The sequence below is a fragment of the Myotis nattereri genome (assembly GCF_964212035.1).
Source record: "Myotis nattereri genome assembly, chromosome: 16".
NCBI classification, from domain to species: Eukaryota; Metazoa; Chordata; class Mammalia; order Chiroptera; family Vespertilionidae; genus Myotis; species Myotis nattereri.
The window spans coordinates 45,999,821-46,071,057 of NC_138091.1; the positions used below are offsets into that span (position 1 = coordinate 45,999,821).

General features: G+C 48.5%; 2 protein-coding genes and 1 pseudogene across 6 annotated transcripts; 2 read left to right on the forward strand and 1 right to left on the reverse strand.

Moving 5' to 3' along the window:
• Positions 1-1,941: 1,941 nt before the first annotated feature.
• On the reverse strand, positions 1,942-39,531 carry IGF2BP1 (insulin like growth factor 2 mRNA binding protein 1; the record flags this gene model as incomplete). 4 transcript variants are annotated; one of them, XM_081109757.1, is made up of 15 exons in its annotated part: positions 1,942-2,034; positions 3,690-3,803; positions 4,399-4,530; positions 5,208-5,282; positions 6,927-7,043; positions 7,462-7,584; positions 8,161-8,296; positions 9,012-9,134; positions 10,251-10,385; positions 11,222-11,503; positions 12,744-12,807; positions 14,953-15,004; positions 15,536-15,584; positions 38,154-38,214; positions 39,357-39,531. In XM_081109757.1, 15 exons carry the CDS (start codon positions 39,529-39,531, stop codon positions 1,942-1,944), a joined length of 1,731 nt encoding a protein of 576 aa, XP_080965883.1. The 4 variants fall into 4 exon arrangements, with proteins under 4 accessions (XP_080965883.1, XP_080965882.1, XP_080965884.1 ...); XM_081109756.1 differs by having other exon boundaries at positions 6,927-7,046; XM_081109758.1 differs by lacking the exon at positions 5,208-5,282.
• Positions 39,532-57,158: 17,627 nt separating this feature from the next.
• LOC308531877 (10 kDa heat shock protein, mitochondrial-like) lies at positions 57,159-57,481 on the forward strand (annotated as a pseudogene). The gene has a single exon. The product of its transcript is annotated as a 10 kDa heat shock protein, mitochondrial-like (transcript).
• A 6,236-nt stretch (positions 57,482-63,717) lies between these two features.
• On the forward strand, positions 63,718-67,762 carry GIP (gastric inhibitory polypeptide; the record flags this gene model as incomplete). Its single annotated transcript, XM_081108969.1, has 5 exons — positions 63,718-63,791; positions 64,982-65,128; positions 65,659-65,748; positions 66,445-66,587; positions 67,743-67,762. The coding sequence occupies 5 exons, from the start codon at positions 63,718-63,720 to the stop codon at positions 67,760-67,762; spliced, it is 474 nt and encodes a 157-aa protein (XP_080965095.1).
• Between the last annotated feature and the right edge of the window lie 3,475 nt (positions 67,763-71,237).

The window sequence follows — 71,237 nt, forward strand, 5'->3', positions numbered from 1 at the left end:
AGCCCCCCAGGCCGTTCTCACAGGGCCTGTTCCAGGGAGTTCCTAAAGGGCTGCACTGGCTCCCGTTGTAAGAAATTAAGAAATTACGAAACATAACTTTCTCATTTTTTTCTTTTCATTAAAAAAATAAAATATTCAAGACTATCAGCTTCTCTTTTGCTTTGCTTTTCTTTTTTATATAAAATATCAGCAAGCCGCAAGGGGGGAAAAAAAAGATTAAAAAAAAAAAAGAAAAGAGGTGGGGGGAACAAAAAGGAAAGTAATTGCTGAGGTAACTCCGTACCTTGAGGTAGTTCACTTGCGCACAGCGTTACCTGGCTGCCTCCGCCCACACGTCATGCTGTCGCCTTACTGTGGCTGCCGTGTTGGAAGGAGGGGACGCCGCACGTGGGCCTCCTCACAAGCAGAGGCCGCCCTCCCTGCCCAGCACACGGGGTAGCACCGTCCGAGGGCGCGAGCCCGGGGACGCCGCCTGGCCAGTGTGCACGGACGTAAGTACATCAGGAGGAGAGGCCTAACCTCAGGTAACTGATGGCTGCCGCCTTCCACGGGCCTGACCTTCAAACGGGATCCTATGGAGGCTGGTCAATCAATAAATTAAGTCTATTTACCCCTTTGTGCATAATACGTTGCTGGTGTTTTGAATTTTGCTTTTTAGGCACACCTGTCATCACGCCAATGATTCGTGGGGGCAGAAGCCATCAGTTAACGATGCCTCTAGGATAAAAACAAAAGCAAATACTCTCCGATTTGCTGGGTATTCATAAAATATGCCAGATGATGAACCTTCGCTTTATTGGGAGCTCAGGGTTGGGTTCCACATCCCACCACCACCAAAAGAACAGTGCCGGTGGGGGGGGAGCGCCCCGCAACTCCTGCCTCCGGGAGCCAGCCCTCGCGGGAGCACACGGGCTGGGGTGAGGGCACAGTGGCGGCCTGGGGGGCCACTCAAGTCCTCCATGGAACTGAGACGTTCTCAAGGGGAGTAAGGCCCCTTCCCAGTGCTCACATCCAATCATTAAAATAGACTTTAAAAAAATATAAAATCTGCCTGAGAATGGTGGGAATCAGGGACGGTACAGTGGTCAGCCCCTATCCCACTGAGCATTTAGTACCACCATGTGCACCTGGACACGATGCGGGGCCCGTACGGTTCGAGGGGTCTTGGTGGGGAAGCCCCAGCAGAGTGGGGGACTTGTAATTGCGCCAATTTTCCAAGATGGTGATCTGGAACAGATCAGCCGCAAGGGCCTTCCTTTTAAACGTGGATTACTTATTTTAATCGCCTGTCTTCCCAGCTCTCCTCCTTGCTGTTCCTGCGGGTTGGTTGAGGGAGGGACGGGAATTAAACCTCAGATGCTGACGTGTCTTCTCCCCCTGAGTCCATAACGTAAGCTAAGCGATGTCCTCCCTGGTCCCCACTTTTTCTGGTAGTGGCCATGCTAAAACAATTAGTGTGACTGTAGGAAGAGGCGAGGTCAGGGCATGAGAAGGGAGGTATTTTAACCAATAAACCAAGCAGGAGAAGGCTGGAAGGATTTTAGGATCAAGAAGCAAACCATCCCTGGAGGCTGATTAAAACACCCCTCTGCATGTTTTAAAAACCTGAAGGAAATTTTATTTCTCTTCCCACTGGGATCGGGCCCACCCTCTCGGTGGGACCTGAAGAACTGACTTAAAGAATCCACGTTTAAAAGCACCCTGAGCTAGAATTTCCATGGTGACACCCTGAGGGGCGGGCAGCGTTGGGCCAATTGGTTGGGTGTTTGGGGCAGAGAGATCAGGGTTCCTCACTGGAACGTCTTTCTCAAACAAGTGGGCAAACCTGATCTACATCCCAGCCCAAGGGTCCCTGATTCCCACTCATTCTCAGGCCTGCTGGGGAGAACGCGCTCTCGATTTCGGCCCGTCGTCCTCAGTTGATGTGCTGGGAGGGGCGGGTCACTTCCTCCGCGCCTGCGCCTGGTTACTCTGTCCCTTTTGGTGCAGCTGTTTAACCTGGGCCAGGATGTCGCGGATCTTCCTCTGAGCCATCTGCAGAAAGAGCAGGCGAGAGGGAGGGTGAGGCCCCCAAAGGCAAGGACCGAGACAGCCCCACACAGGGACTCAGACCCAGACCACAGGACACACAGGACTTTAGAAAGATGAGGAGGATTGTTTAGAGTGACCTCGGTCTGTCTGCCTCTGAATGGACCCCTGAGCACCTACTGGACAATACAGCAAGGAGAGGGGTGGGCAGGGGGGTACATTCATTCCGAATTTAAAACTTAACAAAGCTGTCACATTACTGAACCCAAAACAGAGTTGCCTGAGTATGTTTTGGTCAAAGGGTCATCAACTAGGAGACTTTGTCACAAATCACAACTCCACTACACATGAAAGCATCCCCGGAAAAGGGGATGAAACACCTGGAGATGGATTAACAAAACAAAAAAACAAAAACAAAAACAAATCAGTGGAATAACCACTGTGAAAATGGGCAAAATACCAAAGGGTCCGTATTTTTTACTCTTTACTTCTTAAAAGTTTCTTCCCTAAGAACAGTTTTACAAGGAAAATCCACTGCAGAATGCGATTCACTTGACAGAAGTGTCCCAGAGAATGTCTCCTTTCCATGAGCAAGACTGACTGGGCGATAAAATACCCATTTCTTTTCTTTTTTTTTTTTTTTTTAAAAATATATTTTATTGATTTTTTACAGAGAGGAAGGGAGAGAGATAGAGAGTTAGAAACATCAATGAGAGAGAAACATCGATCAGCTGCCTCCTGCACATCTCCCACTGGGGATATGCCCGCAACCCAAGTACATGCCCTTGACCGGAATCGAACCTGGGACCTTTCAGTCCGCAGGCCGACGCTCTATCCACTGAGCCAAACCGGTTTCGGCCATTTCTTTTCTTATCCAGTGCAAAAAATGGTTAGGGAAGGACCAATGTTAAATAACAGGAGAGATCATCCTAAATTATCAAAAGCCTGTGGTCGTCACGGCGTCACAAAGGATCACCAGAGGGCTGCGCGCGCAGCAGCCGCACGTGGGCGAGCGGAGCTGCGTGTACAAACAAGGTGCGTGCGGGTGGGCGGGGACTTGACCAGGAGGTGCAGCGGGGGAGTTCCACATGGCGCCGGCCCTGCAGGGCGGGACTCCGGGACTGGGGAGGGGGGGCATCCCACGTGGTGCGGGCAGACGCGCACGTGGGTGAGGCACACACAAGTGGGTGGGGACTTGACTCTGGGCCTTGCGGCGCCCGCAGGACTTGACACTGCGTCCCCGTGGGTGATAAATTTAGATATTATTTTCATATACATTTTACTAATTTTCCTTCATCTCTGACACTTCTATTATAGAGAAAGGGCCAATAGCAATATTAAAATATTTCCTCTAATTAAGTCCCTTTTAATGTGCACAAATTTCATGCACCGGGCCACTAGTTAATATATAATGTATAAATTATAAAGTCACATATTTATATGAAACACATGAAGTTGTCAGTGCTTTCCCTAGGGCATCATAGAGGGAATAAAGCATGAACACCTCACTCTCATGCACCTGGAAGAGAACAGGCCAGCCCAGAGGCAGGCAGGGTCCCAGGACTGGTCAAGTCATACTGGCCAACCTCTGGAGTCTTGCTTCTCTGAGCCCTGGGCTCCTGCCACCCCACCCGTCTGTGATGAGGAAATGCCATACATACCTGGCTGGCATAGAAATGCCCGATGATCTTAACGATGACCTGGTCGTTCTCATCAGGGGTCTGGTCTCTTGGCACCACCACTTCAGCTGCTGTCAAATTCTGCAACTCGTTCACCTGGGGGTAAGTGGGCAGAGAAGAGCTCAAGCTGCCACCAAGAAACCATGGCTGATGGATGGACTTGAAGAGCATTACGCTAACCAAAACAAGCCAGTCAGAGGAAGGTAAGTATCACATGATCTCACTCATTTGTGGAATAGAATGGACAACATAAACTGATGAACGAAAATGGATCAAGAGACATAGAGACATCAACAGACCATCAAACCTCAGAGGGAAGGGAGGGGAGGATTTGGGGGGATTGGAGAGTGGGGTAAGAGATCAACCAAAGAACTTGTATGCATGTAAGCATAACCAATGGACACAGACAACAGGGGGGGGAGGGTGAAGGCAGGGGTGGGCTGGGAGAGGACAATGGGGGGAAAGGGGAACACATGTAATACTTTCAACAATGAAAAACAGAGGGAGGGGCAAGAAGCTGGTGACTAGCAGGTGGAAATGGAGTCAGAAGCTAAGCTTGGGGAGCAGAATCAAGAAAATGGGCAAAGTGGAGTCCTGAGATTGGGCAGGGCAGGGGAGCAGGAGGCCAAGGCAGAGTTGCTGGGTTTGGGGACTAAGACCTAGAATTTTCAAAGTGGCCCTCACAGCTCACCGTTTTGCCACCTTTGCCAATAACCCGGCCGGCCGCCGACGCTGGCACCCGGATATGGGTTTCCAGCTTTACTTCCTCCTTGGGACCAAAGAAATTCTCCTCCTTGAGTTTTCCATAAATTCTTCCCTGAGCCTGAGAAGATGAGGTCATTGTTAATCATTGGGCCATATATATATGACAAAACACAAAGTACAGCCCCCAAGCTCCACCCGACCCTCTTCTGGCCAACAAGCCCACCCCACCTACAGGAAGATCAACCACCTAGGCCAGGTGATATGGAAGATCAACAGCACTGACCCATCAGGGTCCCTTCCGCTTATCTGTATTGGAGAACCTGGGTAGAGTAACCGAATGCATTCTTCCTAGAGGAATGTGTTCAGTTTGGTAAAACCAGACCCGTCGGGGTCTGCGATGAGGGCATTTATTTGGACAATGCAGTGGCTAGCAATTCAGGTCCAAGTGGCAGCTGATCAAGTCGCTCAGGGGACAGGCTATCAGACACTCCACAGCCTGGAGAGCTGTCCCCGTTCTCCGTCCCTGTCAGGCTAAGTTAACAACCAGCTTTGGCTTCTGACCAGAAGCTCGAGAACCCGGGATGTAGTAGAGACATAAGGGAGAGAAAGGACTCTGGCATTAACTAGAGTATGGCCAGTAACTAAGGCAGAGCACAGGGAAGAAGCCTCAGACTCCTTCTTTCCCGCGTGACCTTCGAGAAGTAGCGAGGGAAGCTCGATGCCAGCCTGATTTGCACACCCCTCCCCAGGTCAATCCCAGTGTGTCCAGCTTAGGAAAACAATAAAGACCAGAACCTTGAATTGGGCCTCTGGGGGTCCAGTGATGATAACCATACGAACTTTGGAGTCAGGAGTTTCTGGAGGAGCAATCTGCAAAGCAAACAGCTGGTCAAAGAGGCGCCCTCACCCTGGCTGGGTGCTCAGTTGGTTAGAGCACATCCCCATATGCCAAGGTTTGTGGGCTCAATCCCTGGTCAGGGCACATACAAGAAGCAACCAATCTATCTATCTATATATATAAAAAGCAGTAATAAGCAAATGAGGTCAGGACTCTGTAAAGGTCACAACCAGCGCAGGAGGAGGGGCTGGGCGCAGCCCCAAGCCTGAGAGAACAACACAGAGGGGTGCCTGCTCCGAGCCTCTGTGGCCAGACTGTGGCTTAAGCCCGCTTCTAAGCCATCAGTAGGACATCCCCTGAGGGCTCCCGGACTGTGAGAGGGGACAGGTTGGGCTGAGGGACCCCCTCCCCCACCACTCCAGTGTATGAATTTCGTGCACTGGGCCTCTAGCCCTATGTAATAAAAGCCTAATGTGCTAAGTGTGCAGTCAACCAATCATAGCGTAATATGCTAATGATGCTAAGGCCAGTCAACTGCTCGCTATGATGTGCACTGACCACCAGGGGGCAGACGCTCCAACCAGTAGGTTAGCTTGCTGCTGGGGTCAGGCTGAGAGGTACTGAGCGAGACTGGCCGGACATGCCCTGGAGCCCTCCCTCGGTCTCTCCCAAGTTGGCCAACCTCCCACATCCCTCCCTGGCCCTGATTGTGCACCGGTGGGTTCCCTCTGCCTGGCCCTCTCACAATCTGGGACTCCTCAGGGGATGTCAGAGAGCCGGCTTGGCCTGATCCCGCAGGCCAGGCCGATGAATTTGTGCACCGGGTCTCTAGTGAATGCATAAATGAGTGGAACAGCAAATCAATGTTTCTCTCTCTAAAAAACAAGTTTAAAATATTTTTTCAATTAAAAATAGAAAAAGAGGAGCCCTCCATCTCCACTGTGCCAGTACCCCTACTCCCACTATCCACTTCTGAGAACATGGGAAGAAAAAAAGACTCCACACCTCGAAGCCATTGCCCTTTGTACCAAAACTGTTTTGAAGGCATGGACGGGCTTGCTTCAGCGCCGGTATCTAAGCAGGGCCCCCACACTCTTCCCATCACCCAATCTCCTGGGGAGGTTTCAGCGGAGTCTTTTCAGGGGAGAGGCGGGTAATGATGAGATGACCAAGAGGGAGGGCAGTGACCACACTTCCTCAGAGCACACTTCACCAAAACTTTGAGATCACCGAAACAAATGTGCAATTTAACAACGCCCTTGTTTCCCTGTGCCCGTCTCCCTCTCCACAGGACCCCGCCAGGGGAGGTAAAAAGACAGCTGACATTTGCTGAGCACCCACTGCCCCCAGGCACTGACTGAACCAGGCTCCAGCTGCATCGTTTCCTGGTGCTATGACGACCGCTATACTGATGAGGAAACGGAGGCTCCGGTCACACAGCTAGGAATGAAATTTGAACCCTCGTCAGTCTGTGGCAGAACCCAGCCTCATTCTCTAGGCTACAATGCCACCTCCTCCCTGGCCTGAAAACTGGATTTCTGTGAAGAACTCAGCAAGGCCAAAAGCCACAGGGAAAAGGCCCCAGCACCAGCCAGGCGGGGCGTCTGGGAGCAAAGGCAAGAGGGTGATGGAGCAGAGCAGTTCCGTCGGGGACGGGAGGGAGGCAGAGCAGATACCTTGATGGAGGCGCTGGCGAAACGGGAGAGCTGTTTGATGTGCTGCCCCTTCTTGCCGATGATGGCGCCCACTGCCTGGGCAGGGATGAAGACCTGCACCATCTCCTGCTCCGGAGCCTGCTGCCAAGACAGGGTGTGTCGTCACCACAGGCCCAGAGCCACAGCCTAGAAGCCCCTCCACACCCCTGCTGTGCACCCTCAAGGAGAAAGGGGTGCAGGCACCCAGCCAACCTGGGCAACACCCTCTCTGCCTCTCCCTAAGCCCAGCAGGAATCAAGGGAAGAAGCTGGAGGAAGAGGAGGAGGGAAGAAGAGTGCTGTCAGGCTGCTGACATCCCTGGCAGCATCTGAGATTGCCCTCCACGGAGTCAAGGTTCTGACCTGTTGCCAGGGGCTGGGAACAATGGAGGAGAAGCAACCTCAGACCCTCCTACCTCCCTACAAACCCCCAAGGATCGGGCTCCCACAAGGAGTGGGGCTGCTTAAGGGAGGCCGTCGCTGGGCCCAGGGGTTCTGAGAGAAGGCTTTGCACTTACCATAAAGGAGCTATAGGGAGCAGCTCCCGTGACACTGCTGGGAGGTGGCGGGACTGCACTGGACGAGGCTGGGAAAAGACCCACGGCAGCCAAGTTCAGGCCGGGGATGAGATGAGACTGCAGCTGGGGTGAAAGGTGAGGAGGGGGAGGTCAGCTCAGGCTGACCGGGCCCAGTGGTCACTTGTGTGTGTGGCCCTGGCTGAACTAAGAGGGGGAGTAGTACCCCAAGACAGAGTCGGCCAAAAACAGACGAATGACATGCTTTTACACAGACACCGCCTGCCCTTTTGGTTCTCACATGTGTACTCGTGGAGTTACGGACGGAGAGCTAGCGACTCCAACCAATTTTATCCCGTCAGGAGCCCGTCCTCTCTGGCTCATTCCGCCCTGAGACGGGGACAGACTCACAGCCCTGTGCCTCCACACACCGACGGGAGACGCGGCAGGGACAGGTCTCCGTGTGACTCCTAGGACTCACCTTCCTACACCCTTGCCCCACCCCCTTTGAAAATCAGATGAAAGCGATGGACCCGCTAAAGTCTACATGAACAAGTTTTACATATAATTATAAAAGCCCTATTAGTCAAACTGAAAGGCCTCAAGGCCACACCACACAGCACTTGACCTGCCCGTCCCATGAGGAAGACCCACTCTGTGTGGCTCAGGCTCGGAGAGGGGCAGCAGGTGCCTGGCACTCACACTCATGGCAGCCACGTCATTCTCATAGGCCTCCCGAACTTTCTTCATGATCTCCTGCTCGGCCCGGCAGCAGTTCTCGATGGCCCCCTTCACGGTGATGGTCCTCTCGGGGTTATAGAGGGTGAGGTCCTGCAGCCTGCGGGGAGAGCAGAGCAGCGTCCCCCTCCGCTCAAGGGGCAGGCCCGGGCCCCAGCTCCTTTCTGCAAGCTGCTTCACCTTTGCCAAGCAGCTCTGTCTCTGGCCTTCGCTCTGTAACCAGGGCAGGGGGATGTGCCGGGAGATGAGAACACCCAACCGAAACCCCTCTATTTGTGAGGAATCCAATCACGGGGGAAGCGAGAAGGATGCTCCTTTCCCCGGGGGGTTCTAAGCCATCCACTTCCTGTGCCTTTCCAGAACAGAGCAGCACTCTGCCCGCCAGCAAGCCGCTGATGACAGGACACATGGTGCTCACAGGAAGTAATCCACCTGCAGAGGCAGGCCACTGCATATGCTCTGTCCTCAGAACAGGACCCAGGTTTGAAACACAAGCCCTGGCTCCAAGCTGCAGCCTCTCCTGAAGATGCAGAGCACTTGAGGCCTGCGGGGGGGGGGGGGGGGGGGGGGGGCCAGGACTGGGGAGGCGGCACCCTAACAGTCCCCTGCCCGCCACAGCCCATACAGCGGTGTGATGGGAGAGCCCCAGTCCTTGTCAAAATAAACACTCTTCACCACCTCTGAGTCTTCTTTAATGGGCAGAAACTGCATCCAACTTAAGGGACAAGAAGTATTAAGGTTCAGTCATGAAATAGGGCCGGCCCCGGGCCCCCAGGCATCCCATTCACACAGAAGGAAATACAAGGGAGCCTTACGAGGAGATGGTGATTTTCGTCTCCGTGTCCTGCTCCACCTTCTTCAGGTTGCGCCCCTCCTTGCCAATGAGACGCCCCACGAAGTTATTATGCGCCAGGATCTTCAGGGGAACCTCGTCAGCCCTTCAGGAGACAAGGGAAGAAGGGAGGGTCATGTGGAGACTCAGCCACCATGCCACCCCGAGGAGGTTTGTAGGACAAACCACAGGACAAAACCATGTTAGGAGAGAACTAAACCCAGATTAGTGGCTGCTTAGGATGAAGAAATGGGGGAGGAGGGGTGGACTGCCAAGGGGGCACAAAAACGATGCTGATGATGCACATGTTCATTATCTTAATGAGGTGACGGCTTCACAGGTATCTGCATATTAAAAGTCATTCAACTGCACACTTTAAAAATCAATTGAAAATAAAAAATGAAAATGCCACATTGTAGAAATATCTGCAGCTAGCCCTAGCTGGTTTGGCTCAGTGGATAAAGCACCAGCCTGTGGACTGAAGGGTCCCGGGTTTGATTCCGGTCAAGGGCACATGCCCAGGTTGCGGGCTCAATCCTCAGTAGGGGATGTGCAGGAGGCAGCCGATCAATGATTCTCTCTCATCATTGATGTTTCTATATTTTTTTCCCCTCTCCCTTCCTCTCTGAAGTCAACAAAAATATATTTTTTTAAAAAAAGAGAGAGAGAAATATCTGCAGCTATAAAAAAATGAATTGGGTCAGTATGTATTGGTGCATGAAAATGAAAAAAGCGAAGTATAAAACGGTTTTATCAATATGCAATATAATGTATATTACGACCCTCTTTATGCTAAAACACACCTGTGCCCTGACCGGTTTGGCTCAGTGGATAGAGCATTGGCCTGCAGACTGAAGGGTCCCAGGTTCGATTCAGGTCAAGGGCAGGTACCTTGGTTGCGGGCACATTCCCAGTGAGGGGTGTGCAGGAAGCAGCTGATCGATGTTTCTACCTCTCTATTCCTCTCCCTTCCTCTCTGTAAAAAAATCAATAAAATATTTTTTTTAAAAAAAAAAAAAGAAATAAAAACACCTGTGCTTGTGCGCATATATGCTTCCAAGTGCACAACGCTTCCAGAGGGCATACACACAAGGTGTTACTTGTGGGAAAGAAGATTTCAGTGTGTAACGTCTCCTGTATCTCTGTGCTCTCGCTAACCAAGGTGTGTGTTGGGTTCCGGAAGGTGGCGGTCTCCACATTCGTAGGAGAGCGAAAGCCTTACGTTTTGGTGTCCTTGGCCTCCTTATGCATGATCTCCAAGATCATCTTACAGGCGGAGGAGCAGCCCTCGGGGGTCGAGTGGACACTGATGGCCTTCTCGGCGGCACCTGCGTTCTCCTTCCTGTGCACGTCGATCCTGAGGACCACAAGGACGGGGTGGCTGGTCAGTCCGCCCTGGGGGAAGCGGGTCTTTTTCGGGCTCCCCCAACCTCAGGCACAGGAGCAGCTCTACTTGGAACAAAGCCCATCAAAGGCAGAATGGTGGAGGGCAGGGGGGAGGGCCAGGGACACATGGCCGGCCTGTTGCCCTGGATCCTGTCTTAATCAAGAGGTGGCAGTTGGAATGATGGCGTCTACCATGGGACTGCCAGGTTGGGGATCAGCAGCCCACACTCTAATTTGTGAATTCTGGATTTCCCCCTGAGACAACTATAAAGGGGAGGCACATTGTCCCAAATAAGAAGAAAATAATGAAGGATGTATTATGAATAAGGACACCAGGTGACCTGTTCTCTCCCAGGTACACTGACCAGCTGTAAAGTTAGAGAAGAGTGGTGGCGGCGGAACAGGAGACGGGCGGACTTAGGGCCTCTGACCGAGGGCCCAGACTTGGGCAGGCTGACCAGTCCCGCTGACACCAACAGTGGTGCTAAAACCACAGAGGATGACCGGCTCACCAAGACCAGGGTGGCTTGCTGAGACTTCCTATGAGGAATTTTAGATCCCTTTTTACTAACAACAGGACGGGGTCCAGCAACGGCCACCACAGGCCCATTCTGCCTCCCCACCTGGCCCCGCCTACCTAAGAGGCTAGGATTGGAAGCAGTGGCTCCTGAATGGAAAAGAATGAACGTGTTCCAGCCGATATTTCCTACTGACGCCACTCAGTGTGCTTCCAGGAGGCACCCACTCCCCAGGTAGGAACCACCATTTCCTGGCACCCATCTCCATCCCCCAGCACCCCAGACTCACTTGGACTGGGTCTGTTTTGTGATATTTCGGATGGTGGCACCCTCCTTGCCAATGATGGCGCCCACATACTGGGTGGGCACCAGGAGCCGCAGGGGGATGTCCACTTGCTGCTGCTTGGCAGGGGCCCCGGCTGCCACAGGCGAGCCCTGCCGAGGCTGACCCCGAGAGCCAAAGCCCCCTCGGCGCCCATTCTCAGGACCCTGTGCTATCTGCTCGTCGGGAATATAGGAGACCTTCAAGGCATGGTTCTCCAGCTGGTGGCCATTCAGCTTCATGATGGCTCTGGGGACAGAGAGAGAATCTACTGGTTACTCCAACCCATGCTAATCACACCAAATGCCCTCCATGGGTAAAGCACTTAAGAAAGGGATAGGACCACCTGCCCACCACTCCCACCTCCACCTTAGGGGCCCTTCCAGTCTACATGGCCCAAGACATCAAAGGGAAACGTAAATTAGTTATTTCCAATTAATGTTGGGGTCAGCTTGTCAATTTCAGCCAAAACTACCTATACAAGTCATGTAAGAATCGCATGATAAATGAATAAATACAATAAATAAAGGTGATAATTCACAGGACTTGGTTTTATTCCTATTGAGTCTGGCACCTTCTATGTTTAAGGAAACTGTAAAAAAAAGTTAAGAGTTGGAGACAGAATGGCTTATTACCACATGGAAGCACGAGTTTGTGTATCTGGAATGTCTGCTAACCGGCTGAATTACACTGGAGGGAGGGGTCAAGCCCCCCCCTCCCCCCCAATTCCCAAACCTGTTGCCAGTTAGAAATGTAAACAAGGCAACAGCAGGTATGGGAGTGAGCAAGTGCTGCCATGATCTTTAGAGCCAAGCTAAAAACCATAGGCTGGCCACAAGGGGCAGTAGGAGCCTCCAGAAAACTGTGAGCCCGGGAGACGTCTAGAATGAGATCTGACAAAGTGGTGGGATTTTACAGTGTCGCCTAAGTTGGAGGAAACAGAAAGGATAGAGGCAGCATGATGAAGCCGCAAGAGAGCCATCAGCAGCAAAAGGTGGCCAAAGGCCCATGTATTGACAGGGTCCATATAGACACAAATGGGTAGATGGGTACAGTTACCAGTGAGTGAGCAGTGTTCATTACTCAGCCAAAGGGAGAAGGAGCTGGACCGTGTGGGTGTAAGAGGACTGGAAGGACCCCAGCAAGCATACACCGGGCCCATGGCAATCACAGCAATAAGATGTCCGCCCCGCCACATCCTATCATTAACAAATGCTTTTTCTTTAAACATAGCAGTTCCTCCTCACTATCACTAGATGGCGCCACCAACACAGCAAAGCCCTGCTGTTCTCCGGCAGCTGAGATCTCTCTGGGAAGCCAACCTTTTCCCCTAGGGTTTTCCCGTCTTCCCTGGGAGTTCTTTGGGCCCCTCCCTTTCCATCTATTTGCCATCAATCCTAATGAGTTACTGAACCTTTGAGATTCCTGAACCAGCTACCCAGCAACACCCCACAAAGGCCCTCCCAGCCCCACGCTCCAGCCCACTCACTGCCTGGTCTGCTCCCGGTTGGAATAGGTGACATTCACCACGGCCGTCTCACTTTCCGTGTTCACTGGCGGGGGGAGCAAAACAGAGGCCAGGGTTAGGGCAGTGAAATCTGGAGAAGCCACTCGTGAATCCTGGGTGTGGAAAGCTCATCCGTACACACTGTGACGGACAGGCGTGGAGCAGACCCTTGGGAGCTTGTGAAATACTGGAATGGCAAGGCAAACGGTTCCTCTTCCAGCCCCTTTTACCAGAACTCCTAGGAAACTTAAATTTACATTCTTGCGTTTCCCTTTCTACATCTTCCTTTGATTTCCCTTCCCAGCCCCCAAGAGAGCTGGGCATACAAAAGGATGGAGTCCACACATCAGCAGCAGGTCAGACGCCCACACAGGAGCCTGCGAGATACATTTACCCTTGGAAAGTTAAACTAGTTAAAAATCAACACACACTGAGGTTAGCAATTTACAGAAGTAAACATCCCAAGAAATGGCTTTAAGGGTATGGCTGAAGGTTTTGGGGAACACCCAAATCCATTTTAGAGGCTGAAGTATCCTCAAGGCTCCATCAGTCAAATGCATGTGTATTGGGAGCGAGCTAATGGGTTGACAGGAGTGGCTGCCGTGGCCTAGGGAGTGGGGAATGAGTATGTCTGCATCTTTTCCAGAGGAAAGGACTTCCCGACTGCTCCAAACGTCACTGGCCGTGGAAATGCACATATTCAGGGCATCACCAACTCAGAACACCAGCCGTTAATCCCCCCAAACTCTTCATAAGCAGCCTTTGACTTTCATTTGATTACCATACACATTCTTTCCCACAGGGAGGAGAAAGGATCGGACATTAGAATCTCAGGCAGTCTGGGCACATAGTTCTCCTTTTAAATTAATAAAATTAACCTTCTGTCATGTGCATCATTGTCCTGTGATTTGGGGTCCCCTGGGCCTGCTCAACCCCAGGGTGGAGGACATGGACAAAACTCAAGCCTCGCTCTAGCTGGTTTGGCTCAGTGAACAGAGCATCGGCCTGCGGACTGAAGGGTCCCAGGTTCGATTCCAGTCAAGGGCATGTGCCCAGGTTGTGGGCTGAGTGTGCAGGAGGCAGCCAATCAATGATTCTTTCTCATCATTGATGTTTCTATCTCTCTCTCTCCCTCTCCTTTCCTCTCTGAAATCAATACAAATAAAAATATTTTAAAAAAACAACAAGAAAGCCCAAAACACTCAAGCCTCTGTCCCACAAGCTGAGGAAAGGCACTTGGCCACCAAACCTCAAGTGTTCTCCCACCTGGGTGGTGAGGAGGATTCTGCAAGAATAATCTTCTAGCCCGGCCGGTGTGTCTCAGTGGTTGAGCATCGACCCAGAAATCATGAGATCACGGTTTGATTCCTGGTCAGGGCACATGCCTGGGTTTCGGGCTCGATCCCCAGTAGAGGGCAGGCAGGAGGTAGCCAATCGATGTTTCTCTTACATTGATGTTTCCCTCTCTCTCCCCCTTCCTTTTTCTCTTAAAATCAATAAACATTATTTTTAAAGAAAAAAAAAGTAATAAATCCTCTGCTTTTTTTTTCATTGACCAAAAAACATGTCGCTAACAATCAGGGATTCTAACAAAAAAAGAGAGAACCAGTTGATTATTCCAGCCAAAAAGGGGGAATCGAAATGCTTTTAAAGTAAAAGAGTTGCAGACTTATCCATGATAAACACTCAATTTCCATTCTTAAACCATTTCTAAAGTCTTTTTTTAAAATAGGTTTTTATTGATTTTTAGAGAAAAAGGAAGAGAGAAGGAGAGATAGAAACATCAATGAAAGAGAAACATCGACTGGCTGCCTCCTGCAAGCCCCATACATGGGGACCAAGCCCACCCTGACCAAGAATCGAACCAGTGACCTCTTCCTGTATGGGACGATGTTCAATCCACTAAGCCACACCGGCTAGGGCTATTTCTAAAATCTTAGTTCTACCTTGGTTGACTCCTAGCAGCCTGGGACCCTATGTCAAGAATGAGTGATTTTGTTCAAGTCTCATTGAACAGAGGAGGGACCTGTCGCAAGGTAAGAGCCACATGTCCAGATCCTCAGTCCAGTGTATCTCTGCCACACTCTGTCCTCTTTGGGCATGCCAAATAGATCTGCCCATGGAAAATGAGGAGAGCAGATCCCCCAAAGTCCCCCAACACCCACCACCCACCACCTCTGCCCACTCTTACCTTGTTCACAGTTCTCTACTGTTCCATACTGAGCAAGCAGGCTGTCCAGGACCTAGGAGCACGAGAAGGAAGGAAAGCTACTCTGAGCATCCCAGGAACTAGCCCAAGGCCAGCCACTAGACACCCCGCATCGCAAAGCACTGGGGCGCAGGCTGAGCCTTGGGTGGGGATTGAGCATCATTACCTGTTCAGTTTGCCCTTTCTGGGCACCTACGCTGGTGGTGACCTGTCGGGGTTTCTTTGCAGACATGTACTTAAGCTCAAAGAGGGATTTGGGGCCTTTTTAGAAGTAGACCTGGGCCACCTGGGGCCCGAAATCAACTTCTGCCATCACGAAGTTTGGGGCTCAGGGAACACCCTTCCCACCTCCTTCTCTATAGGGACGAACGTTCCAAGGACTAACATGGGTCGTCTTAGGTTAAGGATGAGACCCAGCCAACCTCCACCCAGCATCCCTGGCCTAGCACCAACCACACCACCAGCGGACCGGACGTTCCCCCGTCATCTCAGCCAAACTCAGGCTGACCCAGGCTTCATTCCAGTCTCCACAACCCACGCCACTGAGAGCTCCCCAGTCACTTACTTCCCATCGCAGCTGGGGTGGGATATTTCGGATCTGAATTTTCCGACTCCTGAAATTAGAGGGAACAGGATTACTGACCGTTTGGAATGCTTCAGGGGACTGTGGCTTGGCCGTTTTTAATCCCCGTGCCAGGCTATCTCCCCACCTTCTTCTCTACACCAGCGTCTTAGAGTCGAAGAATGATAAACTTTGGGAACAGAGATTTGGTGTGGCGATAACAATTGTTATCACTGTTACCAGGTAGGAAGATCAAAATCAGATGCCCCTAAGCATTACTAGGGTAACGTCATTCCCTAAAAATCACATCTGCTTCGTCTCTCTACTCAGGTTTCTCACTAGAGAAACTTTTATTCAGTAACCATCTATAACGCCCCTCCCCCCATGTTTCAGAACTATAAAGCCACCTAAGACATTACTCATTAATCCGTTACCTATTTACACAAAATAGGCAAAGTGCCTGGCCTCAAGGTGCTCAGTTTATTAGGGGAGACATATACGCAAACAAACAAAATCAGGGTCAGAGTGCAGAAGTGCTTTACGCAGGTATAAATTTAAACCTGGCCTCCACTTCCTAGCACTGATCTTTAAAAGATTAAAAAAAAAAAAGATTTAATTCCTTTGGGGCTTTGTTTCCTCCTTTGTAAAACAGGGATAATACCTATTCAAGGGGTGGTATACAAGGTAATGTTAGACAATATCATAAAGAGCTTAGCAAAGGGCTTAGAGTAAGTACGAAAAGTATAATACTAGATGCATTTTCGAATACTCAAGTGGGAGTGACCAACACACACATAACCCAGCATTCTGACCACCACCTCCCTTCCCTCTCCCAGTTAACTACACTTTCTCCTTGCCATCTTTCCCCTTTAAAAAGGTAATTCGCCCCCCCCACCCAAGAAGGCTTTCAGGTTCAAGGTTGACTCCCAGGGAAATTGGTTACCACCCAAATCGATGCCTTAATCCTCAGGCTTAAACATTTTAATTGACTTGTCTGCAGTGGTCAATTATCATTACAGTCTTTGCCTATCCATCCTTGATCACAAAATCTTAGTTCAGGGACACAGTCCAATAAAATTCTAGTGGTATGAGGAAAAACTGGACTAGGAAGCAAGAAAGTCCAGTTCTAGCCCTTAAACTGCCTCAGACTGGGTGTTCGTCTGACTGAGCCACTTAAGCTTCAGGCCTCAGTATCCCTACGCAATGGGATCATGTCAGTTTCTGACAAGCCAGGAGAAAGGAGTGTTGAAACCCATGGCACCGAGGGAGGGAAGGGATGCTAAGCTCTAACTACAGATGTTTCCAACTTGGCTCTGTCCTGGGCCAGCTCACGTACGTCCCCCCTGGGGGACCCGAGTGTCTTCAGCTGTAAAATGGAACCGAAAGCGTCTCCAAGACCCTTCTAGCTCTGCGCTGAGCGTGGAACGCCACGGATGACGTATGTTAAGGACACCGCTCCTGGGGATGAAATGGCTGAGGAGGAAATGAGGGTGAGTGTGAAGAGAATCTATGTCCGTGGCTGCCTACTTTGGTTGGTTCATGAATCCGATCTAAGGAGGTCAGACGACAGCAGGACAAAAGAATAAAGATCAGACACAAGTCCGGTTCCAGGTCCACAGATCCACCCTCTTGTGATAACTCGCTGGCCGAGAGGGGGAGACTCATTTGGTGGCCAAATGGACAGAGAAAATCCAGGACCCCTTACAGTGGAAGTCAAACTGGTGGAGAATCGAGGAAGGAATTATGGCACCTTTGGAAGACTGAGATCGGTGACCGGGCTCCCAGGCATGTCCCCAAGCCCAGGACCCCCCCAAGGGACCTCTCTGGAAGAAGCAGGGGGGTGGCCGCTGTCTGCCTAAAGCAACCCCAGTGCGGTAGTTGTCTGAATAGCTTTCAAATGGCCTTAGTATTATCTCAGGTCAAAGGTCAAACACACCCTCCTCCTACTTCAAACTCCTAGTTTTAGGGGCTTTCTTTTCAGGGTGGGGAAGGGTTGGAGAGGGGTTGGGGTGGTGAAATCAAATATCTGCTTGGGATGTTAATCCATATCCTGAAAGCAATGGCAGTCTGGAATGTGTGGAATGTTCCAGGAGAAGGGGGGGAGGGGGACAGGGCCATCCAGCCAATGAAGGAAAAGACATCTTGTAGCCAGCCCTCCTTCACCCCTCAGGGCACACACCCAGCCCCGGGAGCCCACTCCAGGCCCCTTCAGGCCTCCAAAAGGCCTTTCCCTAAAGTCCCCAACCCTGACAAAAACAAGAGGACACGAGGAACCTCTGTCTTTAAGCCCTTGGCCTCGTCTCTAAAGTTCGGTGTTTCTTTCCGGCCCAAAGCACTTGGGGCAACGCAGACAAACGGACTCTCTTTCCTCGGGCCCCTGGGTAACTCATTCCACTTACAAACACTTACAGCCGCAGCCGGGCAAGGGCAGTGCTGAGCGGGGGGGATCCAGGTGGAAGGTAAGAGCCCTGACTGCTGGGTACCGTAGTTCCCTCCTGCGGAAGATGGACAGATAGGGCTTTGAGGACTGAAAGCAGGTGCCTACCACGCCACGGTGCTCAATCCCTGTCCCGGCCCCGGGAGCCTGCAGGTGCCCAGGTAGGCACGGGAAGAGGCAGGAAGGCAGGGCTGACCATGCGCAGCTCAGAGTGAGAGTAAAGCAGTTCAGTCTTACGCACTGGCGGGGAAATAGTGGGAAATAACACAGCCTGGAGTCCCACTTCCCCGTGACAACTAAAGGGACCTGCTCCAGCACTCTAGTGGATCCACTGGAGCTGAGCAGCGCCTTTGCTCTGCAGGTAATAAACAGGCACGATACAGAGCCCAGCCTGAACCCCAACATCTGCTGCTCAGGAAAGGCAAGAGAACTCCTAGCGTTGGGAAACCACCACCCACCCACCCCCGAAACCACCACCCACCCACCCCCGAGCTGGTAAACCTGTTGAGTGAAAGAAAGAAGCCACTAGCCCCAGGCAGAGCAAATGAGATGCACCGGAGTAATTATTTCCCTGGTGCCAGCACCCCATATGTATGTATCTTCGGCTGACCTCTGCCTGCCCTGACCTGTGGGGCAGTTACGGGGCCCCGGCGCTGCTCCCCAGATACAGAGCAACCCTAGGGACCCACCTCTCTAAAGCAAGAGACAGGCAGGGGGCACGAGGACCACAGGAGCCAAGGGACCGTTCTTCTCAAGCCCCGGGCAGATTCCAGGAGATCAGAGGAGAGAGCATCCAGGAAGAGATGCAGGAAGTGGGGGCTGGGCACCCAGAAGTGCAGCTGGCCGTTCTCCCTGGGCAGGAAGCCCTGTCCTTGTCACCTTTTCAGAAAAGTGTCACCGACAGACTGAATGGGAAAATGGGTCAACTTGGAAGGGCCTAATATTTCACACCAGACTCAGATCAGCACCTCCTATAAACCCCTCACTCCCAGCTCCGTTTTACAGGGGGTCCTGAGATTGGGGGGCTGAGTGTCTTTGCCAAGTCGCACAGCTGCCTAGAGCCACAGCCAGGATTCGAACCCAAAGCTTATCTCTTTCCAGGCTCATTGCACTGTCCACTCTGCTGCCTTTTTATAAAATATTTTCTTTATTGATTTCAGAGAGGAAAGGAGATAGAAACATCAATAATAAGAGAGAATCATTGATTGCTGCCTCCTGTACACCCCCTAACTGGGGATCGAGCCCGCAACCCAGGCCTTCGCCAAAATATAGCCGTGTCAGGCTTGAGGAGAAATTTAAAATATTCAGAGTTCACACAACATAGTGAACCGTGGGCCTCCAAATGAGTGCTGCTCCAAACCCACCTCCATTTCCCAGAACATTTCCAGTTAGATAAAAAGTGGCCCTACGGCATATTGAACACTGACTAGATATTTAATATTGTTAATTTTTTAAAAATCTCAGTGATGGCCCTGGCCAGGTAGCTCAGTTGGTTCAAGTGTCATCCTGATATGCCAAGGTTTCGAGTTTGATCCTCAACCACTGAGTGCATTAATAAGTGGAACAACAAATCTTTCTTTCTCTCACGCCCATCTCCTTCTCTCTAAAATCAGTGATGCCCTGGCTGGTGTGGCTCAGTTGGTTGGGGTGTCATCCCGTATACCAGAAGGTGGCAGGCTGATTCCTGGTCAAGCCACAAACCAGGTTTTTGGTTCCCTCCAGGGGTGGGGGTGGGGGGGGGGGGGAGACAGTGTGCCAATAGATGTTTTTCTCTCACATCGATGCTTCTCTCTCCCTTCCTCTCTCTAAAAATCAACTTTTTTAAAAAACTGGTTTAAAAAAATTAATGATTTCTAAAGTTCTTACATTTTTAGAAATATGTATGGAAATAATTGCAGATGAAATGGCATAACTAGGATTTGCTCCAAAGTAATCAGGGGAACAGAACAAAAGAAAACCGTTTAGATATAAATTGATAATTTTTAAAACTAGGGGATGGGTACTAAAATTTATTACATTATCCTCTCCACATTTTTATGCTTTTTTTTGTAGTACAAGGGTTGTTGTTCTTTTAATTATTCTAGCTCATTTGATTTTGAAGTTATTAAAGGTTCCAATTTTTTTTTTTTTTTTTGTTAATCCTTACCCAAGGAAATTTTTTCCATTTTTAGAGAGAGTGGAAAGGGGGAGAGGTGAGAGAGAGAGAAAATCGATGAGAAAAACATCTATTGGCTGCCTCCCGAACTCACCTGGACTAGGGACAGAACCCTTGCCCTTCGGAGCTCAGATCAATGCTCTAACCACGGAGTCACGCTGGGCAGGGATAAAGGTTCCAAATGGATGCGTTTGAGACTTTCCTATTGGTGTTTTATTAGCAAGAATCCAGGCCCTGGTTAGACGCCTGCTGGGGGCAGGAAGGGTATGGAGGAGCAGACATATGGGACCTTCTCACAATGCACGAAGGAACAGTGGCTCCCGTCCCTGGGAAGTGGGGAGGGCTGAAGACTGCCTCAGGGACTGTTCTTTTTGCAAACCTGCTCCTACCTCTTTCCACCCCCAATCCCAGACAGGAAGGAGCCATCTTCAATCCTGAAGATGGCCTCACCTCTCCCTAGAGGGAGGAGTTCCTTTAAACCAGGGCGGGGCCAGCCAGCAGAAGGGAGGAAGGAGGCAGTAGGGTTTTGGAAATCTTGTTTAGCTTGAGGCTCCCATCCCCAGAGGCTCCTATTGTGAGTCAAACCTGGACTTTTATCTCCACAGGGAGCTGGGATAAAAACCGAGATCTCCAGATTAGATCCTTCACCTCCACCCCTCCCCCAGGCCGTGACTCTCTCTGCCTAGCAGGCTGTGGGGGCCTTGGGCAAGTCAAGCCTTCAACTCTCTGGACCTGTTTCTTACATCTGGAAAAAGGGATAAGGACTAGTCAACTTTACAGGATCTTGGGTACCCCTGATCCCTGTTCACCTACATTCATAAAGGGATTTTCTGTGCCCTAATGGTCTATGTTAATAATTCTCACCTTTCTGCCCTAGCTGGTTTTGCTCAGTGGCTAGCACATCCGCTTGGGAATGAAGGATCCCAGGTTCGATTCCCATCAAGGGCACATGCCCAGATTGCAGGCTCGATCCCCAGTACGGAGCGTGCAGGAGGTAGCTGATCAGTGATTCTCTCTCATCATTAATGTTTCTATCTCTCTCTCTCTCCCTTCCTCTCTGAAATAAATAAAAATATTTTTTTTAAAAAAATAACAACTCTAACCTTTCTTTTGAGACTTGGTTCCTATTAGAAAACATGATCACTCTCCGCCAGAAAAATGCAAACATTTTTGCCCATAATTTCAAAATGTCAGGGGTTAATGAAGACTTTGGAATCCTTCATAATAGAGACACCCTCCCACAGATCTACACACTTAACTTCATCCCCAATGATGTCCACGTCTTCACTCAAACCTGCAGGTCTGTCGGGAAGAAAAGCCAAGCTTGACCGGGGTTGGGGGTTATTGCTTAGATACTGGAAATGAGGGAGCAACGGAGATGTTTCAAACCTGCAGAAACACACCAGGCTCATTTAATTCCAATCATCAGTCAAAAAGCTCTATACCAGGACTTTTCTCAAGGTTTCCGGAGGCCGCTGCTGGAGTCATTCCTTCCACAGGTTTTCCTGGCACCTACTAGGCCCGGGCCTGCGCTGTCCGCACTGCAGGAGCCACCATCACATGTGGCTATGGAGCACTGGCGGTGTGGCTACTGCAGCTGGGCAACTGAATTCTAATTCCACTGAATTTTAACTGTTTATATAATTTAGCTTTTTCATCTTTAAAGTTTATGAAATCTAAATACAGAACAAATGTTTCCACTGAAAACTTAGGCTATGAATAGAGATAGGCTTTCAATGTGAAAACAGACACACTGGAATTCCTAGGACTTCGTGCCCACCCCCAAGTAAAATATCTCTCATTGTTCATAATGATTCCATGTTGCACAAATCTTTTCATTTAATTTTTAAATTAATCTCTGAATTAATCTTTTCATGAATTTCCCTTTCCTTTTTTAATGTAGCTATAAGAAAATGTACACTGACGCGGGTCCCCCATTGCATTTTTGTTTTGTTTTGCTTTTTTAATCCTCACCCAAGGATATTTTTTCCATTGACTTTTTTTTTTTAAGAGAGAATGGAAGGGAGAGGAAGAGACATATTGGCTAGTTGCCTCCCGCCTGCCCCCAACCAGGGCCGGGAGCCTGCAATCCAGGCACGTGCCCTTGACCGGAATCGAACCAGGGACCCTTCAGTGTGCAGGCCGAAGCTCTACCCACTGAGCCAAACCAGCTAGGGCTGTATTTCTCTTGGATGGGGCTGGGCACAATGCTACAGTGCGGAGCCTGGAGTGTCGATGACAGGTGTGCCACCTGTTCTCATGGAGTTTCCAGTCCAGCAGGGGACCCCACTTTGGTTTGGAATGGGAGAAGGGAATGGACAAAGGTAACTGAGGCGTGGAGGTGGGCTGTCCATCGGATCCCTTCAGAAGGGGGTGATCTGACTCCTCAACAAGAGTCCCAGGCGGCTGACACGGGAGTAGACGTGCTCTCCCAAAGCTGGCTCCCTTCCCAGTTGTTTTTCCCAAAGTATGTATGGAAGTCACACCTAAAAAAGATGTCCTCAGGTGCCCACCTGTGCTTTTCCATAAGATCACCATTGGCCTAGTCCTTCCTCCCCACCCTGCCTCCTCCCTACAGTGTGGAGAGTGGAGAAAAAAAATAACTGTCCAAAGCTTCTGAAGGGGGCGGACCTGGCACGCTCCAGGCATGGCAATAGCTGAGAAAGGAGGCGGGGCTGGGGAGTGGAGGAGCTGGCCTCATGCCCAGGGCTCCGTGCCAGGCTGATCCAGAGGCAGGGCAGCCAGGCAGGCAGGCAGGCAGGCAGGCAGGCAGTAAGGCGGGCGGGCAAGTGGGTTGCTGAGCAGGGTTGGGGCTGGGAAGGAAAACACTGACCAGTTACTGGAAAGTGTGGAACCAGGCTGAGCAGTGCCAGCACCAAGGAGAAGGCCAGGGTATAGGAAGGGACCTGAAGGCAGGGACAAAACTGAATGCACCTGTGGTCCCGTCAACATGTTCTCTGTAATGTATGCAGCACACATGCACCGTCCCCCATGTGCGCCAACTCTGGCACTAATGTTGGGGACCAGCAGGGGAAAAGCAAGTCCACAGAAGACTTGGGCTGAACCCTAATCCCTCCCATTTGGAAGGCTCTTGTACCTTATTTATTTATTTATTTATTTAATAGAGGGAGGGAGAAACATCCATTTGTTGTTCCACTTATTTATGCATTCATTGGTTGATTTTTTAAAATATATTAATATATTCTTATTGATTTCAGAGAGGAAGGAAGAAGGAGAGACAGATAGAAACATCCATGATGAGAGAGAATCATGGATCGGCTGCCTCCTGCAAGACCTGGGCATGTGCCCTTGACTGGAATCGAACCTGGGACCTTGCAGTTCACAGGCTGCTGAGCCAAACCGGCTAGGGCCGTTGGTTGATTCTTGTATGTGTCCTGACCAGGGATTGAACCTGCAACCTTGGCGTATCGGGATGACGCGCTACCCAGCTGAGCTACCTGGCCGGGGCACCTTGTACCATATTGAAACGTTCCTGGTCCACCTGGAGTCCGGACAGAGGATATTATCACTGGGCTTCCACATGACCAAGGATACACACACCCCACACCGGGTTCAGCTGAAGGAAACAAGATTCATACAATGAGGCAGGAGAGCTGTAAGCCCCAAGCCTGAGAGGGTCCTACACAGTCGCTCTGATTTTACAGGGGGAGAAACTGAGGCTCAAGAAAAGGGAAGAACGTGGCATCTCTGAGGAAGGACTGGAACTCAGCTCCCCCTCCCCTGCCCGCCCCTGATTAGCGGTTTCTGCTCATCTCACCAAACCTCGCTGCTTTCTCTCTGCCATGAAGTGTTAACACAGCAGCGTCTGTACAGCCCCGATGGCAGCAGCAGGAAAAGTGCCCATATTCTGTATGGCTAAATGCGTGCCAACTGGCTTTTACTGCATGCGGCTCTAATTTGGGCACAGGATTTAACTTGCACCAGATCTAACGGCACTATAATACGGCTGGATGGCTGTCCGATTTGTTAGCAGGGTAAAAGGGTAAACATTCGATCTCGCAAAATTTCATCTAGGCTTGGCACCGGCCGGGAAGCAACCGTGTGACGCAGAGTGAGAAGGTGCCGCCTGGTGTTAGCGAGCGAGCGAACCTCGAGAATGAATACTTTGCTCGATTCTCTCGTCTCGGAAATACATGGTTTGACAGGAGCGCCCGTATTTTTTTTCTTGCCCATCTGGGCAGCGCCAGAGGAAGCCAAAACAGAAGCTCTGAGTCAGTGCAGCTCTTTCCAGACAAATTCCAAGTCTGCCTGGGCCAAATGTCACTCCCTCCTCCCTCCACGGTTCTCTCTCTGCCTAGAACCTTGCTCTTCCAGCTAAGCGGAAGCCGGCCATGTGGGCGCTCCAGTGCGAAGTGGGAGGAAAGGGAATGTGGGGGGCCGGGAGGCGTGGAGAAGAGACCATCAGAACAAACCCGACATGTGGGGACCAAAGAAGAGATGAGCAAACGTGAGCGGCGCAGCCTTCCTGGTTGAGGCAAGCGATGGTGCGGGGAAGGGATTAACCGCTGGGCTACCGGCCGCGGCCACTGCTCACCATCCTCCTCAAGCTGGCAGTGGGAAGTTTCTGGGGTCTCCCCTGGGGGTGAGGCGGGTGAAGGTGAATGGGCTCTGACAGAGGGAAAGGTGAAAGGGGGCCAGAAGGACCAATTCCTGCCCCGGCCTCACAGGACATGTTGGCTTAGCTCTCCCGCTGCTTCGTGGAGAAGTCAGCAACCCCCCTGAAAGCTTAAGAACCCAAAAGTCTGGCAACTCTTGAGGCCCAGAGACCTCGCTAAGGATGGAGCTGGCACTCGGAAAGCAGCGCGGGACATGCCTGCAAAATGGAGAAAGGTCGAGTGTCTCCTAGGGGGGCACGGCCAGCTTGGAGAGCCCAGCTCAAGACAAGGATTTTGAGGTGAAGCTCTCAGAAGCAAGAGGAATCGGTCGCTGCAGCTCACATTCTGCACCGAGAAAAAGACGGGGGTTTAGTTATTCTTGGAATCTAAGGTTCCCCGGGAAAGGATGAGGCTGCACCCCAGGACTGGCGTGGAAACAATCATGTATTCTATTCATGGAAAGGAGCTCTGGCCGCGTCCCTCCAACGCGAGGTGAACAACCTCAGGAGATTCATCACCTCCACCTCGGCCGCCAAAGCCCTGTTGGTGGTCAGAAGCTTCAGGAAGCTGGTGTTTGCTGCTCCCCAGCGAAGCGGCCCGTCATCAGAACAGCTCTCCCCTGACCGGGCTCCCCATCCCGGTCCCGTCCGGTCCTGGCTTGGGCAGCAGCATCACGCCCTCTCTCCAGAGGCCTTTGTCTCTCCAGGTCCGGTCCGGTCCGGTCCGGTCCGGTCCGGGGATCCCTCCGGGGCCACTAACGGTGCCTTCCAACTTGGTCTCAGCCATCCTTGCCCCGGAGCAGGGGCAGGTCCCTAACAGCCAAGGGGACCGAAGCGCGGAGCACAGCTTGCGGGTGGAAAGTGGGCGCAGGCAGGGCAGCCGAGAAAGAGAGGTGCCTGGGAAGGGCGGCAGCAGCTGAGGGTGGGGGAGGGCGGCGGCAGCTGGGGGGAGGAGGGGAGCCCGCATGAACGGGCAATTGAGAAGGCCGGAGCAGCTGAGCGGCCGGGCTGGCGTCGGCCTGTGCCCCACGTGGGCGGCCCCTTCCCCCAGCGCCGCTCACCTACCCGGGAAAGCCGAGCGCTCCCTCCCACCCCCGCCAGCCGCTGGGTGGGCCCCGCTCGGGGAGGGGGGCAGAGGATGCTCCGGGGGCCCCCACCAGTCTAGAATGTTCTGCCACCAGCATCCCCTGGGCACCCCGACTCTGCCCGAGCCGGTCCCGCCCGGCCCAGGGGGCCCTTGGCTCCCCGCACCGGCCCGGAGGGGGAGGGGACCGCGCTGGGGGCTGCCGGGTGGGGGTGGGGACCGGGACTTTGCCCTTTGTCTCGCTCTCCAGAGCCACCAGCCGAAACCCGACCCCATCGGCGAGCCAGGCAGCCGGCAAGGGGCAGGCTCCCCCTCCGGGGTCCTTTAGTAAATCCAGACCCGACCTCCCTGTGGTCAGGCTGTGACTGAGGTGGTCCTGTGGGGGAGGGGGCCCCCGCTGCACACAGGCCTGCAAGCATTTAAGTGGGAGCCGGTTGGGGGTAGGGGCTGGAAGTGGGGCCGCAGGAGCCGGGAGGGAGGGAGAAAATGGCCCGGGAGGCGGCATTCCTTAGAGACCTCGGCGGGGCTGCGGGAGGAGGCCTCCCACTGAGAAGGCAGGACGGGGCCTGGGGGTGCGGTGGGCTGGGCTGGGCTGGGCTGGGCTGGGGGCAACAGCCGAGGGGCCATCGGCTCCCCCGGGCCTGGGGCCTGCGGATGAAAGGCCCGCCTCCCGGGCGAGTGTTCTGGGGGCCTCTGCAGCTCGGTCACCCCCGCGAGGAGTCGGGCATCTGTCTGAGGGTGGGAATCACCTTCTTTTGTCCGCCCTTTTGGGGTGTCATCAGTTAGTGATAATCTGATTAATACCTCACCTTTGCCAAGTGCTTTATAGAGTTTACAAAGTGCTTCTTTACACCACATTTTCCTATGAACCTAGAACCACGACAAGAAGATGATCTGAGCCTCTAACCCAGCGACTTTTCAACTGGTGCGCCCCAAGAATGTTTAAAGTATGCAGTACCTGACTAGTCAGGGGCACTGACCTCTCCCCTTAGACTGCCAAATAAAATAAAATAAAAATGACAACAGCCAACGAAACAATAGCCATCCCGTGTGAATGAATAAAAATTATACCTACTTTTTTGTCAGATAGGCAAAAAACTCAGTTTTTGGTGTGCCCCAGAATTTTAGTAGTTTGTGTGCCGTGAGATAAAATTTTTTAAAAGGTTGAAAACCGCTGCTCTAATCAACCACAGAAGATCAAGAATATTCTTATTTCCTCTCTGCAGTTAAAATAACAGGCTCAGAGGGGTTAAGGGACCAGCCCACGGTGACACCAGTCAACAAGTGTCACTGTACCGGGAAGCCTGCTCCTGCTTGTCAAGAAAAAAGGTAAATGGGTTCTTGCTCCTCAAAAACATGTATGAACTATGAATTGATTCTGTAGGAATGTAACAAAGGGATGTCCCTCCCTGACCTCCCCACCACCACCTCCTATTTTCTCCAAGGTTGAACCCAAACAAAAGCAAGGGGGGAGCGGGCGGTATCAGCCCAGGTTCCTAACAGAAGTGCTAAAGGATGGAGGCTCATACAACTCAAAACACTTAGCCAGCTTATTTTATGGGGTTTCTGGAGGATTGAGATGAGGAAACAAGATCCAGGAAAAGGTACGGATCCTAGATCCCACAGTCTGCACATGTGAGGAGAGAGGGCTGAGACTGATACCTGAATTCTAACCCCCCTCAAGCCCTTCTCCATGAGTGATTTCCTTCCAAGAGCAAAATATTCCCAATGCCCATCTCAGCTACCCAGACAAAGGAAGAATTACCTAGATTTCTTCAATCACTCAAGACTGCCAGAAAACCCCAACAGTGAGAGAGAAATAATACCATGCAAAGCAGGTATGAAACACCTGGGAAGTAAGAAGATTCGGAGCATGGAGAGATCAATGTTGGGTGTGTTTTTATTTGCTAACCTTATGCTCCCGGATGAAAAAAGCTCAAGATAAGAATCAACTTCTCAGAGCATTAGAGCTGTTTCTACCTTGTGAGAGAGAGCTCAGCCTTGCAGGTAGAAAGGCATGGGTTTAAACCTAGCACTACTACTTACTCAAGGTATTACTTTAACCATGCAGAGCTCCAGTTATTCCTCCTTCTACCTTCTATAGAAAGAAGATTAATACCTTATGAGGATTCACTGAACTAACAGTGACTAGCTCTGAGTAGACACTCAATGAATGCTCCCTATGCTTGTAGAAGAGCTCATCTTTTGACCCACATCACCTGGCACAGTGCTCAGGAGCCAAGAAAATGCCCGAGAAAGGAAAGAAACAGAAACATCTGCCCACTGACCTGAGCCCCTGTCCCCACTGGCATGCCAGCCCTCTCGACAATGCCCTCTCCTTAACCCAAGCCTCCATTTTTTCTGCCTATCCTCCCAAACACAGCTTAGCTCAAAGCTTCCCTTACCTCTATTTGAGTTCCTGAGGTTGTGTGCCTCTCATTTTACTATACAGTCTCTTGGCCTCTGCTGTCCCACCGCTTTTCCTGGATCTAAAGTGAAAGTGCTTGCTGGAGGGCAGGGATTTTATCTTTTACCCCTTTCGTGCAGCTTCCCCTCTCAACCCGAGTCCCTTCTCCACCCTGAAAAAGACGCAATCGTGCTAAATAAAAACCCAGAAAGTAATTAATATTTAATACAGAAGAGGGGTTAGGCAAAGACTCCCATTTCATGTGGGATGAAGAGGTGATCACTATGTAGGAAAAAGCAAACTGGCAGGAGTTTAGATGTAGCCGGGGGAGAGGCCGATGGGGAGGCATCCTTTCATGGGTACAGAGCTGCAGTCTTGCAAGATGAAGAGTTCTGGAGATGAAAGGAGGTGATGGTTGCAAAACAATGTGAATGTTTTTAATACCACTGAACTGTACATTTAAAATGATTAGGACAGTAAACTTTATATACACTTCTACCAAGAATAAAGAGAAAAATGTGAAAGCCTATGGAGAAAAATTATTCGATAAATTATATTTCTTTTTATCTCCACTCGAAGACCAAGGTCTTTCCCTTGTTCCTCGTTGTATTTGTAGTATCTGGCAGAGGGCGTGTCATGCAACAGTAGACCCTGAATATAAAAATAAGTGGATGAATGCATGCACACATGCATGAAAGGGTACACAATTAAAGGTAGCCATCTTCGCAGCAATATGCAAGCTATCACAGAAGTCCATACCATCTTACTAAATATTTTCTGACATGGAATTTAGTTGTAAATATATTGTTTTTTTTTAAATCCCAATGGCTAATGACTAACTAGCAAAGACACCCTCCCCCCTCCATCTCTCCCCCCCCCCCCCACACACACACACACACGCGGGCTAAAGTTGCTGATGATGGGATGTTTTGAAGAGGGCAAAGGAAACTACTCATTCAAGATGGTCAGTGAGGAGCAAGAGTAGGAAAGTGAAAAACACATGAGGTTTGTGAAGATCATTTAATTCCACTTTCGGACAGGTATCATTCTACCCTATTCTATTCTATCCTATTCTATTCTATTCTATTCTGTTCTATTCTGTTCTATAAAAAGCCAGCAGCAGCAGCACTGAACTAAACAGTAATAAACATAGGGAGGAAAACCCTAGATAAAATGACTTCCTTGGCAAGAGGTTCCCTTCTTTGAAATGAAATAAAAAGCTGCTGGAGTAGACACTTCAACAGGAGTAAAGGAAATATTCTGAACCCTGCTGCCTCCACAGCCAACGTCCTATTATGTCTAGTGCTTGCTCGGAACACGCTAACCAGATGCAGCCACCAAGAGCCATGTATGTCTGTGAAGCATCATCTTTGCCCTCTAATTTAGGGCTCTTGTCTCCAAATCCCGCCAAAGCAACTGCTCTCTATTACAGTTGGACCTCTCCGCCCAAGCAACTTACAGACCTGGAGGAGGAAGTAGAATAAATATTTGTAACTCTGAATAGACACCCTCAACAAGTCTACTCCACCCAGCAGCCCCCACTTTAGTTCCTGTCTCCCCTCATTTTCTCCTCCTCGGGGTACCTAATGGCAAGTTGACGAGCCCCAAGCAATCCCAAATGCCAATCCAGTCATTCTGCATGAACTAATTGTAAAACCCTTTATAGTAACTGATTAAAGTCACAAGCCTGTTAAATGGCCAAAAACCACATCCGATTAGAGCCCATCCCCTCCCCACCCCACTCACAGAAGGTCCAATCCTCCTTCCCTGGACTGAGATGTCCGCAGGGGTTGTAGGACTGTGCATGGGTGTGTGCACCTTTTGAGCAGCGAGGGCTGAAGAGAGGAAGTGGACATGAAGGTGACTTCTGAGCACATCTTTGGGGACTGTTTCCAGTCCAGGGGGCCAGGGGAAGGATGTGAGGACACTGTGGCTTTACCCCCAGCGCCCCACAAGGGAATAGGGAACACTGCATGCACTCACTTCCCGGGCATCCAGGGGTCCCCAACTCCTGCATGCCTATGTTGTTAGTTTACCAAGAGCAGAACATTAAGGCAAACATGCCTATCTCCCACCAAGTGGGGAAACTGCTCTCATTTCTTCTTCCCCCAGACCCTCTTCATCCTGAATTCTTACAACACCTACCTTGCCGGCAGAATTAGGGTGGTTCGTCTCTCACCAATGTCACTACCATACATGCACCTTCGACAGTAGCCCCAAACTGTGACATTTCAGCTAGGAACCTGGCCCGGGATCAAGGCATCAACAACAAATAGAATATATAGCCCATTTCCTTAAGGACCAATCAGTAACACTCCCACCATGCTCACCCCATCTCTCCCTGCCTTTTGTTTGAGAGAATGGGTAAGAGACATGGCATACAGTTAGTTATCAAAACAACCTACACACATATCCCCTTCACTATGTCTATCCCTCCTTGTCCCATACAAAATACACGCCCAATCCACATACGTTATACGTAAGCAGCCCTAGATATTTGCCCCAAGCTGCAACACACAGTCCAAAAGCAGGGAGAGAGGTCCATATCCAAAACAAATAACAATGGCTAATGTGTAAGAGAGCCAGTTTACAGTACAGAAATTGAGACTAAAGGAGGTTAAGTAACTTTCCCAGTTTCCCAATCACTGCCTGACTCCAAAGCTCTTGTTTTTAAAAACTTAACTCTCCTGGGAGACCTTTCCGAGGACTGCGCGGGGGACCTAGGGTAGTTTATGAGACTCGGACCTCGTACAGCTTCCTCCCCGAGCCTCCAGAATTCTGAATGATTCCTCAGGAATTCTCAATGAATCTTCCCTGCTCCTGTTGCCAAAGAACTCAGCAGACCCCACAAACAACCTTCACACACAACAATTTTTTTAAAAATTTCTGAATTTTCTGATTTCTCTTCTTAAAGATTCTATCTATTCCCAATCAACTAAATTCCCCAACCAAATTTCACATTTCAAGCGGTCAAAACATCTGGATAAAGGACTACTTTTTTTTTTTCTGACGGAAACTAACTCAAGATGAATAAAAATTGAAGTTTTCCTTAATCCTCTTTTCCTAAGGAAACGTTCAGAGGATTTTCTAGAATCCACGGAACAAGCATAGTAGAGAGGAAAATAGAAAATGAAGAGAGATCCTCCGTTTGCCCTGCCTCCTCTCTAAGAGAGATTTTCTCCACAATTCTCCCCTGAACTATCAGCAAAACTCCCACCCATTCTGACAGGTCTCTTCTATGCCTTTAGCCACCAAAAGGCCACTGATCTAATAATCAGACTTGTCCTGAGGGGTCTTGAAACTATCTGGACAACCCAGTCAAGAATTCTTTCCATCATCCAGCTCTTTGCTCTCTGTTTCATTCAAAAGCAGTCTCCTGACGGTTAGCCACGCTCTACCCTCTATCACACGACCAGAAATCAAATCCCGGGAGCCTGGGCTCTGCAGTCCGACTGCATTTCTGATGTTGTTGGTTGTGTGTACAGTTAGTTACATTTCAGTGTTTTGCAATCAGGTTTTCTCCAACTCTATTAAAACGAGGTCCAGACCTACTTTCCCCCTGGGATTTATCCATAATCCACACACGTTTTATTTCAGCGGTCTTTGTTTAGGGTGACGCTTGTTTAAGCCTGTTCCTTCAGTACTCACTATTCACTGCCAACTTACTGTGCTGCAAAGGTAAGAAGGTCTTACCAACAGCTGGTTGGCCCTGCTTTTTCAGTACTAGGATGACCCCTGCCACACACTAAGAAGTAGTCTCTGCCTGGCTGGTTTGGCTCAGTCAGTGGTCAGTCGGGGTGTGGGCCATGGACCAAAGGGTCTCGCGTTCAGATTCCCAGTCAAGGGCACTACCTGGGTTGCAGGTTCATTCCCTGCTCAGTTGGAGGCACGTGGGGGAGGCAACCAAGCTGTGTGTCTTCTCCTCGCCCGCACCCCCTCCTAAAAATTAATGGGGGGGGGGATATCCTTGAGTGACGATTTTTTCTTTTATAAAATTTTTTTTTCTTGATTTCAGAGAGGAAGGGAGGAGAGAGAGAGAAACATCAATGATGAGAATCATTGATCGGTTGCCTCCTGCACACCCCCTACTGGGGACAGAGCCTGCAACCCAGGCATGTGCCCTTGAGTGGAATCGAACCTGGACCCTTCAGTTCGCAGACTGTTGCTCTATCCATTGAGCCAAACCGGCCAGGGCTTGACAAGTAGTCTCCTTTGAACAAGAGGGAACATGCAAGTTCCAGTAGAATGGAGTCAGCATACTGGGGACTGAACCTGTTGGCAATACCTCCTTATCACCGCACTCTCCTCTATGATCATTTTCTACCCAAATCAAACTTTTATCAATAACCAAATAAGCATGCTTTCTTGAGTCCACGCTTTTCGAGGAGAGATCTTCTTACTCTGTTTTGACAAGCATTTTAAGAGGTGTGAGCAGAGAGGGAGGAGATGCGCTCAGCACAGGTGGAAATGGTGTGCCGATTTTTGATTAACATGGAGCCAATCTCTGGCTGAGACCCTGAGAAGGATCCTCCAAGCCTCGCAAGTGGCCAACCTGAGGACCCGTTGCCTGTCTTTTACAACATGAACAAAATCCCCCATAGAACCTCGGGTTGCTCTTACTTCTTTTGTGATGACTTCAGTTACATGGAGACAGGCCATGTACTAAGATGACAGATTTGACAGTTCACTCTTCAGGGTTCTAAGCCCCGTGGCTAAGGTACCTCCATTTTCTCTCCACCTCTCTCATCCTCGTTTTCCCTTAATCCATTCTCTTTCTCTTCACTTCGTATGGACCCACTGGCCTCTTGCTTTTTTGCCTTAGAATGGAAAGGTCCGGAGACAGCGGGGCCCTGGAAAGGTCCGCGCCCTGCGGCCAGGGAACACTCCACGCCGTGGGCGAGGCTGGGGGTGTGGGGGCTGCTTGCAGGCTGGGGTCTCGGGGACCCTGGGAAAGGACGCCCTCCCGGGAGACCCAGGCCTGCGGATGTCCGGGCGGGGACTTGTTCGCAGGAGGAAGGCGGCGGCCCGGCCAGAGGCGCCCCGGCCAGAGGCGGCAGGGATGGCGAGGCTGGGGCTGGGGCTGGGGCTGGGCGGGCGGAGAAGGGTTAGGGCCCGGCTGGCGCGGGCTCTCCAGGAAGAGGCGCCGCGACTTTCTCTGCTTTTTGAAAAGGGGAAGGGAAGGCAGGCAAAGTCCGAGAGCAAAAACAGCCTTGCCCTGGGCTGAATCGCCCGCGCGGGTCTTCTACACCGGGTGTCCGCGACCCCTTCTCCTTCTCCAGCCGCCGCTCCTCTTTAAAAGGGAAGCGGGAAGGCCTCCTCGCCCTGCCCCTCCCCTCCCTCTCTCCCCCCGTCTGGAATTTCCAGCCCCGGACTCGCTCCTCTGATTCCTTCGTCTCCCCTGCTGCTTTTTTTCCCTCCCCTTTCCTCTCCCTAACACTCCCATCCCCAAATCTAAGCTGCACTTTCTGGAAGACATTAGCCACATTTTAAGAACTCTTTAAGAGGATGGAGGGAGAACAAGACTAAATTTAAATTCTAAAAGCTGGCAAAATGTATGCTTTTCAAATGCCTTTGGTTCATGCATTTATTCTAATGACAACATCACCACGACTAGCCCCACACACAAAAATCAACGGAGGTGTAACCAATACATATATGGCTTCAACACAAACCCCTAAACTTCAACAAATAACACTTGTTGGTCCCCCTTTTCACTGCACTAAACAGATCTGGAATTTTTTGTAACGTTTCAAAATTGTATACTCCCTAGCCTGCCTTTGTCAACTAGCTATTACACATTCAAGTCTAGAATAAATAAATTCAAAAAAAAAAAAGCCTTAAAAGTACCCAAACACATAAAATAGATTCAAATGACATATATTAAAGTAATTTTAAAAGATTAGAGGTTCAGACCTTTGAATCAGAATTCTTCCAATGGCTAATGTCATGTATTTCATCCCTAAAACATAATTATGAGAATGTTTTGCTCTTTTTCCACCCAAAGCTGTGCCATTGAAACTTTACATTTGGAAGAGTTCACTATACTTTGAATAAATTAGTGATGGGAATTACAATTCTTCCCCTCTACTCCAAAGTTCTCCATCTGGGAAACCACTGGAGTAAAATTTCATCTTTCTCCTTTGAATGAGAAAATAAAGAAAGGGTTCTGGAAACGTAGAACTCTTTCAAAGGATAGTCAAATACCACAGTCCCTAGGAAAGTCATCTTGAAACACTGAGAACTTAAATAACAAGTTAAGGATTTCTCTAGCAGTGAAGAAAATTTAATTTTTATGAATCTGTTAAGTGTACTTTCTAGTTGGAAATAAGAATGGGGAGGGTAAATCGATTTCCACCTTTCCTCCAAATAATGCAGAAAAGTTTTTTAAATCAACCATTTTAAAACTTATGTAAAGCCCCCCAAAAACTTAATATTCATAAGAAAACCTCTTTACTGAAAGTGTCATAAATGTTTCTACTTTTAAATATCCTTGCTGAATACCATCTGTGGAAAGATACATTGACAACCACAACCACTAAAGCAAAAGTGCCTGAAAATCCTCCCCCTCTAGAACTTTTTACCCCTTTTTTGCTTTTTAAAAGGACACTGTTTCTTACCCCTTTATAATTCATTTTCAGTCCCTAAGAACAGTCTTCTCTAAAGGCATACCCATTTCTGAAGGCAAAATTTTTTTGCCTGTTTTGAAAACATTTAGTGACCCAATTATTTCTTCAGAAGCTTCACAGATCACTTCAGATTCAAAATAATATTTTGCCATTTATAAGACATCCTTTTGCAGAGATTTTTGAAGTTGCCGACTTTAGAAAATTAAACTGTAAAATTAGAATTAAATTTGAACACTTTCTCTTCTAAGAGTTCTCACACTTACAAGGCTGAGACCAATCCCTGTATGTGTTTTTTTTAAATAGTTGGAAATTTAAGGGCAAGTGTCTCATTTTAAGACAATTTAAAGAACCACCCTTAACCTGCCTAAGGAAATCAAGTCTTAAACTAAAACACAATTCACTGAGAAAAATGCAGTATCTCTCTTTTTTTTTAATAGCAACGCCTTTTATTTTGATGACACCAGTTGACAGTAGGTAAAAGCTATCTTTAGGCCACATTCCCCTAGAAAAGGCATACACAGTGGCAAATGAAACAAAGTTTAATTCCCTTAAAAAGCCAGCCATTTCCCAAAATAAACAAGACTCACTATGATGTACCCCTTTACCTTAACTACTCTTATGTCTCTAAATAAAACACATATACAAACCCTCTCCCGCAGCTGTTTTTAAAATGCTTTTGGTTTTATTCCTTGGTCCTAATATCTGAGGGTGAATATATACAAATTCTCAACAAAAAGTCGAAACTGTTGACCAAAATTCCAACACTAAGAGGGTGTTTCAAACATTCAGCTTTTCAGTTCCAATGTCCATAATCTTCAGGAAATCTACTGTATCTCAGAGAAATTGGTCACCCATTTAAAAATTTCAACTTAATGCTTTCAGTTTAAATGTATCATGTCCAGTCTCTGGGGCTCTTAAAAAGATACAAATTATATTTATCAGATAAAATTAGAATAAAATATATTAATACTTCAAAATCAGGGTTGTTCAGAGGTTAACTGCTATAGTATCATCTTGTTTGACTTCCCTCTCTAAATAAACAACAAACACCAGGACCATTTAGTTTGCTAGGTTTTTATGAAAACCTTAGAAATGTTTAAAGTCGTAATTCATTTGGAACTGGGTACATCAAGAAGAATTCTCTTCTATTTTAAACAGCAAAAACACTAGAGTATACATACACATGTATATGCAGTTGTTCATTTTGCTTAAAATATGAGTCAGTTAATGAAGTAGCTCCTGTTACATACATCCATGAGTGAAAAAGCCAGTGAACAAACCAACTGAAAAAACACTTTTCAGACAGACTAAAACACATACCACCACACGCTTCCCCAAAGAACACAAAATGATAGAGCACACTGACTTCATGAAAACAAACTTTCCTTTTTTAAATCCTAAAACTTCAAAAATGGATTCATTCTAGAAAAATGAAGTGCCTTTTCACCACCACCCACAAAATGAAATAATACACAACTGACTCAATGTTTGTGCTCACAAATTATTTCAGGAAGACAACACACAAAATACCCAATTTAATATGGGTGTGGAAGGCAGATCTCACACACCCCACCCCTTCCCAACTCGAAAGAGCCCTCAGTAATGCATTTTGGAGGGAACCAGGAGCCTAAAAATGGCTTGAAAGCAAGCAGATGGCTTAGGGAAAAAAGATCCATAAGTACAGAGCACCATGAAAATTCAAATATAAATGTTTTGGGTTCCGTTTCATCACATTTTGCTATTTCTCTTGCTTTTCACTGCACTCCCTTTAAAACTTAAGCCATGCTGAAGAGGAGAAGAAAAAATTCCCACATATTTTGGCATTCTAGTTATTCTGGAGATTTTTCATCAAACATTCAGCTTCCCGTTCAAATGTCCACAATCTTCTCACTAAATCTACCTGGTGTCAGTGTATTCCCATCCCCCAGAGATGTTTCAAAATGATAAGGCTTTCCTTTCTGTCCTCCCCATTTGATGACCTCTTTATCCTAACTCGCACGGCCGTTCCAACAACAGAGTATTTCCAGCCCCGGAGGTTAAATCACAAACTCTGTAAACATAGTTACAAGGCATATTGATCCTCTACAGATACAATGGTGCCAAGTTATTTAAAAATCTCAAGCTAAATCACTGAACAGACTGTTCCTGGTGTTAAAACTTTCTAGATCCTCTTAACCTCCTCCAAAAGAGCATAGCCACCCACCGCTACCTTCCCACCCAGGAAAGGCCAGGGACGACTCTGAAATGCAGCCAGTTTCCAGCTGCAATGAGGGGAGAGGAGCAGTGAAAGAATCAGAGGTTTGCTGGGGGCTCCCCCGTGACAGGAGTGCACTGTCAACATGTTTCAAGTCAGGTTTCAGAAAGCAGAGAGACTGCCCTTACACCTCCCAGCCAGAGTTCAATGAAAAATCTGAAATCCACCATGAATTCGATTTGGGAGTAACACACAGAGCTAACCCACTTGGCTGAAGTGAGGACAGAATGGTACTGGGACGGACACACACACACACACACACACACACACACACACACACACTCCATTCATCCAGGGAGTTCTAGACCCTCCAAAGAGCCCCAGCTCACAGCCTGAACACAAAGCTCTCACCCCAGATGGTCCCCTTGTAACAATGGGCTGAAGGGGGGCTGGGGGGGGGGGGGTCCGCGCTTGGAAAGGATTGTTCAGCCAAAAGTATATTCTCTGCAAAATCCACGAGATGGGAGAACGTGTGATGTGAGGGACTAGGAGAGGAGGTCTGTGAAAAAATCTAATGTCCTTGCCTGTTGCAGAAATATAAATATAGCACAAGCCTAAAGAAAATTATTTGGGGGGGGGCGTGGAACTCCTTCCACTCCTCCCCTAGGGAAATGAAGGGGACGTGTGCCCCCCCCCCCCCAAGCCGCTTAGGAATTAAGGTTGGGGGGGGGGGGTTGAGGCCTGCTAGGAAACTGCAGAAATGCCTGAGTCGAAACTCTTCAAGGTTTTTAGCTTCCCCACAAAAAATGGCCTCACACACCTTGAACAAACTCAAGGTTTCTCCCCGATCGATTTTTGCCCCCTTTTACTTCTCCAAGAAACGTCTCCCAGCCCACCCTAGCCCCAGCGTATTTTTTTTACAAGCTGTAAACCACCCATTACAAGATCTTCGTCAATCTTCCCTCCCTGCCCCCAACATCCGGAGTTGGGGGTGGAAAGGCCAGTAATGGGTTTCTTCCACTGGAGACACCATGGACCCCCCTGAACACAGCTTCTCAGAGCCCTTTGGCTGCCCCCCTCCCCAGAGAAGAGCGCTTTCCTACCTTTGTTTTTTGGGGACCGAGTGTTCAATCTCTAGGCGTTTTCCTTGCAGTTCTACTTTCCCTAAAGATTAAAAAAATAAAAAATATATATGAGAGCTTGAACAGGGGTGGGGGGCGGGGGAGGAAGGAGAAAGACCTGGGGGGACGCAGGAGTTCCTGGGATCTGAGACCTTCCTGGGAATCCAGGCAGTGGGTTCCGAGCCGGGCGCGAACGGTGGCCCGGAGAACAGTGGCGTCTGTAAATTTCACGATGGCTTTCTTAATTTGTGTTTTGTTCTGTTATCTCCCCGCGGCTAGTTGAGTCGTGGGGCGCTCTGGGAGCCCGGTTGGGGGGAGAGAGGGCGTCTGTGCGAGCGGGCGGGCTGCCCACAAGGCTTCCAGACGTGGGAAGAAGGGGCCGAGCAAGGACGCCCGTTTCTCCCAAAGTGTGTTTTGGGGAGGGGGGTGCAGAATGAAACTTTATTTTCCCGTCGAGTCCAGGAGGAGGGCTTCAGGCGGCGGAACGGTCACCTGTCGAGCCGGTGGGGGGCGGGGGGTAGGGGGAGGCCCGGGGGAGCGCAGCGGGCCCGCAGGGAGGGTCCCTGGCGGCGGTGGCGCGCGTCTCCCGGCCCAGCCTCGCGTCTCGGGAAGCAGCATGGCGACCCGCCGCCGCCGCGCCACCGCTCACGCCCCGCGTTCAAATCAAAATGGCTCAAGCCCCAAGGCCCCGGGCGGGAGGCAGGATCCCGGTTCTCGGGTCCCGCTCGAAGGCTACAGTCCCCGAGGAAACCCCGGAGATCGAGACCGAGCAGGGGCCCCTTCCCCGCCAGGAAAGGCCTAGGGCGGAGGAAGGGGCGCTGGAGCGCGGGGGTGGGGGGAGCGCGCCCGGCGCGGGTAGGGAGGGGCCGGCGGAGAAATAACGCCCAGGCTGGGTGGCCTCAGTGGCGCCCCCCCAATCCTGCCACGGGAGGCTCCCGCCCCGTCGGCGGGGGGTCTGGGGGACCACCTCACCAAACCCGCCCGGGGCTGGCAGGGGTGAGGGAACCCCGAAGATTCCCACCCGAGGGTGGCGATGGAGGGGCGTCGAGGGTGGAGGGTGGGTCCCGAGGCCAAGGGCGCAGGCCGTGGGGCGAGCGGAGTTGGCGGGCAAGGAGAAAAGGGGCGCAGGTCGCCGTGGCCCGGGGGTCCTGCCGTGGTTTCCCGGGGAGACGGGCGCGCTCTTACCCGAGAAAGTTTCGATGGCCTTCATCGCCCAGTGCTCGTCGGGGCAGTCCACGAAGGCGTAGCCGGACTTGACCAGGAACTGGCCGCTGTAGGAGATCTTGTGCTCCGCGAACACTTTCTCCAGGTCGGCGGGGGTCACGCTCTCGTTGAGGTTGCCGATGTACAGCTTGTTCATGGTGGCCGGCTCCGGGCGGGACGCGGTCCCCAGCAAGGCCGAGCGGCGGGCGGGCGGCGAGCCTCCTAGGCCGAGAGGCGGGCGGGCGGCGGCCGGCGGCGGCAGCCGCAAACTTTCTTTGCACCCACCCCGCGGGGCGTGCGGAGCGCGGGGCGCGGAGGGCGGCCGGAGGGCGCGCAGAGGTCGCGGGGAGCGCGGAGAGGCTCGGGAGCGGGGCCCGCGGCGCGCTGGGAGGCGGACGGCGCGGCGACTCCTTCCCTGCGGTCCGAATCCCCTCCGAGCGGGCTGGTGTGTCACGTTTCTCCGCGGCCGCCCTGGCGCCGCCTCTAAATAAAATCGACTAGGAAAAAAAAAAAAAAAATGGAGCGAGGAGGGAAAAAAAAAAAAGAGGCGAAGCCACGTGGTGAAAGCCCCCACCCACCCGCAGGGGAAGACCCCCGACGCCTCTGGGCCCTTCCACCCGCCGGCCCCGTCCAGCCCACCAACCTCCCGCCCGGGGAGATCGGGGCGGCGGGAGGGGGCACCCCGCTCACCCCCAGGCCACGGGGCGGGTGGGGCTGCGTCCCCGAAGCTCCCCTCGCCCCCTCCTCCTGGGCAAGAATCTGGCCCCGAGGGAGGCGCCCCGCCCCCCTCCCCCTCCCCGGGCCCTGGCTGGGGGAGGGCGGTCGGCCCAGCAGCGCCCACCTCTTTATATGTAAAATGTACGTTTATTTTTTATTCGGGGTGGGGGGTGGGGGCAGGCTGCCCACCCTACCTAGGGTGGCTGCTACCGACTGACAGGCGGGGGACGGCGGAGACAAAGAAGCCGAGGACTCTGGGGTCTTCAGGAGGGGGTCGCGCGAGCTGGTGATTTAGAAAAGAAAGGCGCCTTTCCCGGGGTTTTGGGGTGGGAGGGGGGTCCTCGGCCTTCCCGGCCCCAGTCCTAGGAGACGCCCTCGCCTCCGGGAATCCGGGACCGAGGGGCCTGCGAGCGCGGGGCCAGCCGGCTGGGAACGGGGGGTCGCGGTTGGGAACGGGGGATCCTTAGGAAATCAGGTCTCGGGATTCCCACGGGAGAAGGGGTGGCTCACTCCCGGGGTTCGGCTGTGAACGAGAAGGTCTTGGGGTCCTGGGAGAACGCGCGGCTCCGGCCCAAGATGACCCCACGGAAGAGGGAGGGGTGAAGAGGAGGACGGAGAGCGGGAGCCGGAGCCGACCCGGGCGCACCGCAGGGGGAGGTCTCGGGGAGGGAGTGACCGGGTGCCGAGCCGAATCGCCCCCCTCCTCCCGCCCCGACGCGGGGACCGACAGGTGGAGTCCCCGCCGCCGGCTCCACCGGGGACAGCGACAGCCGCTTTCCCCGCTCGGAGTTGGGGTCGCGGAACTTTGTTTGGGGTGCAGGGCTGGGATCCGGGCGGGAAGGCGGGAGAGGGGCCGAGCTCGAAGCCCCGCCCCCGTCCCCAGGTCAGACCCGCGGGGGGAGGGGGTAATTTCCGCTCGGCGACGGGGAAGCAGGGGCGGGAGCTCGGAGGAGGGGGCGGCGGCCCGCCCCCCGGCCCCCGCCCGCTCCTTGGGAGGGGAAGCGGACCCGCCCTGGTCCCTTTCCTCGCCTTTGACCAACTCGTTCCGGATCCTCTGGCCCCGAATCCGAGGGACGGACCCGACTGGGCCAGGGGCGACACGTGGGCGGGCGCACCCCGTTTCGGCGTTGGGGGAGGGGGCAGTCGCCGCGCCTTTCCGAGTCTCGGAGACGCGGCGGAGAGCGGGACGCGCGGTGCCCGCGCCCCCGGGATCCCGGGCCGGGAGTTGGCGGCGGCGGCGGGGGCTGGGGCGGCGCCAGGGGGTGGCGGAGCGCGGCTCGGGGGCCCTGCGGAGCCCCCCTGACCGGGAAGCAGGGAGTGAACCCCCAGCGGTGCCAGCCGCCCCTGGAGCCGAGCGGAAGCCGGGGTTTTGCGGGAGGGACAGATGGTCCTGCCGGGGGCACGCGTGCGGTGCGGGCAGGTGAGGAAGGGGTCAGTCTCCCTTTCCCGGTCCCCGACCCCATTGTCTCAGTCGCCTGCGGCCCAGGCCGACTCCGCAACACGTGTTGGCTGCACCGAGATGAATGCCTTGGGGTTTTTTCTGATTATTTTTTGTTTGCAGAGCCAGGGAGCTGACTCCGACTGGTGCGCACCGCGCTTCTGCCAGACGATTTTATCCCTTTCAAAGTCGGGACTTACAGACGCGCCGCACCTCGGTGCCCCCTCCGGGTTTTGCGCTGAAAATAAATGGGGCTCGGCGTGGGGGCGGGGAGGGCTTCCGACTCGATTTCTCTGTCTCCACCACCTTCAAAACCCACCGTCCAAATTCGCGTTTTGTTCTGGCTAGCCACGTGTTTGTCGCGTATTTGTCTTTGCGATTTTTTTTTCTTTCCACGGGGCAACAAATTAAAACACTACCAGCTATTAGTCGCTGAGTGGGAAAAAGACTTCTATCCAAGGAGCTGGGCGACATGTGTATCCCACCCCCCCACCCCCCCTCACCCTCCCCCCTATTTCTGACTATTTAACTCTTGACCATAAACATAATTTTAAAAACAACGAGCTGGAATCGGTGCCTGCCACATAGTAGGTATTCAATAAACATTTTTAATGAAAAACGAACTAATACAAACTGCAGAGCAAAGAGAATCCAAAGGATAAAGAGTCCAGGAGAAGAAGAAAAAATCATCTTGGCCAGAAGTTGTGGGTCTGCTGCCTGGGGACTTCGCCTGGTGTGTTGTGTGTGTACTTGTGAAAGGGCTAAAGTAGTCTCAGAAAGGCCTTTCCCCCAATAGGACCCCTTCCAAGGGGGCTCCTGTTATATTGGGGAACAGGAAAGAGGGTACTAGGCAGGGCATTCCACTCCCAGAAAGTGCTATTTTCCTTCATTTAATTTAAATCTTAAGGCATTAATAGACGCACCTCTCAGGTTTTCTCCCTGGGGGGACATAGCCACTACTCAACTTCTTTATTCCTAAAACCAAAGCAAGTTACACCCCACAAAAATCTCCCTCCAGACCTCGAAACGCCTGTAAAATGCAGTCCACCCTTTCCCATCCTAGCTTAAAAGGAAAACAAACATTTTTTAAAGTGATAATTCCGTTCACTTTTAGGTGGTGGGTTTGTTTTTTTTCCATTTGAAAAAATATATTACATGTCTCAATGTTAGCTGAAATTAGTTTTTAAAATGACAGTAGAGAAAATACGAGTTCTTAAAATTTTACCAAGCATTGCTAAATTGAAACTGATTCATTTTTTTTTTTTTTAATCAGCTGTTTCACTGAATTCTAATCCTCCCACCCCACCCCCTTCACCAGGATCTTCTCTGCAAGCACAGAGAGGAGACAGCTGGGGTTAGAGGCAGACCCTTTTTAGCCCCCAAATCAGTTTTGCCTCAGTGACCTGGCTATTTTAGGCTGGGGTTGGGGATATTGAGTGATGTTGATTGGTGCTTCATCTCTCCCCTCTGAGGGAGCCCAGCACTAAAATTAAGCTGAGAGAAGGGTTATTTCTTGTCAAACTCACATTCCTAGGTGAGGGATAAAAATGGGCAGACTTGGGACTCCATAATTTATCACCCTCCCTTTCTTTGGCTTGATTTTAATATTAAAGACAACTAATAAACATTGTGTTTATTTTTTTTTTTCTACACAGCTTCTTTGGACAAGATTAATATGCAGTTCAGAGTTAAATTTAGTTTGTGAGAGTTAGCTGCAGGATAAATTATTTTCTTTAATAATAACTTATATAATTTAAGAGCATTCTTATCAATTTTTAAATCATTATTATATTTGTTCTCTTTCATTTTTCCTGGAGAAATGTTTGGAACACTTACCAGAATTCAATTTTCCTCTGAATTCAGAAACACTGAAACTTGACTCCATTTTAAAGATGGGATTCTGATCCATTTTCCTAGTGTGAACATAAATATTCATGCAGAGAGGAAAAAAATTAAGAGAATTAAACAACTCTTTAAACATTGGAAATATAAAGTGAAAAAAAAAAAACAATTACACCATTGTCATGCAAAATTAATTTTGTTTCTAAAATGTATCTAAAATTTGTTCATTTGTACTAATTTTGTATTTTGTCATCTTATTTTTATATTTTAATTTTTCACTTGCTATTGTACCGTAAGCATTTTTCTCATGCTGCCTCAAAATTTTCATAATTATCATTTTCAGTGAACATGTAGCATTTAGCACAGTAGATGGAACTTAATCATTAATTGTTATTTTTAGATATTTAAAGTTACATAAAAAATTTTTACTTTTGTAACTAGTGCTGAATAGATTTTGAGGAGCGTATAACTTTTTCCTCTTATGTTAGCTCCTTTGGATAAATCCCAAAGAATATATATTGCATTTCAAATCTAACATTTATCAATGACTTTCTGTTTTTAAAGTTCAGCCTGTTTTACAAAAGAAAGGACAAAAAAAGTGGAAAGCTGTTAGAAGGGAAAGACCTTAAAGGAGAATTTTTTTCTATTTCTTTATTTTCTAATGAATCAATCGATTTTGAAATGAAATTATGGTTTCTATAAAGTATAAAAAAGGAAAAAAATCACATTTCCTGACATGGTTGCTCTGACTTCAAAGTTTCTGGAGGAATTTGGTTTTTGTTTGCTTGGTTTTCATTTATTTTGTTGTTGTTTGCTTGTTGTTGTTTTTTCATTGTTACTGCCTTGGGTTATTTTGTTTCTTCCTGCAACTTGAAGTTTTAGTGTGGTTCTTGTAAATGACTATAAACTTTGAAAAACTGTAAAATAGTCCCAGTTAAAAGTACATGCAGCATTTTCTCCTGTCAAATAAATAAGGATAATTATGTGCTTAAGATAACTCATAAAATATAAGAAAACTGTAAGCAGAAAAGGAAAATATCCTCCTTCAAAGTATCATTCAAGTGTTCAGTGTTGAAAATCTTAAAAAGAAATGAGTTTATTCCAGGAAAAAAAAAAAAGACTCAAAGAGAAAAAAGAATTTAAAAACAATCATTTGTTTTTCTATGCGTCACACAGAGTAGGTGACAAAATTCAGTGTTTTAGTTTTGGCTTAGATTTGCAATTTAGGAACTTTTAAGTAAGGAAGGAAGTAGTTTATTAACTTAGAAAAAATAGATATTTTCAAATTCATTTTGTTAGTAAATTCAACTGCATGACACTAGCCTCTATTGACACATGTAAAATAAATGGTCAATAACATTCCTCACATTACTGTTTTATTGCCTTTTGCATTTTTTTTCACTCCAAAATTATTTGCTTAAAAGATAATGAACAACTGGAACATCTGAGATCTTGCTCCCAGCACAACCTCAGTTTGGCTCAAATAGATTCATAAAAATACAATAAAAAGATAATGAACAATTTTGCTTAATCCCAATTTTGCACAAAATGCAAAATAGATCACTAGTTCATGAGGGAGGAATTGTACAAGTCAAGAAAAGAGAAGGAAATAAATGTTATTTTTCAAAATAAAACAAATTGCAAAAAGCAACAAAAGAGAATCCATACCTAAATAGTGTTTCAGTGAAAATAACATAATATTGTTCTTGAAATCTACATATCTTCAAAGTATTTAAATGAATTTAATTCAAAATGAATCAATTACAACATAGAGGTAATTATAAACTTCATGGAGGTATCTTGATTTTTACTACATACATCTATGCTTTTTAAGACAATTTTTCTAGCTGGAAAGCAAATTATTTTTGTATGCATATTTAAAGTTTTACTCCTGACTATAAGTTTAATTGGTTTTACTCCTGTTTCTAGTTAGGATTTTTTTTTTTTTTTCAGGAGCTGTCTCAAATATTTCAAAGTGCCTAAAAGGAGATGCTGCTATGGTTTTTTAAGTTTAAAAAATTAATACATATAATATTTTACTAAGATTTCATCACTAAACTATTCATTAGAAACAGTTTAATCTCTTTGTAAAATAAACCACTTTTATAAAGAAAAGGGACCCAGCCTAATAGTATGCTATTTAAAAAAAAAAAAATGGTTGTTTGACTAAACTAAGATACAGTTCTAAAAATGATTTCTAATTTTCATGGGTTGATAATTAAGAAAGAGTTTTGGTCCACCCACCTCTCCCATAAAGACCCTTACATTTTTAAGAATTATTAGCACAACTTTCATGCTCTAACCTGAAAGTATTTGGTCAGCAGTCATATGATAAATTAGTGAACACGTTTTTATAGTTTTCATTTTTAAAATGTGTTTATAAACTGTGTAGGAAACAAATATTAGAGTTATTTCTAAATTGCATTGAAAGGAGGTTCATGAGCTCCCTATCTTCCTCTTCCTCCCTGCCCCTCCTCCAGCCCCTCCCCTTTCTCTCCCTCCCCTCTCCTTTTGTTCCTCCATTTTTCTTCCCACTCCCGACACTGTCCATTCCTTTCCTCCCCCCCTTTACCTTTACGCTTTTTTCAATTTTTCTTTTTTCTTTGTCACTTCTCTTCCCCCTTTTATTATTCTTGGGCTCCTCTGCCCCTCAACCCATCTCTTCCCTTTTTTTAATCAATATACCTATCAAACTTGCTTTTTCTTCACTCCTTTCCTTTTCCTTCTGCCTCTCCCATTCTCACAACTTGTTATCAATCAAACTTATCTGTGGCGAAGTGAAAGGATTCAGAGATGCTGGAATTATTTTATTCACCAAAATGTTCTCATTTTGCATTTTTTGAGAGCCCCAGGTTGATTCAGACCCCAGAGCTCCTCCACCCTGTCCCCTCACTCCGTGTTTATCGGCTGAATATTCACTAGACAATTTTACTTTTGTGTATTATTTTTCTATATCATATGTTGCTTATAACTAATTTTGTTATCAGCATTTTATGTATCAAATCCTCAAGGTCAAATCAACTTGGGGAGTCCAACACAATGCTGACACCTCTCCAAAAATATATATTAAATAAGTGCCGTGGTACTATCTGAGAAGACATGGCCATTGTGATCAGATAAAATGATGTGTTTAGCCTATTGAGTGCTTTTTCTTTCCTTGCTTCCTTCCTTTTTTCTTTTTCTTTCTTTATATATACACTTTTATAAATATAATACTCCACAACCATCAGATAGAGTACAGGTAAATTCGGTAATTCAAAAGGCTGACTTGTCTACATCAAGAATAGCAACCAACAAACAAGTGCTGGTGAGGACGTGGAGAAGAGGGGACCCTTGTGCATTGATTGTGGGATTGCAAATTGGTGCTGCCACCATGGAAAACAGTACAGAGGTTCCTCAAAAAGTTATGAATAGAACTACCATGTGACCCAGCAGCTTCGCTTGTGGGTATCCATCTGAAGAAAACAAAAATAATTTGAAAAGATATATGCAGCCCCATGTTAACTGCAGCATGCTTTACAACAGCCAAGATATTAAAGCAATCTAGGTGTCCACCAACAGATGAATGCATAAGGAAACTGTGGCACGTATACAATGGAATATTACCAGCAATAAAGAACGAAATTTTGTCATTTACGACGCTTCAACCAAGTGAGCTACCCGGCCAGGGCTGTAAGACATTTTATTCAGCCTTAAAAAGGAATGAAATTCTGATACTTGCTATGACATAGATGAATTTTGAAAACATTATGCAAGTGAAATAAGCCAAGCACAAAAGGGCAGATATTTAATTCCACTTATATGAGATACTAGAATAGTCAAATTCATAAGGACAGAGAGTAGAACAGAGGTTACCAGGGGTTGGCAGGAGGAGATAGGGTGGGGAGTTAGTGTTAGGGTTTCCACTTGACAGGATAAGAAAGTTCTTCAGATGGATAGTGTCACAGCAGTGTAAATATACTTACTGTCGCTAAATTTTACACTTAAAAATTGTTAACATCGTAAATTGTGTTATGCATATTTTACCATGATTTCAAAAAGTAAAAAAAAAAAACAAAAACCTTTCAATATCTCAAAAGTAATAAACACATGTTAATTATCACTGTCAAGAAAAAACACACAACCATATAAATGCTTAAAAACAGGGGACTCTTCCAGTAACTTTTAACATAGGCGCTCGGTAAAACATGACGTAGCCATGAAAATTGTATTCAAAAGGGTTTAGAAAAACTTGGGAGTTTAAAAAAAAAAAAAAAAAGACAAAAGAACCTGGAGGAAATTTACAAAAAGGACACATCACAAAATTGAGTGTTTGTGCACATATAGTTCATATGATTGGAGCTATCTTTTAAAAAGAACTACACGTGCATAAAAGACTAGAAATGACCTTACAGAAACTCTTGTACATGAATACCCAGAAAGGTGTACAAGCATATTCAAAGCGGCACTGTTTATAATACAAAACCTATAGCCCTGGCCAGGTAGCTCAGTTGGTTAGAGCATTGTCCCAAATACCAAGCTTGAGGGTTCGATCTCCAGTCAGGGCACATACAAGAATCAACCAACGAATGCATAAGTAAGTGGAACGACATACTGATGTTTGTCTAAAGTCAATAATTTTTTTTAAAATTTTCAATCCTCACCCAATATTATGTTTTTATTGAGTTTTAGAAAGAGAGAGGAAGGGAGAGAGAGAAACATCAATGTGAAAAACATTGATCAGCTGCCTCCCTCACACGCCCCAATTGAACCGGCAACCTGGCTATGTGCCTTGACTGGGAATCGAATCAGCCACCTTTCGGTGTATGGGACGACACTCCAACTAACCAAGCCACACTGACTAAGGCTTTTTAATCTTTAAAAAAGAAAGAAAATGATAAATAAAATTTCAGAATGTGGTTATTTCTGTAAAGTAGCACAGGGCACTTCAAAGGTATTAGGGATGGATGTTCTAGTTCTGAATCTGAGTGGTGGATACACAAGTATTTGTTGTATTATTCTTTTTTAAAAAATATATTTCTTTATTGACTTAAGAGAGGAAGGGAGAGGGAGGAAGAGATAGAAACATCAATGATGAGAGAGTCATTGATTGGCTGCCTTCTGCACGCCACCCACTGGGGACCAAGCCCGCAGCCCGGGCATGTGCCCTTGGCCAGAATCAACCTGGGACCTTTCAGTCCGCAGGCCGACGCTCTATCCACTGCGCCAAACTGGCTAGGTTGTTGTATTATTCTTGAAACTTTACATGTACAATTTAATTATCTTTGTTAAGTATGAATATTTTATAATAAAATTAATTGAATTAAGTCTGGGAAAACTGTTAACAGTAACAGTTTTGAGAATATAGGTACATTTCTGTTTCCCCTTCCTCTCTATTTTCCCTCTCCTTATCTATTCCTCTCTCTCTTGACTCTGCTATATTTGCCAAGATTTCTAGACTATTATATTTTTATAACAAATGAATCATCGCAGGATACCTTCACAAGCTAATGGGGAATAGCTCTGGATCATCCACTGTTCCGAGATTTGATGCAGCCAGAAATTCTTCCATTAGCAACCAGGGTTGAGGGTTAACTGCAACGCACCCTGATCAATCACGGATGTGGCCTGACTTTAGCTAAAGGACTGATTAATTATACATGTGTTCCTAACACACTGGGATGGGATGGGATGTGCTGAAACTTGGGACCAGCATGGTAAACAGTAGGAAGCGAGTGCTTAGATTCACACCTTCCCAGGTTGTCTTGGATCTTGCAGACACATTCCTCCTTTGAACTCCTATGTTTGAGTCATTTTCGTTTTCTTTTGCATTCTCGGGTACCCTCTAAGAGTGAAGCCCATTTCCCCTTCATCAGTCTGGGAGTCTCTAGCTAGCTGTGGAATCGTCTTCCAACACATTGGAAAATACAGGGCAAGATCCATGTTGCTTTCTGGATCCTGCCCTGTGAGTGGTTTCCATTATTTTTGTTTTTTTTATCAGCGAAGATTTCCTTTATTATTTCTCCATGAGGCCAATGTTTTGAAACATGTTGTCTATCAAAAAATTCCATTGTCGCCGAAACCGGTTTGGCTCGGTGGATGGAGCATCGGCCTGCAGACTGAAGGGTCCCGGGTTCGATTCCGGTCAAGGGCATGTACCTGGGTTGCGGGCACATCCCCAGTGGGAGATGTGCAGGAGGCAGCTGATCGATGTTTCTCTCATCATCGATGTTTCTGACTATCTCTCTCCCTTCCTCTCTGTGGAAAGTCAATAAAATATATTTAAAAAAAAAAATTCCGTTGTCAAGTAATAACAAATTGTTCTTGTATTGAGTAACTAAGCAGAGCTCCTGCTCTGAACAAGTGGCAAGAAGTTATACTGGTCCCACCCACCAAAAGCAGAGGGATTGGAATTTGCCCAAGCAGCCTTGCCTGGAGTAAAAGGTCTGATTTGTGTTAGATGTGCAAACCGGTTGAAAATAGTTCATGGATACCATGGAACCCATTAGCCTTCCTGCCTTTCCTCTTAGAGCCCTGGGATTCTAAGAGTTTGAAAAACATTACTCAAGTGCTGTTTTGGGCAGCACATATACTAAAATTGGAATGATACAGAGAAGATTAGCATGACTTCTGCACAAGGATGACATACTAATTCGAGAAGCGTTCCCTATTGACAGCGATGTAATGTACAACATAGGAAATACAGACAATAATATTGTGCCCTGGTCAGGTAGCCCAGTTGGTTAGAGCATCATCCGGGATACACCAAGGTTGTGGGTTCCATCGCTGGTCAGGGCACATACAAGAATCAAGCAATGAATGCATAAATAAGTGGAAGGACAAATCAATGTTTCTTTCTCTCATTCTCCCTTCCTCTCTCCCTCTAAAACAGCGGTTCTCAACCCCTTTGGCGGTCGAACAACCCTTTCACAGGGGTCGTCTAAGACCATCCTGCATATCAGATATTTATATGACGATTCATAACAGTAGCAACATTCCAGTTATGAAGTAGCAACAAAAATAATTTTATGGTTGGGTCACAACATGAGGAACTGTATTTAAAGGGCCAGAAGGTTGAGAACCATTGCTCTAAAATCGATAAATTACATTTTTTAAAAATAATATTGTAATAACTATGTATGATGACAGTTGGGTACTGGAAATATCAGGGCAAATACTTTGTAAAGTATATAATTGTCTAACCAGTATGCTGTACACCTAAAACTAATAAAACATAATATTTACTATAAACTGTCATTGAAAAAAATACTTTTTATTGATTTAAGAGAAAGGAAGGGAGAGAGCGCGAGAAACATCAATTTGTTGTTCCAGTTATTTATGCATTCATTGATCGATTCTTGTATGTGCCCTGACCGGGGGCTTGAACCCACAACCTTGGCTTATCCAAACAACACTCTAACAACTGAGCTACCCAGCCAGGGTGAAAAAAAATTTTTTTTTAATCTAAAAAGAAATAAAAACATTACTCAAGACCAGCTTTCCCAGTTCTAGCGCGCTGAGTAGAAGGAGAGCAGAAGATACAGAGAGAAAACATTGTAATTGTAGGAAACCCCCTGAGGTGGGTAGTATCATTGTTTCTACTTTATAGGTCAACTAATCCTAGATAATGACAAGACTAGGATTCCACCCCAAACATGCCTAGACCCCAAACCCATGCTCTTGCCTTTATACCAATGGAGCATTTAAAAATCTGAATCCAACCCACACATATGTATCATAATTTATACAAAAGGTGTAAAGACAACTCAATGGAAAAAGGATAATCTTGCCGAAACCGGTTTGGCTCAGTGGATAGAGCGTCGGCCTGCGGACTGAAAGGTCCCAGGTTCGATTCCGGTCAGGGGCATGTACCTGGGTTACGGGCATATCCCCAGTAGGAGATGTGCAGGAGGCAGCTGATCGATGTTTCTAACTCTCTATCTCTCTCCCTTCCTCTCTGTGAAAAATCAATAAAATATATTAAAAAAAAAAGAAAAGAAAAAGGATAATCTTTTTAACAAATGGTGCTAAAACAATTAGATATTCATATGCAAAAATAATTTTCCTTCCATACTCCATTCTATCTACAAAAATTAACTCAATCATATGCCTAAATGTAACCATTTAGGTCATATAACTAACTATAAAACCAAAGCCTATAAGACTTCTAGGATAAAACATTTGTGTCCTTGGATTAGGCAAAAATATCTTAGATATGACCCCCAAAAATTTTTTTCATAAAAAACTGAATTCATACATTGAACTTCATAAAAAAATGTTTCGTCCTCACCCAAGGGTAAGTTTTTATTACATTTTTATAGAGAGAGGGAGAGACAGAGAAACATCGATGTGAGAGAGAAATATCCATCTGTTGCCAACTAGGGATCGAACTCAAACCCGAACCTGAAACTTGGGTATGTGCCCTGATCGGGAATCCAACCCAAGACCTTTTCGTGTACAGCAGTGGTTCTCAACCTTCCTAATGCCGCGACCCTTTAATACAGTTCCTCATGTTGTGGTGACCCCCAACCATAAAATTATTTTCGTTGCTACTTCATAACTGTAATTTTGCTACTGTTATGAATCGTCATGTAAATATCTGATATGCAGGATTTTCATTGTTACAAATAGAACATAATTAAAGCATAGTGATTAATCACAAAAACAATATGTAATTATATATGTGTTTTCCGATGATCTTAGGTGACCCCTGTGAAAGGGTCGTTCGACCCCCAAAGAGGTTTTGACCCACAGGTTGAGAACCGCTGGTGTAGAGGATGACGCTCCAACCAACCAAGCCACACCAGTCAGGGAAAACGTCATCAAAATTCTAAAAACTTGTTTTCCTCAAAAGATACTGTTAGGGAATAAAACAACACGTCACAGCCTGGGAGAAAATATTTGTAAATCATGTATCTGTTGAAGGACTTGTATCCAAAATCTCAAAACTCAATAACAAGAAAGCAAATACCACACCTCCCCCCCAACAAAGGGCAAAACATTTAAACAGATATTTCAATACAGAGGATATATGGATGGCAAAGAAGCCCATGAAACAATATTTGATATCATTAGTTATCAGATAAATGCAAATGAAAACCACAAGGAGATACCACTACGTACCTATTAGAATGGTTGAAACTGAAATAGACTGACCATACCCAGTTTGGGCAAGACTGTGGAGGAACTGGAACTTTTATACAGCTGGTGGGGATGTAAAATATTACCACCACTTCGGAAAAACAGTTTGGCAGTTTCTTAAAAAGTTAAACATACTCCAATCCTAAGTATTTACCCAAGAAAAAGAAAAGCATATGTCCGTATAGAAAGATGTCTCCACAAATGTTCATTGCAGCTTAATTTGTAATGCCCCAAAACTGGAAACTATCTAAATCTATCAACAGGTGAATGGATAAACAAACTGTAATGTATCCAGATGATGGAAGACTACTACTCCGCAATAAAAGTGAACGCACTGTCAATCACGCTACAAATAAAATTGGATATCAAAATAAGTATACTGAATGAAAAAAGCCAGACACCTCCCCCCCAATAAAAAGAGTACATACTGCCGAAACCGGTTTGGCTCAGTGGATAGAGCGTCGGCTTGCGGACTGAAAGGTCCCAGGTTCGATTCCGGTCAAGGGCATGTACCTGGGTTGCGGGCACATCCCCAGTGGGAGATGTGCAGGAGGCAGCTGGTCAATGTTTCTCTCTCTTCGATGTTTCTGACTCTATCTCTCTCCCTTCCTCTCTGTAAAAAATCAATAAAATATATAAAAAAAAGAGTACATACTGTATGATTTCATTTATATGAAATTCTAAAACATGCAAACTAATCTACAGCGACAGAAAGCAGAACAGATCAGTGGTTGGAAGGGGAGTAAGAGGTGGGAGATAGGAGCGCTAGGAAACTTTTGAGGACGGAAGATATGCTCATACCTTAGTTGTAGTGATGGTTTCATGGGAGAGCATAGGTCAAAACATCAAAATTGTACACTTTAGCCCTAACCGGTTTGGCTCAGTGGGTAGAGCGTCAGCCTGCAGACTGAAGGGTCCTGGGTTTGATTCCAGTCAGGGGCGTGTACCTTGGTTGCGGGCACATCCCCAGTGGGAGGTGTGCAGGAGGCAGCTGATCGATGTTTCTCTCTCATCGATGTTTCTAACTCTCTATCCCTCTCCCTTCCACTCTGTAAAAAATCAATAAACTATTTTTAAAAAATTGTACACTTTAAGTTAAATGTGTGCTGTTAATTACTTGTCGGTTGTATCTCAAAATTGCTGTTTCAAAAAAAAAAAAAAAATCCCAATGCTGTGGAGGGAATGGTGAACTGGAAAATGACCGCTTTCCATCATCATAGTAAAGATGGGTTCAAGCAAGAATCATAAATGGCTGCTCAATAAATCTGAGAGTGGGGGAAGTCTGAGGAGGAAGAATGTATTTGCATTGTCTAAAAGTGTCTCCCTGCATATGACCTTTTAGTTATAGGAAGAAAAATAGTACCTATACAGTGGGAAAGTTCAACAAAACTTTGACTGGGGATCAAAATTATCATTAATCATGGGCAGGCAGACATCTTGCTCCTCCAGGTGGGATGCCTTGTAAAGGACACACCTTCATTTTTCTAGTATTCCGGCCAGGATGCATACCCTGAATCTAACTGGGAAGAAACATCAGACAAACCCAAACATTCGATAACATAACTGGTCTGTACTCTTAAAAATGTCAGTATTGCTCTAGCGGGTTGGCTCAGTGGGATAGAATGTCAGCCTGGGGACCAAAGAGTCCCGGGTTCGATTCTGGTCAGGGGCACATGCCCAGGTTGTGGGCTCGATCCCCATTAGGGGGTGTGTAGGAGGCAGCCAATCAATGATTCTCTCTTATCATTGATGTTTCCATCTCTCTCTCCCTCTCCCTTCCTCTCTGAAATCAATAAAAGTATATATTTTTTAAAAAGTCAGTATCATGAAAGACAAAGAAAGGCTGAGAAACTGAGGAAAGAAAATAAAGAGACATGACAATTAAATGCAGTACGCAATCCTGGACTGTATCTAATAATGGAGGGGAAATACCCAAAAGGACATTATTAGGACAATTGAAAAATAACTGTAATGTGTACTATAGGCTTTATATCAATGTTTCATTTTTAATATTTTATTGATTGATTTGAGAGCCAGAGAGAGAGAGAGAAACTTAGATTTGTCGTTCCACTTATTTATGCACTCATTGCATTCACTGGTTGACCCTTGTATGTGCCCTGACCCGGTATGGAACCCACAACCTTGGCATATTAGGACAATGCTCTAACCAACTGAGTTATTCAGTCAGGACTCAATATTACATTTCTTGACTTTTATAATTGTACTTATTGTGGTTGTATAAATGAACATCTTTGTTCTGAGGAAATATACATGAAAATATTAAATGATATAGACCCTTGGCTTGGTAGCTGAGCTGGTTAGAGCATAGTCCTGATATGCCAAGGTTTCAGGGTCAATCCCAGTCAGGGCACATACAGGGATCAACCAATGAATGCATAAATAAGTGGAAAGACAAATCGATGTTTCTTTCTCTCTCTCTCTCTCTCTCTCTCTCTCTCTCTCTCTCTCTCTCTTCCTCTCTCTCTCTCTCTCTCACCAATAAATAAAACATTTAAAAAAAAAATGTGCCTGTCCAGCTGGCATGGCTTAGTGGTTGAGCATTGAACTATGAACCAAGAGATCACAGTTCGATTCCCAGTCAGGGCACATGCCTGGGTTGTGGGATTGTGAGCTAGATCCCCAAGGTAGGGTGTGCAGGAGGCAGCCGATTAATGATTCTCTCTCATCACTGAAGTTTCTATCTCTCGCTCTCCCTCTCCCTTCCTCTCCAAAATCAATTTTAAAAATGTATTTTTTTAAAAAAAGAAGAAACATGCCCTAGCTGGTCTGGCTCAATAGATAGAGCATGTGCCTGAAGACTGAAGGGTTCCAGGTTCACTTCTGGTCAAGGGCACATGCCCAGATTGCGGGTTCGATCCCCAGAAGGGGGCATGCAGGAGGCAGCCACTCAATGGTTCTCTCTCATCATTGATGTTTCTCTCTCTCCTTCACCCTTCCTCTCTGAAATCAATAAATATATATATATTTTTTATTTATATGCTACTTTTATTTCTGTAAGGATACACTGAAACGTTGGATGATATTAGCTAATGAAAAAATGTAGAAATGAGGCATCGGCTTCTCTAACCATAGCTACAAGAATATTAATATTATTGTCATTACATGTTCATTTTGACATCATCTCATTCTATTTTGTAATATAACAATTAGAATACAGTAAGTAGGTGATCTGGCATATCAGGTAAGCACTATATGGAAATCTGCCTGTGAGGACGGTGACAGTCCTCAGAATCACAAGAAACGTTGGTGAGCCTCTTTAACCGATCAACAAAAGAGCAACAACTACTATGTCACAAGGGATTCAACTTGCCACTGTTTGGAAATGTCACATCCATGTCAATGACAGTGCCGATGCCTCCTCAGCTGCCCCTCTAGAGATTTATGGTTACTTCTATAGGAAGATTTCAAACTGCAGGAACATCCAAGGGGGCTAAAATGTTTCCATGCAAGTCTCCAAACCCTTAATCTATGTTGCTATTAATTTAAACAAAATGTTATTAATTAAAAAACACACCCGACAGCTGGGTTGGTTTTGTTAAGCTTCCAGAAGAGTTCACTGTGATGACGTTCCTCTGAAACAGGCTCGTTCTCTCAGATCTGCCTACACTTTCCACATCACCTGCATGTTCCATGCTTAAAAGTAGGAGCATTCAGAAAACACGACACAGGGGGAACTCAAATGTTAGTACGGGGGGGGAAAGGTCAGTTTAGAAACACAGCTAAGTTCAAATGTTAATTTTCTAGAAATTCGTATTAGACAATCAAAAGCACAAAAGAGTAGAAGGAAGGTTTTGATGAGGAAGTTAAACCATGCATTTCGGTAAATTCTTTTTAAAAAAAGAAGAAACAGCCCTGGCTGGTTTGGCTCAGTGGATAGAGCGTCAGCCTGCGGACTGAAGGGTCCCAGGTTCGATTCCAGCCAAGGGCACATGCCTGGGTTGCGGGCTTTATCCCCAGTGGGGCATGTGCAGGAGGCAGCCAATCGATGATTCTCTCTCATCTGTAATGTTTCTATCTCTCGTTCCCTCTCCCTTCCTCTCTGAAATCAATAAAGATATTTTAAAAAAAGAAAAGAAACATGATGTATGCAATCTACTCTCAAATGTTGAGAAGATAGAAAATAGAATGATACAACATAGTGGCAAAATGTGAAAAGTTGTTGAATCTGTGGGTATATTGGAGTTCTCTGTATTATTTTTGCAACTTTCCTGTAAGTTTTAAATTTTTAAGCTTTTTAGAGAGAAAGAGATCAATTTGTTGTTCCATTTATTTATGCATTCATTGGTTGATTCTTGTATGTGCTTTGACCAGGGATGGGACCCACAATTTTAGCATACCAGGACAAGGCTCTACCCAGCTTTTCCGGGTGGGGCTAAATTATTTCAAAAGGAAAAGTTTTAAAAACCTCCAGGCTAATGACTGGGAATGGCACTGAGGCACTGGGACTTTAACCCTGACCAGTGTGGCGCAGTTGGTTGGAGCAAGGTTTTGGGTTTGATCCGCCATCAGGGAACATATAAGAATCAGCGAATGAATGCATGAGTGGAACAAACAACAAATCGATGTTTCTCTCTCTTTCTCTCTTCCCCTCTCTTTCTAAAATCAATCAATCAATAAACAAAATTTTAAAAAATAAAAAGCTTTCCATGAAGAGTACGAACTGTGGCAGCCAAAGTCACATGTTTAGAAAGTTTCTTCCCCTATTGGAGGAATAATAGTTGAAAGGAGCGCCGCGGAAACTAACCAAAGAGGCATTGTGCTTCCAGAAAAATCTCAAGGAAACGTATTGCAAGCAACAGTGGTAGCTGTTGGATCCAGCTTCAAAGGAAAGGGTGGAGAGATTCAACCAGTTAGCGTGAAAGTTGGAGATAAAGTTCTTCCAGAATATGGAGACGCCAAAGTAGTTCTAGATGACAAGGATTATTTCTTATTTAGAGATGCAGACATTCTTGGAAAGCATGCAGACTGAAATAAATCACTATTGAAATGGCATCACAGGAAGCTGCCCATCCCACTGAAGTTCTGAAATTTTTCATCATGTAAATAATTTCCATGTCTCTTTTTTTAAAATTTATTTTTTAAATAAATATTGTTGAAAGTATCCATGTCTCTTTTATAATAAACTAATTCTATCCAAACCAATGGCATCCAGTGTCTTTTAAATTTTAGTTTCACTGTACTGATATATTTCCAAATAAAAGTATGTAAATGTTCAAAATAAAAAAATAAAAAAATTTCCGTATAGGGTTGCCAGATTTGGCAAATAAGAGTACATGATGTTTTAATTTCGGGTAACAACAATTTTGTTTTTCTTTTCTTTTTTTTCTTCTGTGTCATTCCCACCCCCCCCCCTTCCACCCCCATCGGATAAACAGCAATTTTAAAACTTTTTTTAGTATATCCCATACAATATTTGCTGCCTCACCATCAGTCAGTCTCTCGGAATGCGACATACTGACATCTGTACTCCGCTGGTATTTGTGGAAAACAGAGAAATTTCTGGCGTTATCTGTCCTCAGTATCTAAAATCATCTCCGTTCCCACTCTTGCAGAGAGAAAGACACCAAGATAAATAGATTTTAAGTGGCCGAGGTTATGACGATGAGAAGAAATGTGTAATGAATCTAGCATCTTCTATAATAATGACAACGACGCTCAACACTTTTTAGGGCAGATTGCACAGGGGTGGGCAAAGCAGGTTTACAGCTGTTCCTATGGAAAGAGACATGCAGGTTATGGTAGTCACACCAGCCTTGTGAACTCCGTGTTTCACGTACACCTCCGCTTGCCCACCGCTGCACGTGCGGTAGCCAACCTCTAAGGAGGCTCCCAAGGACCTCCGCCCTCTGTGTGGTCGTGACCAATGACACAGAGCGGAAGTAACAGTACATATGTCACTTCTGGGTTTAGGCTTTAAAAGGCATTGAGGCTTCCGTCTTAGGTGCCTGCCCTTGCTGTGAGAAACCCCATGGTGAGCAGTCACGGGGAGTGAGCTCGGAAGATCTACAGCCCCGGACAAGTCTTCTGAGATTGCAGCTCAGCTGATAGCGGACTGCAACTTCCTGAGAGACCCTGAGCCAGAACCGCCCAGCTAAGCCACTCCCAGATTCCTGAGCCTCAGAAACCGAGATAATAAATGTTCCTTGTTTTTAACATTTGGAGTCATTTGTTACGCAGCAAAAGGTAACTAATGTATCAAGATATAATGTAATACAATGCAAGTTCCCCAGGTCAGTGATTTGAGGCAGGAACCCATTTTACAGAAAGGCAAACTGAAGCACAGAAAGAGTCCTTGCTCTAATCACCCTATTAGCAAGCAGAGGTGGTTCTGAATCCCAAGCCCTTGCTCCTACTATGGCAGGAGCTGGGCTGAGCCGGCCTGGCTTTATTATTCCCTCTTATTTAACCCTCCCCCGAGAGTGAGGCGGAGGAGATCATTCCAGGGAAAACCAACAGCCAACACGTGCAGGATGCCTACAAGTTACCAAGACACTAACGTCGCACTTACCTGTGAGGTAGGCAGGGAAGAGTTCGTTTTCTTATGCCTAAGTTAGAGTTAGGCAAAATAAGGCTCAGAGGGAGTAAGGGCTTTGACCAAAGTTGAACTAACTCAGGAGTGGGGGGAGGGTGGCGTTTAGGCTTGAATCTTCCTCATCTCTTTCCAACCAATCAGGCTACTCCTGAACCTAATTAATGGGGGTGGGGGGTATGTTTTCTGAAGCTGCAGAAGGACCTCCCCACACCCATTCCAGGAGAGAGAGAAAGAGAGAGAGAGAGTGGGAGTGTGTGTGTTTGGCCAGAAAGGGGGTATTCACATTGGGGACCCTGGAAACTGCTCCATCCGTTCCATGCAAGGAAAAGGCAAGGAAAGCCCTCCCTCTCACCACCCTCTCCCTTTCTGTAAGATGCGCTCCCCTCCCCCTCCTCCCTTCCCCCCTCCCCCCAGGACAGAGAGGGCTCAGGAATGCTGCCCGCTCTGGGAGTCCCAGCCCTTTGGTCTTTTATCCTAAATGCATCACCAATTCTTTCCCTCCCAGCAAGTCAAGTAAGAACCTTCTGGCCACCCCTCCCAGTTCTAACTCTTCACTGGGGCTCTTCTCCCATGGATTAAGCTGCAGCTACTAACAGCTGAGCTCTTTTCTTGACAAAAGCAAACAAAATCGCCTTTGAAAACAGCAAGAGGGGTTGGAGTTAGAGCTGAGAGGGGACTTCCAAACGGATCCCTTGTAGCAGATGGTCAAGAGAAGCTGTGGGTGGTCTACTCTTTCTTGACGATCCCGCTGGGAAGTATCTCTACCTGAGCAGCACTGGGGCTGGGGCTGGCAAGAATGTTTGGGACCATGACTGTTTGTGATGCGACCGACCGGGGCGGAAGCTATCGGTCGTCCCTCTGAGAATCAGGTAGACCAGATGACCTGACAAAGTTTGCGAGGGTTCCTATCACCTCTGGTCTCCTCTGAAGGAGAACAACTCTGCCACCTGTTTTAAGGGAGATCAGAGGAGGGTGGCTGCCTTCTGAGTCAGTCACGGAGCCTGAAGACCAACTGGACTTCAAAAGCAGAGTCCACGCAGGAGGCTGTGGCCAGTGTGTGAGTCAGCCCGGCCGGCTGCAGGGGGGGCTGGAATGTCTGCGGTGGTCCGCAGGCCGGGGTGGGGGTTGGGGCAGTGACTCACCACCTGGAGCTGGAAGAGTCAGTAAACCCCCAGGCTCTCCTGCCGTTCCAGTTCTCATTCCTGGGGCTTCAACCAAGAAGCCAGAGGGTATGAGAAGCAGGACCCTGGGTTCTCTTGCAACAGTCCTGCCATCACCCCTTCCTGCACACATTCCTCACTCCGGGAACTCCTTGGGCAGCCCCACCCCCACCCCCAACTCACTCCAACTGTCTGGGCCCTCAGCCTTCCTATCTGGGCGTTGGGCTGGTTGGAGGGGGTCCTCTCTGACCCCTCACATCTTGGAAATAGACTGGGGCTCTGCCACCTCCTGAGCTTCCCCTCCCCACCCCACCCACACTGCACTGAATTCTGCACACCGGGGCCCCAGGGCGCGTCTCTCACTGTGGCATGAATGGACTGGCCAAGTTGCCAGTGGGGTTTATTGAACGAATTTGATCAAGTCCAGAAGGCCCTTTTCATCCCCAGAAACTTGTCAAGGCCGCATTTGCCATTCCCTGGCCTCCCTGGGGGTGGAGGGGAGCTCCCCTGGGAGTTTGGCATTTTCTCTGATCTCCTCCCCAGGTCCTCCCCACATCCCTCTCCCCACAAGGGCCCGGGCCACATTCTCCCTGTCTGTCCACCGAACTGCATGGCATGAGAGCCAGAGATCAAAGGAGAAGGGAGGGGGGCTGCAGAAAGGTCTCCTCCAAGAGCCGGTAGGTGGGACTGAAAGCACACTGGGCCCTGGTCAGTGTGGCTCTGTCAGTTGGAGCGTCATTCCCTGCACCGAAGGGTTGCGGGTTCGATCCCCCAGTTGGGACCCATATGGGAGGCAACCAATCGATGCTTCTCTCTCACACTGATGTTTTTCTCTCTCTCTCCCTTCTCCTTTCCTCTCTCTAAAATCAATAAAAAGCATATCCTTGGGTGAGGATTAAAAAAAAAAAAAAGCACAACTGGCCTGAGCAGCCCACCCCCCAAAAACAAATCCACAGCAAACGAGGCGGGGCTTGCGGCTGCCAGGGCCCATCACAGAACCTTCCTGACTCTGGTTTTGGCATCCAACTAGGAAGCGATGCCCACCCTTCTTGGATATCCTCTGCCTCTGGGGTCTTGACACAAACCCATTCAGTGTGTTGTTCAACAGGAAGCAGGATCACAAGCAGCCCCCACATAACCTCTGGAGGCTGAGTCTGAATGGATGTCTCATCTCTGCCGGTTGGTCGCTGGGAGATGGGGTTGGGAGAGCTTGCCCAGAGCGCAGTTCCTCTCGGTGGTGGGAGATGGGTGGTGGGCGGACAAGGTTTCTAGGAAGCAGAGGTGAGTGGCCCTCCTGGCCCAGTTACCTCTCATCCCACACAAGCACTTAACCTCACACTGAAGCTGCCCCAGGCAGGGGCGTTCACCTGGAAAGAAAGTGGCCTTTACGAGGCCCTGGGGCTACCAGGCAGAAGGGAGGGGGGGGTGCTCAGTGGTGATGGCTCCCAGTACCCATGGCAAGTGGAGAAGGGAGAGCCAGGAAAGAAGGCTTTGGGGACCTACCCAAAATGCAGTCTGAGTTCTGGGCTTGCTAGGCTGAGCCCCTGTGGACAGAGCCATGCGCCAAGGACTTGGAAAGAGGCAGAGGGAGCACCCCAGTGAGTCTTCGGTCTGAGGGGCAGACCCAGCCTCAGCCTCAGGATGCCTCTGGAAGACGAGCAGGTACAGCCCCTGCCCACACACCTGGTTCACACCCCTGCGCTCAGAGAGCCCCCTGTCTGTCAGGGAGACCAGCCCCAGGCCTGGAGAGCCCTCCCGTCTGAAGGATCTGCTCAGCATGGCCTCAGGGTCCCCAGTCTGACGGCAGAGACAGGACCACAGACTTCTCTTGGGTAGGAGAGTAGGGCATTTGAAGAGACAGGATTAGATCTCAAAAACCTTTATAGATAATAGAGTTGTAGCTGCTCCATCTCCCTGTAAGTTCCCACGGGGTAAGTGGGCCTCCTTTGCTGCTCTCCCCTGCCCCCAAGAAGAAAGCCAGCTTGAGTGTAAGTGCTCAGCTCCCCCACCTCCACCAGGGAACCTCCATCCTTCCCATTCCCTCCGTCCACCGCCCTGATGTCCCAGTCTCCCCCCAGCCAGCTGGGACACCCTCCTATGTATTATATCGCAACGGGGACACTGCCACATGGCCAACGCTGTAGGCCACTAGCCAGAGCTGGGGTTCAAATGGCTGCACCCCACCCTCTCCCACCCAATAGTAGCCTATTGCCTTTGAGAGTGTCTTCCTTCCCCAGCTAGTGCCACCCTCCCCAAGTCTGCCCTCCCTGAGGGCTCCCTTTCTAACTGAGGACATCAGCAAAAGAAATGGGGGGGCAGGGGGGTAGAAGAATGCTGGGCCCTGGGCCCAAAAGGGGGGAGGGGGAAGTACAAAGGGGGCACTATGGCACCTACCCATGGGCAGGCTCCAGACAGCGCTGGATAGACCCAAATGTTAATCACCAATTAGCACAGTTCGGGTGGAAAGGGAAACTTTATTGCGTGTAAAATGGACTTAATGTGGCAGGAGCCGTGGGCTTAATTTCTTGAGATAAGATGCTTTTAGGCTAATCAGAGGGTCTGCGGGGCCTGGATATAAAGGAGGCAGGGCGGGCAGAAGTCACTGAGGCAGGCTCCGCAGCGCCAGAAGCAAGAGGAGGAGACCCGCTGCCCTTCTGGGAGCCGGAAAGGACAACTGGTAAGAGAGCAGCTGGGACCGGGGACCCCGAGGGGCTCAGCACCCTGGCACCCCGATGCTTTTCCTCTCCATAGGAAATAAGTCGGGGGTGCTGATGGCCCTTTAAGCCCCAGGTGACGAAGGCAGGGAGGTGAGGTCTTGCAGCCGCACACGCACATGTCTAGCCTCGCTTTGGTTTTTAGGGCCTGGGAGGAAGGTGACTTACGTTCTTCCTGTACTGATGGACCCCCCTCCCCCGGACGAAGCGGGGGGCCAGGCCTGGGTAGAGTGGTCAGACCTCAGAAAGAACTTCCCTGGGCGGAGAGTGAAGTCGGAGAAGGCAGAAGGGGATGGCTCCTCGTGTGGTTTTCACTTCGGGCGAGAGGGCTGTGATGATTTAGGTGACAAGCCAGTTTGAGAGCCAGGAGGCTGGCTGGTATGAACTCTGGAGGGCTCCGAGGGGAGAATCCTGCCAAACCACATGCCTATGATGTCTAGCCACTGAGCCGGGAAGGGGGGCTGTCCAGGCACACAGGTCCCGCTGCTTTCTCCTGCCTGGAGCACCCCCACCCCCCGCCCCTCAGACTCCACTTAAACACAAAACAAAAAGAAGGCTCACCTCTCGGTCAGACTCCTTGTTCCTTCTAGTTACTACGTGTACTGCCCATGCCCTCCCCACCCTCCCTAAGATCCTGCTCCGGCCTCTTAGAAAAACTCCAAACCACAGGACGCAGTGCCCCCCAGCTTTCAGCACCCCCACGGCTGAGGCATGCCGACTGCTCCCTCGCACCACGCTTCCCCCTCATCCTGCTCCTGCTCTCTCTTAGCTCAGGAACAACCCTTGGAAGACGGTGGCCATGAAGATCTCTCTGCTGCTCGTGTCCCTGCTCCTGGCAGTGGTGCTAGGAGACAAGGAAGAGAGTCATCCCAGGTGGGGAGAGGAGGGAGGGGCCGCTGCTGAGGAGCGGGCTGGGGGAGCACAGGGCTCTGGTCTGGGCGGCGAGAGAAAGGAAGGAATCCTGGGCCAAGAGGAAAGAAGCTCCAGGGGAAAACCTGCCACCAGCCGTCTGAGTGCAGGGCGAGGGCAGAGCAGAGAGTATTTCTCAGGAGCTACTGGTTAGGCCTCTCGCAGGCCTTCTCAGTGGCTGAGCATCTGACGCAGACGACAGCTCCCTTAACCATTCATTCAGGTGTGCCTTGGCTCACTAACTTGATAAAGGACCTACCCCCCCCACCCCCCCACCCACACCCCGTGTACAGGTGCAGAAGATATACGTGCAGAGTGGTCCGCAAAGCCCTCCTGCCCTCATGGCGCGCACAGGGCCAAAGGGAAAACAGACAAAGAACCACCGAGGCGAGCTGCAAACTGTCATCAGTTCTGTGAGGAAAAGCAGAGAGTCGGAGGAATGAGCACAGCGGGGGGCTCTGTGTTTTGGGGACCAAGAGAGACCTACCTCAGGAAAGAGTGGGGCGTTCTTGGGTGCAAGGACAGCTCCATGCTCACGTAAATCCAGTGATGTAAATCTGAGGCACGGCTGTCAGAGACATGTACAAGGAGAGACGTCACGCAGAAGCTAAGAACGCAGACCTGGGCCCAGTCCGCCTGGGGTGGACCCTGGATCTGCCGCCTATGCTCTCTGCTCCCTGGGGTCCTCATTCACAAAAAGGGGGTATGGCTAGCGTCTGCCTGCTGGGGGTGTTGTGAGGACTGAATGAGTGTATGTATTAAATAAAGGGCTATTCGAGGCCCGGCCTCATGCATAAGAGCTCACTACTATCAGCAGTGACCTAAACCAGGTGTGGCCAGGGCAAGAGGAGTCAAGGGAGGCACTGGGAGCCAGTCCTTGGGGATCAGGGGCCCTCTGATCCCTCTTCGCCCAGAAGCCAGAGCCACACACACTAACGATGCAGGAAGCGGGCCTTTCAGCTGGAAATAAAGTCCAAGGGGCTCAACGCAGAGCCAAGAGGGTGTCTCCACAGAAACGGACTCCCCGGAAATGGGCTGGTTCATTTTTACATGTTGGCCTCCTGTCAGTGACAGTCATGTATGCCGGGATGGTGAACCCCCTCAACCCTGCCCCTTCACGGCACCCTGGTTTCTCTCCCCTCCCTGCCCCGCAGAGTCCACGCGAAGGTCAGAGGCTCTACACCTCGAGGCCGCAGGTATGCCGAGGGGACTTTCATCAGTGACTACAGTATCGCCATGGACAAGATCCGCCAACAAGACTTTGTGGACTGGCTGCTGGCACAGAAGGGGAAGAAGAATGAGTGAGTCATCCGGCAAGCCCCTCCCGTCCCCGGCCTCCGGCTCCCTTCCTGCATTCAGACCAGGCGCCATCGTGGCCCCACAGGGCCCTGCGATGCACAACTCCAGGTGGCGCCTCTCACCGAGGCGACGATAGGGAGCTGGACCGCGTGGCGGCCCTGCTTTGGGCAGCGGTCCAGTGTGGGGGCAGGACCAGGGCAACTTCGCAATCCTTTTCTCCTGAGGGGAAGGGTCGGCGAAGACCTGTGGGGCTCACCGAGGATTCCCAGGAGGCCGGGGATGAAGGCAGGGGAAGCTGAGCCGCTGCCAATGACTTTTTGGGGGTGGCCTCTTCAGACTTTGGAAATAGAATAAACTGTCCTCGTCCTACTTCCTTCTCTTTGCCAAATCTCTCCCTGCCCTTGCTGTTTGGTCAGCCTGGTAGGTTCTGGAAAGCTGTTCACCAGCAGCTGAAGACAAGCGGTCAGGAGGTTGAGGGAAGAAAGAGGTACCCTCTGTTCTGCCACCCACTCCCTAATCCTTATCTTACCAGCTGGAAACACAACATCACTCAGAGGGAGGCCCAGGCCCTAGAGCTGGCCCATCAATCTAGCAGGAAGAAGGCGGCCAGGGAGCAGCAGGGGTGAGTCAGCCCACAGGGGAAGGAGGGCGTGGGGCCTCCTGACCCACCCCCACCTCACTGTTCCCTCTCCCAGGCTCCAGAGCAGGGCCAGGCCCCAGATAAGCAGCCCCTTCCACTCGGAGTTCAAAGAGGGGTCTTCGCTGAACTCTCGGAGGTCAGCCTGAGCTTAAGGGAGGAGCCTGGGTGGAATGGGGGCGGGGTGCCTGGGAGGGGTGTGGGGGCCGGGGTTTCTAAGATTGATGACTTAGTGTGCAGGAGAGGGGCATCGAAAGAGACCTCAGGAACCGGCTTCCCCACTTCTCCCTGCCACACACCAGAAGGACGCTTGTAGAACTGGGACCATCCTGTCCCACGGCCAGTCCCCTAAAGTCAGTTACCCCCCGCTGAGGAAGCTGTGGCACAGATCGTTATGAAGAGCCAATGTGCCCCAAATAATCTCTTGGGGGTTCGGACTGCATTCTGGGATACCTGTAGAGGTGGAGGGTGGGATGGCTCCCACCAGAATTCCGTTGGGCTTTGCCTGTATTGGAGATTGGCAGGCAGACTGGGTTGGAGTTTTAAAAGCTGAGGTAACCCAGAGGCAGCTGTGTTGACTCCCTCCCCCACCCCCTCCCTTGGAGTCCCCCCTGTCCCGTGTTTACTCTCTCTGGGTGGGGCCAGGCTAAGGCAGCCTGCCTGAGGCTGTCTCCTTTGCAGCTCCCTACCCATGAAGCCCAGTGATGAAGATCTGCTGAAGGACTTACTGATTCAAGAGCTGCTGGCCTGGATGGTGGATCACACGGAGCTCTGCAGGCTCAGGTGGCAGAGATGGGAGGCTTTGGGAGTCCTGCGTACTGGTTGTAAGCTTGAGTGTTGGGGTCCGACACAGGTTCAAATCTTCATCCCAACGTATGCTGGCCAATTCTCAGACTCTCTGAACTTCGTTGTTATCATGAAAATCGGGACTATTTAAACCACTTCATGGGGCTGCTGAACGTAAGGGAAAAGTTGAGAGCAACCTCTGCAGGTAGTAAGAGTTCAGTGATGGTGGCGGCTATTGTTACTGCTTGCCCTCCTCTCTCAACCTCCTCTGAGTGAGATGCTGCTCTCCCCTCCCCTGCCCACCCCAGCTGACCTGCCCATCCTACCCTCCGCTCTCCCTCTGTACCCTGGCGCCGTGGCACCTTCCCAGTGATGGAGCCCCTATATGGGAGGCATGGTGCCCTTCTCCGTAGCTGCTGCTGGTCTCAGTGGTCCTTGCATCCATATCACTATTAGGAAGTCCCCTCAACCTATTATGTCCTAGAAGAAAGGGACAGCTGAACACCATGGAGAGACCCATCCACCTAAAGCAGTGATGGCGAACCTTTTGAGCTCGGCGTGCCAGCATTTTGAAAAACCCTAACTTAACTCTGGTGCCGTGTCACATATAGAAATTTTTTGATCTTTGCAACCATAGTAAAACAAAGACTTATATTTTTTATATGTATTTTATATATTTAAATGCCATTTAACAAAGAAAAATCAACCAAAAAAATGAGTTCTCGTGTCACCTCTGACACGCGTGTCATAGGTTCGCCATCGCTGACCTAAAGGGTGAGACAGGACCCTCATTCCAAGTGCAGACACGCAGGCACAGAAACCAAAGGACATTTAGACCCGCGGTCGCCAACCTTTCGGACCTCGTGGACCACTGTCCACCGGCTGGTGACCGCTGGTTCGGACTTCCATGCTGGGGGGGAGGGGAGGACTGAGGGGACAAATGCGGGAGGACTCCCTCAGGAGGATAAGGGGGGAGGAATGTGACCGCAGCGATAGAGAAGAGGGGGTGAGAACATGTCCGGGGGGCGGTGGGCAACTGGCTCCGTGCTTTCTGAACCATTTTGATTATTTATAATCAAAAAGGTACTCGGGAGGGGGCAGCAGTTGAACTATGGCTGGGTGCCAGGATAGATGTACTCTGCTGACTCCAAGCTGATAACCACCCTCCCCCCCACCCTCTCTACTCTCCACAGGTTTCAGTGACTCTGACTAAACCCAGCTCAGGACTGGACTCTGCCCCTCCCTGACTCGGCTCCTGGGTACCCGAGATGAGCCAAACCAATAACGTTTAAGCTGAAATAAACCTCTGTGCCCATTGTCAAAATACATTCAAATGCCCACTGAGCGCTGACAGTGTGTGCTTGTCTGTGTGCCGCGCACCGCCCAAGAAAAAGAAGCTATGGCTCTGACCCACCTGTGAATTCATCTATTTATTCTACAAACACTTACGGGAAACTTAACATTAGCAGGGTTGTGCTCAACAAGGGTCTACAGCAGGGGCCCTCAAACTACGGCCCGCGGGCCACATGCAAATACAAATATCGTATTTGTTCCCGTTTTGGTTTTTTACTTCAAAATAAGATATGTGCAGTGTGCATAGGAATTTGTTCATAGTTTTTTTCAAACTATAGTCCGGCCCTCCAACGGTCTGAGGGACAGTGAACTGGCCCCCTGTTTAAAAAGTTTGAGGACCCCTGGTCTACAGCAATGAGGGAAACAGATACAGTCCTTGTCCCCGTGAGGGGTTTACATACAGTCTAGTGAGGAAGACAGACCTTAATCTTTAAACACACAAACACAACAATCACGTAGCATGCTGTTCTGTGAGGTGAGGTTGCTAGGAGAGGACAGAGGAACCTTATCTAGGTGGAGTCAGGAGGGCCTCTTGGAGAAAATGACATTTAAGCTGAATAAGACCAAGGATGGGTGGGGCCTTCATATTAGCCAATTAGTGCAGCAACGTGGGCAATGGGAGGGAGAGGACAAGCAGGTCTCGGCAGGTGGGCGGAGGCAGGGCCTGAAGGACCACGTTAAAGCCTTTGGATTTCATCCTCAGTGCAGGGATAGGTCCGAGAAGCATTGTAAACAGGGTCAGGTCACAGAGGATCTATTTGCATCCCCAAAACGATCACACTGATGAAAGTAAGAGTTATATTGAGATGAACAGGAGTGAAAGGGGAAGAGGAAGACCAGTAAAGAGGCTCTTGCAGGATCCCAGGTTTATACTAGGGTGGTGGTCGTGGGGGGCCGAGGGGAGTGGGGGAATGGGGATGGCAAAAGGGGCAAACTTAATTTACCCAAAGGTCAGTACCTTTACCTCCCGTGTTCAGAGCCTTCCCCACCTCAGCCTGCCGCCGCCTCCAATGCCCTCCATCCACAGATATGATATACCTTCTCTTCCTCGCTTGGGTCACCTTTTCCTGGAATGTCCTCCTCGATCTAGTCATAGTTCAGTAGACCAGAGGCAAACACACCGAGATTCAAAGCACTTACCAGCTCTGTGAGTTAGCAAGTTAGTTTCTCGCTCTGAAACTCAGTTTCCTGTCTATAAAAAAGATGAAAAAGTATCCACCCAAATAGGGTTAAAGTAAGTGTTAAGATCATGCCTGGCACAAAGTAAGTGGTCCGTAAAAGTTAACTTTTGTTATCGTTACGCACACACCTAAGCCTTCGTTTAAAGGGTATTAATTTAAATCAGGGAGTGGCGAGCTGGATGGCTAAAGGTCTGGGCCAGTAACATAAATGAGCAAAGAGAGGAGGGTGTAAGACAGTGATGGCGAACCTGTGACACGCGTGTCAGAGGTGACACGCGAACTCATTTTTTTGGTTGATTTTTCTTTGTTAAATGGCATTTAAATATATAAAATACATATAAAAAATATAAGTCTTTGTTTTACTATGGTTGCAAAGATCAAAAAATTTCTATATGTGACACGGCACCAGAGTTAAGTTAGCGTTTTTCAAAATGCTGACACGCCGAGCTCAAAAGGTTCGCCATCACTGGTTAAGACAACAGCGAGGATGGGGGACTGTGAAAATGGAAGAGACACGTTCGCCTAAAATCTTTCTGGTGCCAAATAAAACTCTTTTGAGAGCTGAATTTGCCTGAGCACTGCTAGTTTAGTTTGCTATCTCACCCATATTTGGTTTCCGCTCCTCTATAAACTCCTGAGGTCCCAAGAATGTGTACCACCCAATTTAGAGCATGCCTTTGTTCAGAGGATGTATTTTAGTGGTTCTCCATGATAGTATTGATTGTCTTGGGGAGAAGTCTGGATCTATATTTCTGAATTCTTGGGTGTCTCTTGGAATCAGTACATCAGAAAGGGTTATTTTAAAATATTTTATGCAATGTTCTTGCTATGGGGCAGGCATTGTACGCAGTCTCCTATAAACATTTTTTCAACTTTTTAAAGTTTTTTATTCTTTTTAAAAAATTATTTATTTACCTATTTTAGAGAGAGAGAAAAAGAGGGAGGGAGAGAGAGAAAAATCATTTTGTTGCTCTGCGTATTTATGCATTCATTGGTTGAGTCTTGTAAATACCCTGACCGGGGATCGAACTCACAACCTAGGCTGACACTCTAACCAACTGAGCTACTCAGTCAGGGCTGTAGTGTTTTTTTTTTTTTTTTATTATTTTGTTGTTGTTCAAATTTATAAACATCATTTTAAAAAGTCATGATGATCTCATTTAAAGCCTCATCACAACCCTTGAATACCATAATAGCTGCTAACCATGCACTACACTGCCTCCATGAGGCCGGGAGTTAAAAGCCTAAGCTACTAGCCACCTTGCCACCAGGCCAGGGAGTCACTTAAAGCAGGTGAGGGCGTCTGTCAAAATCAGTATTCACGGTGTACTGTAGCCGAGTGCTTCTGAAAGCCACTGTTAAATTGTCAGGAATTTTGAGAGCAGGCTGTCAAACTACTGACAGCTTGAAATTGGCCCTGGTTAGAGGATTTGTACCATGGCAATCGGCAAATACTATATACATCAGAGCCTCCCTTCCCACTTGGAGAGGCTGTTAAACACCAGCATATTACTGGTCAGCATCCCTTCTCTAGAAGTATAAAGGAGAACACATGTGTACGAATAAGGGAATAAGCATATCTGCTTGAGGATGGCAATGAGGTTTGTCAAGGGTCCATGTGCGTATCTAAAGGAATGAATATGAATATGTGCATTTGAGGATATGAATAGTTAAACCTAAGGTCAAGGGTGTGAGTGAGGGGTGGGTGTGTGCACCTTCAGGGGTCATACAGTGTGAGTCAAAAAGTGATAAATGAGTCTGGCCGAATTTTCTCAATGGTTAGGGTCCTGGTTGCAGGCTCCATCCCCGGCACATGCGGGAGGCAACCCATAGATGGTTTTCTCCCACATCCCCACATCCTTGTTTTCTCTCTCTCTCCTCTCTCTCTCTCTCTCTCTCTCTCTCTCTCTCTCTCTCTCTCTCTCTCTCCCTCTCCTTCCTCCCCTCCCCTCTCTTTAAAAAAAAAAAAAAATCAATGGAAAAAATATCCTCGGGTGAGGATTAAAAAAAAAAAAGTGATAAATGAAGCAGGTGTGTCTAGCTGGTGGCAATGGGTACCTAAAGGACCAAGTTTTTGTGTTAGGGAAATGAGTAGGAAAGTGAGGATATGAGGTCAGTGTATCAGTTTGGGACTAGTGTGTTTTTCACAGAAAA